Raw genomic sequence first — 67834 nt, forward strand, 5'->3', positions numbered from 1 at the left:
CTGCCTCTATATTGAAAGTCACTTTGTTTTCAAGTCTTTGGGGAGAGCAAGCCCAGCAGTGGGGAGCAGGGTTGCTTAAGAGGGAACGCGAGGGTCTGTGGTCTCAACACCCCTCCTGGTTTCTATCGTAAATGGGTGAAGGGACACGTTCTGCTTTCACGTACACTGGCCTAAATCTAAGTCCTGCACCTACTCTGCATTTGTACCAGAGCACTGGAGCAAAAGGGAACCCTGGGAAGCTGCAAGCTGAGCTCTAACGATGACACCCATTAATGGGAAGGCTGATTACCGGTTGATAAGCAGTGCTGGGCTTCCAGTCGGCTGGGTGAGGCTTTATGCAGAGGAATTAATTGGACTTAGAGAGGCATCTCTCCCAAGCCAATAAGTAGTGCTGGGGGTGAGTTTTCCCCTGATGGGAAAGTGGTAAGCGTGGGTCTTTGGATGGTGTTAATAGGCTTCGTGCTGGCAGCAGGAGGTGGTGCTCAACCTCTTCTGCTCCGAGTGAGCTGGATGCTGCCGTGACTTAGCTCCGATAGCTCTTCTTGGTAGTGCTTTTCGATACAAACCTCATGCTTGAGCTGCTTCCCATGCCAGAGCTGAATCCCCTGGCCAGGCAGCTCCCGCTGCCGGAGCTGGCACCGCTTCCCCCCATGCTGAGCCTGTTGCTGAAGCCTGAGCCCAGCATGTTCCCACCTCCGTAGCTGCTCCCAGATGAGACCACGGCTGTGATGGGAAACCATGGGCAGAGGGTTAGTTTGTTTGGAATAGTATGAAGGAATTTCAACCTTTAGATTCACACATTCATGTTTTTTCTTGGACAGTCTACCACTGCCTGTATTTCACACAACTTACTCTCTGGCTTTTCTTCCTATCCTGTAGCAGAGCTGGCCTTAGACATCTGAGTCTCCTAGGGACAATCTCAAATCTCCTAGGGACAAAACCCTTCAAGTTCAGAGTTGGTCAAAGAATAGATGTATCAAGCTCTTTGGCCTCCCCAGTCCCGCAGAGTGCTGCAAAACCCTAAGTATACTCCATTTTTGTGCTGGTAACTACTAGCTGCGTAGCTCGTTTTCATCGTCTTATCCTCAGTTTCAGGTACATTTAAGGAATAACTCAATGAATACTCAATCTATTGCTTATGAGCCAGACTACTTACAAATATTCACCGCACCAACGCCTTCTCCAGCCAGTCTGGAAGAAAGAGAGGACAGAGAAGTAAGGGCTTGTTATTTAGGACAATTTCAAGCAACAGTTTGGCACCAGGGACATTGGATAACAGAATGGTCTGGAGTGTTATGGTGTGATGATGAGCATCCGATAGGAATTGAAATAACACCTGTAACTGCGTAGGGTACGAGTGTGTTTTCTCTGCAGCTTTTTGCAGCCCTTCCCTCTCTTGTTGGAAGGCAGATGTGAGAACATCTGTGGGTTTGGACATTATTTTGTTTGCAGGGGGAGGCACCCACCTGCTCTCCTCGCCCTCCAGCAGCTTTCTGTAGGTCGCGATCTCGATGTCCAGGGCCAGCTTGACGTTCATGAGCTCCTGGTATTCACGGAGCTGCCGGGCCAGGTCTGCCTTGGCTTTCTGCAGAGCATCTTCCAGGCCAGCCAGTTTTGCCCTGGCATCCTTGACGGCCATCTCCCCACGCTGCTCAGCATCTGCAATGGCCGTCTGCAAACTGGCACACTGCAAGAAGTAGAAATAGGTTTGGTGACTGCTCAGTGGGTTCAGACCCTGATTTCCAGGCGTTCTTGCAAGGGTACAGCAAGGTAGTGGAGATGCCCCCGTGTTTGGAGGGCTCCTGTGCTCCGTACCTGTTTCTTTACACTATCAATTTCCGAGTGGAGCCGCTGGATCGTGCGGTTCATCTCCGAGATCTCCATCTTGGTGTTGTGGAGGTCATCCCCATGCTGGCCAGCCGTGAGCTGCAGTTCCTCATACTGAGATGGGCAGGGAGATGAGACACCAGGGCACAGTCAGATCTGGGCCGGAGCTTGAACTCATTGGTAGAGGCTGACCGTGCTCTGATCCTCTCTTGACTGGATCTCCTGTCTCTTTCTGTACTCAATCCAAGCTCTTCCTCATGAGCTTTAGCATATTTCCTTCCTACCTCTATCTCCTTATGCTCCTCTGTCTCTTGTTGTTAAAATGGCATTTTACTATCAACTAAATGAATCCTATCCAAATTGACTTGATTTTACACCCTGCTCCTCTGTCCTCTCTGCTTGCACTCTCCAGTATAAAATAGTCTTTGGGAAACGCTAAACAAAAAATTTCCTAGCTCACCTGGTTGATTTTCACATCCTCACCTTGCTTTGGTACCAGGACTCAGCCTCTGCCCGGCTCCGGTTAGCGATGTCTTCGTACTGCGCTCTGACCTCTGCAATGATGCTGTTCAGGTCCAGGCTGCGGTTGTTGTCCATGGATAGGACCACAGAGGTGTCTGAGATCTGTGACTGCATCTGAGACAGCTCCTGTAAGTCAAACAAATTTGTTCTCAGTCCCAAATGTTTCACTGTTACGCTTGTCCCAGAGATGATGCGTGGTAGAGGGGTAAGATCGGGGAGGAACTGCAGCTCTGAAGAGCTCTCTCAGGCTGGCTCAATCCTGTTGGTACCAGGAAAATAAGGAAATCACAGAACTGGGAAACGTGGGAGATTCTTACTGCTTCATAGAGGGCTCGCAGGAAGTTAATCTCATCTGTCAGTGCATCCACCTTGGCCCCCAGGTCCACCTTGTTCATATAGGCAGCATCCGCGTCCTGGAATTGCAACAACAGGGGTAGCGAACGAAACCTTGCCTATCTGCATCCTTGTACAAAGACCAGTTGTCATTTAATGCAAACCTTTGGTGACAAACTAGAACTGAAGACTTCCTTGACCTCTGTGCCTTTAAACAGAGCCAAAAGTGACCTGGTTTCTTCCCTCTACCTTCTTTTTTGGAGGAGGGGGGGATAACAGTGTCCATAGATCTAAGCAATTTTTTACATGCAGAAGCCACTGAATTTCTCTTTTTCTTGCCAGCGTGCAGACAGATATTTTCGACAATGCTTTAAATAGTGGAAGTTTCTTATTGTGTCTCTTGCAAGTGGGACCAAGGGGGCTGTGGGGGGTGGGATTGGATACAGAGAGGCTGCAGAAGCAGCAGAGCATCTAGTGGAGTGACTACAAGGTATGGATGACCCAGATCTCATCTGGTACCTGGGGGACCAGGACTCACCTGAATTTTTTATGAGGGGCCTGAAACAAGAACGAGCTATTGCCAGGGACTGACACACTGGCACAACTGGGTGTTTCTGCTTCTAGGAGGGATGACTACACGTTTGCTAAGTGCTTTGCCCAGCTTGGCACTGCCGGATAAAAAGGGTTATTTGCATTCAAATGCGTTTTGCCTTTAAAAAGTGTGTCCCTTCTTTGTTGTTGGTGCCTCACCTTCTTGAGCAAAACAAAGTCATTCTCTGCAGTCGTGCGCTTGTTGATCTCCTCTTCATACCTGTTGGGAAGGGGGGATGAGCATCCCTTTAAGGCTTCCATACTGCAACCCACCCCATCCACCACGGGCATGTGGAAATCCCTCCTCCACACATTCGTTATAGGGTGCTTGTGGAGACACTAAAGAGTCTGTTCCCAGGGGCATTGACCACCTATGCGTGGATGTTTGGAGGAAACAACAAAAATAGCTATCTAACAATGCTAGATCCTTGCTATGACAGTGCATATATTATACGTAGCATTATTAGATATATGTATCTCACTGATTATGATAGAAAGACAGCACCCTTGGGCTAGGTGGTGGGAGGAGGCCATCTAGAAAAGCTGCAGGCCTTCATTAAAGGCACGTTTTATCCTCCCAGGAGTTTTTGCTGTGAATGGGAGCCTTGTACTCTCTAAATTTTCTCAGGCCGGGAGGGCTGGGTGGAGCCGTAGCTGAGCTCATCGCCACCACACCTGGGTTAGTCAGAAGAGCTGGGATCTCTGACGCCATCTCCCGCGGTGGCTTCGGGAGGGCTGGGGATGGCCGGGGAGGAGGGAGGATGATGGCCTGGGCAAGGAAAGCCAAGGTCTGGATCATCAGCAGCACGCAGTCCCACTCTTGGGAAAGGATAAAAACCAGCAATAGCCATGGACTGATGCCCAGCTCAAATGAAATGATTAAATGAGGGAGATGAAAGACAGGAGTTCAAAGGAAGGAATCTGTGCAGCTAATAAGACGTTAGCCTTTCATGACCCTTTCATGGGGGAAGATTTCTTCACATCAGGAATATCCAACCCTTAAAATCATTTCCATTAAGCAAAGTCCTAGCCTGTATATAGATTTGTGGGTCTCTGAGCTCTTAGCCACATAGAAGAGGAAAACTAATTTGGCATATGTCTAATTTCTAATTGCCATATGGATTAGTATTTGACTCAGAAGAGCAAACCATTAGGACAAATACTTTGGGATCCACAAAGTTTAAAATAAATAAAGGTAAGAAGAACCAATTCCTAGGAAATGGGGACAGAAGTAGTGACGTCCTTTTGGTAGGTGTAGGCATTGTTGCCACAATGCAACATGATGCTCCTGGCCCAGCAACGCGTATGATGTAACTGAGTGTTTGCCCAAAGATTCCCTGATCTGAAGCCAGAAGGAATATTTGACACTTTGTCAGATGAGGCAGAGTATTAAAGTCTGAACCTCTTCTATGATGTGACCTTTGGTTGTCAAAGGATTTCTCATCTGAAGTCATGGCGCACCCAAGGGTCTTCTCTCAGCTAAGGAATCTCTGTTGCTGCTCCAGACTGTGCTAATGTTAGACATTGCTTTTCAAAATTTAAAATGGCTTTCACCATGGACCTGTGATGAAAATAGGAGGAGGACACTCTCTGACCCAGTTAATCAATAGCAGTATTGTGCTTATTGCTGGAATTCATCTCAAGTCAGCTACCTGGAACTTGCTATTTTGGCTAAGCTCTGTTCTTTGAGGTTTCTTCGGTAGCTGATGGAGAAGGATATTTATCTCAGGAATGTCATTTGTCCCATCCTAAAATGAATGAAGGAAATCCAGATGGCTGATTTGTAGCAGACCCTGACACCTTACCTGGCCAAACTGACACAGGACAGAAATTTTTCTCTGTTAAATGTTTCTTTTCTGAAGGCACAGAGAATCATAAAAAAGAAGTCTCAAAGTAGACCATGGATGACGATTTCTCTTCCCCAAAGCAGTCATTTCCATTCCAATGCTACTTTGGGGCTAGAGGCACTGTTGGTAAAGGTGACAGAAAATGTCAGAGACGTGGTCTCCCAAGAAAGGGAGAGCAGAGAGCTTTTGGCAGAATGTGCGTGTCCTTGTTTTGAATTGCAGCCTGCACCAAGCTCTCATCTCTTGTTTTTCTGGTTCCAGATTGACAATTTAAAAGCTCCTTACTTATTCACATCCATTAAGCAGTGCATCCCTTGTGGGCATGGTAGCAGACACTAACTCTTGATAGATGTTTTTCCAAAGTGCAAAGACTGGGTGAGAGAGGGAACACCTCCTCCTAACATCCTAAAGAGTTAATGAGCTGAGCTGAAACCCTCGTCCAAGATTTCAGTGACTTTCCATGGGCTGGAAGCTAACTTTCAGAAGTGCTAAAACTATTCAATACATTGATATGAATTATATATGATTATAACAATTTTTTTTAAAAAAAGAACAACACAGAAACACACACTTAAAATTAATCTTTCTTTTTAGACAATTTTTCTCTTCTGGAAGGGAACCCACATCAGTAAGAAATGTGAGTGTTCAGAGTGCTCAATAGTCTTGTTAAGATTCAGGTTTCATCCTGGTCTGTATTAAAATGATTACACAGGAGCTGAAACCATTTGGAAAGCTTCAGCTCTGGACAGACTAAGCTTTTGAGAAGGTGCTCCCAAACTCCTGTGGATGTCTGACCATCTGAGCCTTTTGCAACATTTTAAAAGTTCACCTGTCCCTACAAAACAAATACATGTGTCTTGCAACAGGTAAAGTGCTGTTGCTGACATTTATACAGCAGCTAAAGTGAGGGCAACCCGAGTCACTTTAGTCCTTTCTGAGGTCTCACAATTTTGGGGTTGCCTTGGGTCTTTTAACTCACCCAGGAAGAAGATAGAGTCAAGAAAAACTGGACAGGTTTCTTTCTGTGTGTTGCTTACCTGATCGTGAAGTCTTCAACAGCATCCTGCATAGCCTTCAGCTCTGAGCTGAGCCGCAGCCTATCCCCTCCTAGAGCCTCAAGCTGTCTCCTCATGTTGCTGATGTATGCGTCAAACATAGGTTCAAGGTTATTTTTTACAACTTTTTGGTCTTTCAAGAGGCTCCATTTGGTCTCCAGTACTTTATTTTGTTGCTCCAGGAACCGCACCTGAAACCCATCAGAAAAATTTAAATCATTTGGGATCATCAACTCAAAACTTGCCTCACTTTTCATGAGATGGGGGCTTTAATGTGAGGGATTTGGGGTTTTTCTTTTATGTAATTTAAAGTGGGCTTTAGATGAGCATGTCATCAAAAGTTCATTGGTAGGAAGATTTGCAAACCAGGAGCAATATTCAACTGCAAAGAAACCTGAAAAAATAATTTGCACCATATCCAGACTGTGTATAGAGCTCTGACAAAATGAGCTGTGTAGACAGTCTGGATATGGAGGTAACAAGCTGAACAAAGTCCTTAATTCTGTGCATTAAGGGTTTAGAAGTAAATTTATAATGTTGAGAGCAATCCTGATCCTAGTCTACAGGCAATGACAAACATGCCAGGCAGGATGAAGTGGAACATGTCTTACCTTGTCGATGAAAGAGGCAAATTTATTGTTGAGGGATTTGATCTGGTCCTTCTCCTCCTGCCGCACTCTCTGCATGTTGGGGTCAATCTCCAAGTTAAGAGGTACCAAGAGGTGTTGGTTGACCATGACCTCTTGAATACCTCCAGGGCCATATCCTCCTCCAAACCCAAACCCAGCGCCACCAACTCTATATGCCAACCCGCCATGACCTGACCCATAACTGTATCCTGGTCTAGCAGAACAATACCCTCCGCTCATGGAAATCCTCTTGCTTGCCCCTAGATTGTGAAGGCTCCTGCTGCCAAAACCACCACTGATCCGTCCCATGCCTCCACCACTGCTACGGGACACGGACATGGAGGTGAAGCTGCTTCGGTTAACAGGCATAGCGGCAGAAGCAGTACTGAAACTCTTAGTGAGTCCTCCTGACCTAATGCCGACTGACGTCTGTGCAGTCATTCGCTGGTGGTGAGAGCAGAGGACAATGAGGTGAGATGGCAGATGAGTAGAAATCTTTGGGAGTTTGGATCAGGAGTCCCCTCTGCCTTTTATCCTTTTGGAGAGCTGGGCTTGTCCGCAGAGGACCGCAGCTCACTTGACTGAGCTAATTGGTTTGGTATGCTGGCACGTGGCCACCTTTCCCAACCCGTTAATCACCAGACTCGCTAATCCAATGGGCTGGCAATCTTCAGGCTCATAAAACTCACCAATTTTCTAACCTGTATTTTTCAGAGTGGGGATTACTGGTGGGAAAAAATTATATTTACATCCAAAGTTCCCCTGGTTAATGGTGTCAGTGGCCATTTAGTTTAAAGCTGATGGGACTGAAGTTGCCACAAGAGGGAATCTAGAGATGTTGAAAATGCTAGTTTGATGTGCTTTGCTAAACAGAAAACTGACTTTGCTCCTCGATTACCAGCCATCTTTGGGTAGGAGCAACCTGTCCTGATCTAGGCAAGAAGTTAGATGTCTTGGTCTGCACTCCTCATCTTTGCAGGCAACACTTCATCTGCACAGAGGTACTTCTGGTAAAGGTGATAATGTGGGACACACCTGTGCCTTTCTGTTGGCTATAAAGGGAGCCTGGATGCTTTGTTTAGCCAAAATGCTAAATGATGAGATAGCTAAAAGCACATGGTCCCCCAGAGAGAAAACAGCCTGACTTGTAAAAGTCCAGGTCATCAAATGACCGTGATGCTGGGCAGTATTTAAATAACAAACCAAATACCAGTTCTGCTGGTGTCAGTGGAAATATGGTCCAGAGATGCCAGAGAAAGATGGGCAGGTGTTGAAGAGGACGAGCTATTTCCTTTTCAGTAGTGTGTTATGGTGCTTAGATCTATAGGATTAATGAAAAGCTGGGGTTTATTATATCACCTTCTCTTTAGGCTAGGAGTCAGCATGCACTTAATGTGTGTCACGTTTACCTCTAGTGCTTTAGTTGCTTGGCAGTGCTTTGTCAGAGACTGAACCAGCACAATCTGCTGCAGTAATCTCAGCCCATTTGGTGCTTTGTAGTTTGTCTCTCCTTACTGCTGTTCAGGAGATCAGAGAAGGGGAACCAAACCTTCCTTACCCTCAGGGTCTTTAACTATCTCACAGCCTATGCGTGGGGACGTTATTTTTCCCAAAGAGGATGAGTTTGGGGGTTTAATGGGTCTTTTCTAATTATGGTAATGGCAGTGACAGCATTTTATTAGCCCCTGCGGCTAGTGCATGTACAGAACAGCATGAGCTGAAGTACTTGCTTTCTTGGGAAAAACCAGATTTATATCCCTACATGACTCATCACATAAAACCTTGGAAGATTACAGGGGTTTTGGCATGATCAAGGTGGGATGAAAATGCTGAGATGCTGTAATGTAGAAATTAAGATAGAAGGATGTTTTCTCTAGTGCCTACTAGGAACAGTAGATATTTCCCCATCCTGTGGAAGATACTGATGCTAAAAAACTTTGCTCATGCAAATGGGAATGGAACATCCAGCTGCTCTGTTCCTGTTGGATATCAGAGGTGTCCATGGAGTTGTAGTGAGTGCAGAGGAAGGAAAGGTCTGAACTCTTGTGTGTGTGACTTTTGTTTACCTTCGACTCTGCTCTGCTATGTCAAGCACTCTCTTCTCCAAGGTCCTGTAAAGTAATTGGTCTTCAAAGGAGGATGCGACAGAATTAATTTCATGTGCCTTTTATTAGACAAACACTGGGAAATGGGGATTTCAGAGAGTTGAACAACAAACAGGAGCATGGCATGTTTTATATAAATAAAGACAGATAGCTTTGACTTCCAAATCTTTTGCAAGTAAAAGGGTCAGGATTGTACGCAACACGAGAGGAAACTTGGCACACGCTAGCTAACAGTGCTGATGTCTGACTTTAATAGCATCTCTTGGTTGAAGAGGTGCTGGAGACATACTTCGTGCTGGAACTGCTTCCACCAACCGCGCATGACCCGGCTGTGCCTTGTCCGCTTCCAGAGCTGAAGCCCATTCCTCCAGCACAGACTCCACCTCCAACACCGCTGCTGCCTCCAAAGCTGAGACAGTTTCCACTTCCATATCCTGTTCCTACGGTGGTTCTGGTCACGGCTGCAAGAGGAAAACACCCTCTTTAGATGTATCCACAAACAGTGGGCTCTAAGCGGCAGGGAGACAAATGTAAAAGTTGCCAAACTATCTTTAAAAGTTACTTACAGATATTCACTGCACCAGCACCTTCTCCAGAGAGCCTGTTAGGGAGCAAAATGAGCCAGTAAGAATTCAAGAGGAACCCATGAACAGGAACTGGTTGAAAAGGGAGGAGAATTTCCTTGGAATATATTTGGTAGAAGTTGGAAAGTTTGCATGAAAGGCTACCATCTTCCCAAATAGCTCATCTTCATAGGCAATTCTTGCCTTTAAACAGATTTCAGGTCTTCTGAATGTGGGAAGTCTAAACCTGACAAGGGTCCGCGACTCCATTGCACCTCTGGAAATTGGGATATAAAATTGGACGCACCTGCACTCCTCACCCTCCAGCAGCTTCCTATAGGTCGCAATCTCGATGTCCAGGGCCAGCTTGACGTTCATGAGCTCCTGGTACTCGCGGAGCTGCCGGGCAAGGTCTGTCTTGGCCTTCTGCAGAGCTGCTTCCAGCTCAGCCAGTTTTGTCCTGGCATCCTTGACGGCCATCTCCCCACGCTGCTCAGCATCCGCAATGGCTGTCTGCAAACTGGCACACTGTGGAGGAAAAACAGTGGTTGCATTCCTTCTCTAGAGTATAGACCATTTCTTTGTACCCTGAGGTCATGATGCCAGGTCTAGATGCAGATGACTTTGGGTTAACATCTATAGGTGTGATCTTAATGATCATTGAATTGACCTATGTTCTGAGCCAGGTCACAACCTGGATTTAATCTAACCCCACACTCCTTAACATCTTCTTAGGTTTACTAATATTGTATTAAGTTACTCTTAGTGATGTTACTGCACTGAGAGAAATGCTGTCGTATTCATTCCTGATCCAGCAGAACTCACAGAGATGCATCTATTTGTATTCCCTGGAGTTGGCTGGACAGCCAAGAGGTTAGACCGCAGCAAGAGTTAAGTCTTAGGCATTTATGCTGCCCTTTACCTGTTTCTTCACACTGTCGATTTCAGACCGCAGGCGCTGGACATGACGGTTGAGCTCAGAGATCTCCTGCTTGGTGTTACGGAGGTCGTCCCCGTGCCTGCCTGCTGTAGCCTGCAGTTCTTCATACTGTCAGATAGAGAGGAACAACCAGTCAAGGTAAAATGTATTGGGTTTAGAGCCAAGCAGAGTGTGGGTATGTGGGTGTTTGCACTCCAAAGTATGTGTATGTTCTCAGTCCCAAATTAGCACTTCCAAACTTTATAGGATTATTAAATCTGAAGACATCCTGTGTCATAAAAATCACAGTGGGACACTCCTCCCCGAGGGGATTTGGGGGAGGGAGTTTGGTTTTCCCATTGCAGAAGCCTTCCTAGGCACTCACCCTGGACTGGTACCAAGACTCAGCCTCCGCCCGGCTCCGGTTAGCAATGTCCTCGTACTGCGCTTTGACCTCTGCAATGATGCTGTCCATGTCCAGGCTGCGGTTGTTGTCCATGGTCAGGATGACAGAGGTGTCGGAGATCTGGGTCTGCATCTGAGACAGTTCCTGCAAAAGCAGCGGGTGTTTTGGTGAGTTGCAGGTGTGAGACACGAATGTTGCTCCAAGAAAGGAAACCCCCCGGGTTAGAGGGTAGACCTGGGTGGACAAAGTGACTTTTCCAGGACAGTTTCAGGCAGGATTAAGCCAGCAGGTGAAATGGAAAAAGCATTGAATTATTTAGTGCAACAGAGTGGAAAATAAACAGTCTGGAGCCTCTGAAGTGGGAAAGGAAGGCAAGAACATAGGAAACTGGGAGAATGATGTAAATGCTGGTGCTTACGGCTTCATAGAGGGCTCTGAGGAAATCTATCTCCTCCATAAGGGAGTCCAGCCTGGCTTGCAGCTCTGTCTTGTTCATGTAGGCAGTGTCTACCTCCTGGAAGAGGAAACGCATCACAAAAATAAAGTGGTTTTTGGAGAAGCATAGGAAAAGCTGGAGAATGTGTTTCTTGCTATGCTCCTGCACCTACCTTCTTCAGGATCACAAATTCATTCTCGACAGCTGTGTGCTTGTTGATCTCCTCTTCGTATCTGTGGGATTGAAATGGAGGGTTGGTCTAGGCTTGTGCAAAAATTATTTCATATTTTCAGGACCAGCCGCTTTTTGTGTGTGTGTGTGTGTATGTGTGTGTACAGTTTTCTACCTTGGTCTCTTAGCCCTGCCTGTGACTTTCAGCCATGGGGAATTGAGGTTGAATATGTCTCATATTAAACTTAACCTGGGCCTTACTTGCAAGATTATATCAGCAAAAAGGCTGCCTTTCCTTGTTTGATTGCACAGGTGCATCAGAGAGCTGGTATCTGTTGCAGCCCCCCCTGCTCTCCAGGCAGATCACAAATGGATAGGCTTACTTGTTCTTGAAGTCCTCAGCAAGGCTTTGCACCTTGTTCAGCTCCCCTTCCAAGTTCTCCTTGTCTGTCAGCAAGCTGTTCAGCTGTCTCCTGAGGTTGTTGATGTAGGTCTCAAAGAGGGGCTCAATGTTGTTTCTGACTGTTTTGTTCCCCTGTTCTTGCAGAAGGGCCCACTTGGTCTCCAGGACCTTGTTCTGTTGTTCAAGGAATCGGACCTGGATAGAGCAAGGAGATGTTTCAGAAACAGTGATTTTAGGATGGTTTTCCTTAGAGAGGCAAGGTACAATCCTGCAAGGATTCGCTTGCTGAAAGGTGGGAGCTCTCAGCCCTTGGGGAACAGCTGACAGTTTAGACAAGCAAGCAAGCATTGCACATCTGATGTTAACCTTCCTGCTCTCTTTGCAAACTCTGCTTCCTTACATCCTACATCACCATTTTCCCCTGATGGCTGGTCTCATCTCAGCTTTAATGAAAGGGGTGAATGGTCTCAAAGCTGGAACCCCTCAGGCTTTATTCCCAGGCTGCTGATGTTAGAAATGGAACTACAAGAGCAGCAAAATTGTTAATAAAGGTATAACTTGCCCTTGTTTATGCTTCCCCACTGAAGAATCAACACAGCATAACCAAGAAATCTTATGTCTCACCTTGTCGATGAAGGAGGCAAATTTATTGTTGAGGGTTTGGATCTGATCCTTCTCATCCTTACGGATACTCTGGATGTTGGGGTCAATCTCCAGGTTGAGAGGTTTCAGAAGGCTCTGGTTGACTGAGACTTCATGGATGCCCCCAGCTGGGATAGCAGGGAATCCAGGGCCACCCATGCCACCTCCAAACCCAAAGGCACCACCAACTGCACCACCAAAACCACAGGAGATCCCAGTGCCAGCACCAAAACCTGCAGGTCCGTAGAAGTCACCACCTCTTCCAGCTATGGAGATCCTCTTGCACCCACCAAGACTGTAGAGGCTCCTGCTTCCAAAACCTCCAGCAAATCTTCCATACCCAGTGGCAGTACTGCAGTTTCCACCTTGGGATGCAGAACGCAAGCAGAAGCTGGTGCTGCTGGCATTTGGGATGAAGGCAGAAGCAGCACTGAAGCCAGCTTTGCTCTGGTTCCTTGCAGCGCACTGGCGAGACATGGCAGCTGATGTGAGCAGGGTGAGAGCGATAGAAAGAATAAAGCGGCGAGGAAGTGGATGGAGGCAGAAGGTGAAGTTGTGCTCCCCCAGGCTGGGACTGGCCCTTTTATACCCTTACTAGCTGGGGATGGGTCTGGCGTGGTACTCATCTTACTGATTAACCGGGCTCGGCACACCCAGCAGCAAAGCAGATGGTGAGTTCACCATGAGCACAAGCACCTATGAAGCACTCACAAAGCGCAGGAGTTGCATTTTTTTTGTGCGTGATCTGGCTGTCGAAATATCTGAGAAAACACTAAATACTGCCTGCTCAACTCTTGTTCGCAGCCATGCCTTTCCCACTCCCTCCTTTCACCTCTGCAGTAGATGGTTCCCCATGTTGGGCAAGCACTCGCTCATCTCTATTTCATGGATGAGTCAATCCCTCTGTTGCGTAAAGGCACATTATTTCACGGTGTAGTGGTCCAAGGTCTGAGAAATCTGTTATTGCGGGTCTGTGTTTTCCTTCTGCTGTGGTTTTGAGTAAACCCCAGCAGGGTATCGGCACCTCAGGCCCTGACTTGTCAGAAATTCTGGACTCTTGTTCTCATGCCCAAACAAGAGCAATTTAAACCAGAACTGATACAGGAGGGAGAAAATGGTGATGGAGGGAAAGCCAGGGTGGTGATGGGGCATTAGTGGAAGTCTCAGATGATCAGCTATCAAAAACCAGCTGGGAAGTGGGAAGGACATGGAAGGTAATTTTATGAATGGTATTTTCAGACCTTTTTTTTCTGTGAAAAGCATCTATGTTTCATCCTGATTCAGACTGACAACAAATGATGAAATATCAGAATATGACCTGGGAGGGAGTTAACCATTGTCTGTGACGACACAAAACCTGAGTTGGCGATTTCTCAGGGCTTCACCTTCACAGATTTTTGGGCTGTTTCCTGAGTCATGGGGTGACCTTGTCTCTACACAGTGTGAAGCCTGTTCCCAGGCTGCCTTCCCCATGTCTGTTGTCTTCCCTCTCTGATATCTCTTACTCACAAGGAAATTCAGTGCTTGGGATCCGGACTTATGCCATTGTTCACAGACAACTCCCTTTACTCTTATTCCACATAGCACCTAGGAAAAGTCAAACAGTGCATTTCTCTGGTGAAAGACGCGTGGTGTCTTGACTCACCCTGTGCATGCTGTGTGGTAGCACTGTACGGATGGGCATTTATCCTAGAGCAGGCAAGATGCTCAAAAGTCACTCCCAGTGTCTCGTCTGGATGCCCAGGGATGGACATGCTTCTCTTGGACCCTGCAGCCCTTTGGGTTTGCCAAGGTATGTCTCTTTTGTGGATGCCCATGCCCAAGCTGAACACCTACTCATCAGAGGAGGTAGCAGCCCAACTGCAGAGTGTTGTTGGGAAGTCATAGCTTTCCCCAGCCATTAAAAAGACATGTGCAAACACCGGGGTATGGAGCAAGTGTTTGCAGATGCATCTTTCAGGTGCACCCTTGTGCTTGCCATTTCACGCGTGGAGGCTGGGCAGTCAAGTGAGTTTGACCAGAAAGTCCCAGGAGGGTAATTTGCAGATGCCTGTCATCTCTTTTTGCCTTTCAGCCATGCTTTTTTTTTTTTTTTTTTTTTTTTTCTCTCCCCCTTCTATTTTCCTCTCTATTCTTCTAATGTTCCCATTACACACCCTGGAACAAAGCTAAAATAACTGTTCTGGGAGTGTTTCAGCTACTGTGCGTTATAACAAGCAGCACTTTTTAAGAGAGCAGAGCTTCTGTGACTAAGCTACCGACTGTCCTAAAGAACTCTGTAAAAATATTATGGGTAGCAATTAGCAATCAGTTCCCTCCGTGCATTGCAAATTCGAGCCCCTGAGTGCAAGCACCATTCATTTCATTATGACTAAGGTTTTAATCTGGGCTGTGCTAGAATTAACGAGGGCTGTCCTCTCCCACTGAAATACAAGCCCCAGGTCATTGCTACATCTGTTTAACTTGTCCAGCAGGACTGGATGTAGAAGGTTACCTATGTGGTGACCAGAGCCCTGCACTGGAGCAAGGACAGCTGTACATTGGTCATGTATCCAGAGATGCGAACCTTTGCCAGGGTGTTTTTTTGTATCTTGCTTAAAAAGGGGTGCCCTGGGAGAACAAATATTGTGTCCCCAGCCTTTCCCGTGCTCGATGAAGGGCTTTGTAGTCTCTGTGTTATGACCCAGGGGTTGATGCAATGGGTGGCATCCATCTGACGTGCCTCTTGGCTATATACATTATATCCTCTTTGGTTAGAGAGTGTGTTTGGGCAGCAATGAGGAAGACTGTTACTTAACCTTGCCCAGGCTACTGTTCTGAGCAAGGATATTGCTCCTTCCCAGGAAGCTGTTGGGAGTATTTAGCAGGGAGAGGTGGTGGAGCAGAAGTGGAGACCTGCAGCAGACCAATAAGCAAGGCCACAAGTTTTTGGGAAGATTTCCTGAGGGATACAGAGAAGAACACGCAGAGTTCAGAGCATCCTAGAAAATTACGAGAAACTGCTGGTCTCAACGGAAAACCCAAATACAGTCTATTATTGAGGCACTGCCAGTTCCCCTCTATTTGCCCATCTCTGGGTATTTTCCTAAGAGTGCTTCTTTACCTGTTACTTGATCTTATTCAGATACATGGGGCGAGGGTTGGGACTTTTTTCCTAATCACATCTATTTGTTCAGCTGATCTTCCAGCAATGAGATCTGTCACTCCGTAGCTTTCAGCCAGATGATACTCTGCTTTTACTTCTCAGTTAATTTCTCCTGATTAGTCAGAACCACATCTAAAATTGCTACAGCTCTTCTGGTTTTTCTCCACCTTCTCAAAACAAGATCTTGTCTCCAACGTTTTCTAGGAATGTGAAGAAACGTTGGACCTTGAAGACTTTCACTTTCCGACAGGTATCACATTCTTGGATATTTTTTATAGCTATTGGATAAGCGATATCTAATTCAACATGTAGCATGTGAATGCACATGGACAAGATCCTCCACCTGCTTATAGTCAAAGGAGAGGGAACATCAGCATCAAGACCCCTAAAACAGTGTGGCCAGTGCTCCGAACAGAAAGGGAGAGCTTTCAACCTGCTCAGGCAGATGTTTGCACTGCTGGCACCTACGCTTAATGAGACAGCTCACGGTAAAAGGGGTTTTGAGATGGACTGATATACTTGAACAAGTCGGGTGGTTGCTCTGACTCCCCTAGTAATTAGTTCCCTATTGTTAGAAGTTTATGCAGGTACATCACACACTTGGCACTGCCCTTCATACCCCCTGGGAGCCAGGCTGCTGGATGTTGTATTGGCTGGAAGCTGCATAGTAAATGAATCTTAGACCTTCTCCCCTGTGCCTGACTCTTGCCTTGGCGTGCCCTGTGTTTAGCTTCCAGGTGTTTTGCTTGCACAGTGGGGAGAACATTGAAGTCAATGGCAGACCTCCCTTTGGTGCTATGCTGTGCCTGTGTGTTTTGGCTGCTAATGGAGAGATTCAGGAAATGTGAATGAGGAGCAAAAATCTGAGCCTTTAACTGGGCAGGGCCCTAGGAAGAGTGCTTGTTATCTGCATTTGCATTTGCTGTTCCATGTCTTTAATTAAAAGGTCCACAAAATAGAATAAATTACATATGCATTTTTATTAGACAAACACCAGAAAGTGAAGAGAGACAAACAGTCATGGGACACATTTTATATACAAAATCCAGCCAAAAAATGCTGAGCTGTAACAAGCAAGTTGCAAATTTAAAAGAGTTGGGCTCATGTTCAATAGCAGAGCCCTACACGATGCATGCTAGACAACACAGCTGAGAGAGAGTTCCTAAAGTGAGGCTCCTGTGCGACAAGACATAGGGTTTAGGTGGCCCTCATTCTGTTGACCCCGACTATGCTTTAGTAAAGGACCAGTGTTAAGGTGTTTTCTGGCGAGTGAAAGCATCTGAAAGGAAACTTTTAGCTTCTGTAACTTCTTCTGGTGGAGGAGGTTGAGACAAACTTCACACTGGAGCTGCTGCCGCCTCCAAGGGTGGTGCTGCTAACCCCAGGACCACTTCCACAGCTGAAGCTGTTCCCCATATTGCAGATTCCCCCTCCCATGCTGAGGTTACTTCCTCCTCCGTATCCCGTCCCCACAGTTGTTCTGGTCACGGCTGCAAGAAGGAGAAGGAAAAGCGTTCAGTTTCTCCGGGCATTGGCTTCTTGGTGCAGAGACACACTAATGCTTAAATAAGGTAATTGCATATATTTTAGAGACTTACAGATATTCACTGGGACACCATCTCCAGCCAGCCTGTTAGGGGACAGAACACAAAAAGGTAAGAGGATAAGGAGTCTGTTGATAGTGGGGGAAAAAACCAGGGTACATTTCCTACAGACCTTTGGGGAGAAAAATAAAAACTTGGCATGTTTCAGGGATGCTTCCTGCAATGTTATTTCTATTAGCTACGACAATCTTCCCCCCTCCCCACCCCCTAATGCCCTGTTCAGCATTTCAGAAATGCTGAGCATCTCCAGTGCTTGCATTGCTTTGCTCCTCCAACATCAGGACTAGAAGGGCTGTGTTTCCCACCCACCTGCACTCCTCGCCCTCCAACAGCTTTCTGTAGGTCGCGATCTCGATGTCCAGGGCCAGCTTGACGTTCATGAGCTCCTGGTACTCGCGGAGCTGCCGGGCCAGGTCAGCCTTGGCCTGTTGCAGAGCATCTTCCAGCTCGGCCAGTTTGGCCTTGGCATCCTTGAGGGCCAGCTCCCCGCGCTCCTCAGCATCTGCGATGGCCGCTTTCAGATTTGCACACTACAGAAGAGAAAACCCCAGTCAAATTCCCCATACAAGACCTAGACTTGTTCTTTATCTACCCTGAAATCACAAGGTCTTATTCCAGCACCATCAGCTTAATCATTTTTTGTGACAGTTCTCTTTTGGAGAGAAAAAGGATCAAACTGAGCAGAACTTGCCTAGGTTGCCTCTGATGTTTTCCTTCCTCTGCCTTGCAAGTCAGGGTGTAAATTGGTTAAAAGTGTGGGGTTTGCTGCTTTTTACCTGTTTCTTCACACTGTCGATTTCAGACCGCAGCCGCTGGACGTGGCGGTTGAGCTCAGAGATCTCCTGCTTGGTGTTACGGAGGTCGTCCCCGTGCCTGCCTGCCGTAGCCTGCAGCTCTTCGTACTGTCACAGAGAGAGGAACAACCAGTCAAGATAAAATCCATCCTTTTTGGAGTAACCCAGGTGCCTGAAAGCATGGCTGCCTCCTCGAGCCCAGACTAGCAGCTGGAGTGCTGCTGTGCAAGATGCAATATTTGAGAAGGTTTTCTTGGAAGAGTCAGTCTGTATCTGTTCAAGATAAGACATGAAGATAACAGCACGGAAACCCCCAGTTTCTTCACCTTGGTTTGGTACCAGGACTCTGCTTCAGCCCGACTTCTGTTGGCGATGTCCTCATACTGCGCTTTGACCTCCGAGATGATGCTGTCCAGGTCCAGGTTTCGGTTGTTGTCCATGGTGAGAACAACAGAGGTGTCGGAGATCTGGGTCTGCATCTGAGACAGCTCCTGCAAAGTGCACGGGATTAGGTGAGCTAATTCACTTGAGAGAAGCCTTTTCATCCTTTCAGATGAGTGTGCAGACCTGGGAGAGGCTACAGATTGTTATCTAAACAGCTAAAACAGTTGGTACAACTCTAAAGAGGTAAAGGATTTAGCATCTCCTGGGGGAAGAAATTACAGGCTTTCAGAGGAAAGGAGGAAGGGAAGGGAAGCTCTTAACTGAGGGTTGAAATGTCTCGGGAGGTGGTTGTACTCACTGCTTCGTAGAGGGCTCTCAAGAAGTTAATTTCTTCAGTCAGCGCATCTACCTTGGCTTGTAGTTCCACCTTATTCATATAGGCAGCATCTACATCCTGGAGGACGAGAGATTTAGGTAATGTGTCTTAAACTCTTATCAGCAAGTCAGGAACACGCATATCTCTGCAATAACAGTCCAGGGAAGAAACCGTAAAAAAAGCTTTTGGAATATGAATGGATGGATTTGTGAATGAATAGGTGATTAGAGCTCTACAAATAGTCATCAGATGGTGTTCTGTAATTTGCTCTCACCTTCTTGAGTGTCACAAATTCATTCTCTGCAACTGTACGCCTGTTGATTTCATCTTCATACCTAATGGAGGGAAGCAGAAGGAGCATTTGTTTAGGCAAGTAACAGAGGGAGGTGATTTTGGTTTGCTGGAATGAACTTCCTTAAGAGCATTTTGCATACAATGTTCTTTTCTCCTACAGAGCATCTGAATAAGAGACCATGAGCATGTTCCTAGGCTGAACTAGTTAAAACAAGTACATCAAAAAAATTTTAAAGAATCTATTCTTTTTTTCCTCTTTCTGGCCATTAGTCATACTCCTTCTGCCTGTCTTAAGCAAATTAAGCATGCTGTCCTGAAACTCTCAGACCTACCATGTAATTTTTTTTTTCCTCAGTAGGTAATTTAGTTAATAAGTCTTTGATCATATTCTAAATTATTCCCTAAATGTTTGTGTATTTGGATCTGTTACTCCGTTACTGTTTATCTTGCGAAAATGTCACAGTCTTCGCTGTCAGGAATTCCTGTGTCCCGGACTCTCCTGGATCACCCAGTTGGCTTAAGGATGTGGAATAGAGAAAGGCTGCGCCTACCTAGGTAAGTAGACCACTAGCTCAATAGACTTACTTTTTCTTGAAATCCTCAACCAGGTACTGTGTGTTGACGAGCTCACCCTCCAGCCTTCCCTTGTCGCTCAGCAAACTGTTCAGCTGCATCCTGAGGTTGTTGATGTAAGTCTCGAAAAGCGGCTCCAGGTTGTTCCTAACTGTTTTCATCCCCTGCTCCTGAAGCAGGCTCCACTTGGTTTCCAGCACTTTATTTTGTTGCTCAAGGAATCGGACCTGCAAGCAGAAATATCCTGAAGATGTTTTGAAAGAGCAGAGATTATGGAGAGCTTTCCTTGCAAATGGGGGAGCTTGGTACTGGCTGAGGTGATGAAGTGCTCTTTCCAGCTGGTTTTCATAGCCAAATTTTCATCTAGTAGAAGAAAGAATTTGCTATTTGACTGCAGGGACCCTGCTCAGTATTGCAGACAAACTCTGGAATTACTACCTATTTTCTTGCACCTTGCTTCCCCTTTGTTGCTTTGCTAAATCAAGACAAGGTGCATGCATTTTGTGTGAAAAGTGCATGCAAAATCAGTTAAGGAGCAAAACAGGGTTTGCACTTTTATTAAGAAAACAATAGTAAAGTGCCATTTCTCCTTCTCTTCAGTATAGCTCCCCCACCCTACAAAGCACCCAAAATAATGTAGCATTTTCCTTGAAACCGAAGAGAAGCTGCTCAACCGGAGGAGAAATCAAGCAGATGCTCTTGTGCATCTAATACAGTTAACAAGGAAATGAAGTAGACAGACAGTGTCAGATAGGATTTCACTATTTTGAACTAACAGTCCAGACATGCTGGTACTGTTGCAGTGGTAGCTTTAAATGCCTTTGAGGAAATTCAAGCAATGAGAAGCTTATTTCTCCTTAGTGCCAATTCATGTGATTACTTTCCTGGTCATTTTAGGTGAGTTGCTTGCATCTCACTGTAACCATCTCAAAAACTGTTATCAAGGCTCCTATAATGCACAATGGAGAGAGCCCAACATCTCCAGAAGGGTGGGATTGTCTTCTAGAGATTCCTTTCTCCACTGCCTAAGAGATGTCAAGCAGCAAGTGAGGAGGACCTCAAATACTGGATGATTAATTCATAGCAACCACCATGTAGCAGGTACCATTCCCTGGAGTTTCTGCGGACTGGGCATCTTCCAGTCTCATTTCTCACTTCTATTCCTTCTTGATCAGCTTATGTGCTCACAAAGCAGCTAAGAAAAGAGTCCCCATCAAAAAAATCAGGACAGGATATTTAGGGAAGCTCATGTCTCACCTTGTCAATGAAGGAGGCAAATTTGTTATTGAGGGTTTTGATTTGTTCCTTCTCCTCCTTTCGGATCCTTTGGATGCTGGGGTCAATCTCCAAGTTGAGAGGTTTCAGAAGGCTCTGGTTGACGGAGACTTCGTGGATGCCCCCATTTGGGAATCCAGCAGCACCCATGCCACCACCAAAGGCACCATATCCATAGCCAAGGTTAGCTGGCATGCCAAAGCCACCACCATACACGCTACCAGCGCCACCACCAAAACCTGCGGATCCATAGAAGCTACCACCCCTTCCAGCCACAGAGATCCTCTTGCATCCACCAACATTGTAGAGGCTTTTGCTTCCAAAGCCACCACCAACCCTAGCAAACCCGCTGCCAGCATTGCAGTTTCCAACCCGGGTGACAGAGCATGAACTGAAGCTGGTGCGGCAGGTGTTTGGGACGATGGCCGAAGCAGCGCTGAAGCCACTTCTTCCCCTCTGAATCCTCACGGTGGACTGGCGAGACATTGCTGGCTTTTGGATTGGGATGGATGCTACAGCAAGAATAAAGGAGCAAAGGTGCTGGCCTGGAGCAAGGAGTAGGAGGGAAAGGAGAAAGATGAACCTGTGCTCTCCACGGGCTCAGGAGAGCCCTTTTATGCATGTATGAGACTGGGATGGGTTTGATGAGGTGGATCATCTTTCTGATTAATTAGGCTTGGCATGTCCAACAGCATTCTGGAGAGTGAACTCACTCCACACACACGCCCTTCTGAAATAATATAGCCAGGTTCTGAGCAACAGTGGTATTGTTTGGGAATAACTGTCGCCTTTTGCCGTCTTTGTAGACAGCCAGACTCTTTGCCATATCAAAGCGTTTGAAAGTTGCAAAGAGTCATGTTGGGCACAAGGAGGAAAACACCATTCAAAACGCGTGTCACTCAACACCTCTCTCATTTGAAAACTTCATCCCTCAGGATTGCTTTTGCCCCTTTTCTGTTCACAAGCAGGGCTTTGAAAAGTTACAGTCCCTTGTGTGTTAGGAAAGGGATCTGTGTTGGGCAGAGTAGCATTTTACAGCAAGCCCTGCAGAAAATTGTTCAATCCTGGGATATTGTGATATGTCCTGCATGGTCCCCTCTATGCCACCACAATATATCTGCAGAAATAGTTTTGCTTCCATCCCGATAAAGGCTCAGCTCCCCGAGCTGACCTCTTCTGAAAATCCTGCTTCTGCAGACTTATTCTTCTGTCACTGAAAAAATACAGGAATAAATATGAAATGTTTTGACAAGGTCTTTTGTTCATGTGTGGATTTTGACAGCTGCTATTGAGCTCTATCACAAATAGTTGTGGTAGTACCTCAGCTTTGAAGATTTGGAGTTCGGTATTTTAGCAGGGTGGAAACAAATAAACAAAAAAAAAAAAAAGAGGAGGAAAGATTGTGGGAATGGGAACTGTTTTGAATCCACTGGCTCTATGGAAATGGAGTGCTCTGGGGCTGTTCCCAACTCACAGTTTATAAACACGACCTAGTTCCCTGAAGATTTACTCAGCTCTTTCAGCACTGCACATCTGAAAGTGTGATCCTGCCTGCTTGAATCCACTAGGAAAGTGCTCTACAGGATTCCCTCTGCCCAGATCCACAGCAGTGTGGACACAGTAAGACATCCTGGATCTTTCCTTTCTCAGCCACAGGTACCAACATAGCCCTTTGCTTTGCATTCACATAGCAGGTAGTTTGAGTAACAAGTCGAATAGCAAAATGTGAAAAATAATTCATTTTGAGGGACAGCAAGTGTTTCTGGCCCTCAAACTGTGTTTCGAGTTGTTCCAGGAAAAGATGATTCATACATAATTTGTTTATACAAGAGGGTGAACTTGCAAACGGTACCCCCCCGAACAGCTTCCTCATGTTGTCTGTGAGTCTGAGCAGCTGCTGGCTGCAGGAGAGGAACAAGATAATATTGAGGAATCACCACGGTGGAGGGGTGTTGTGCTTCGATCTGCCCATGTCTCGCAATGTACCTGGGTAAAAGAAACTCCCAGAAATACTTTGCATCCCCATTGTTTCCCCAGCTGCTTTCTTTCAGATGGATTGTGTTTGCAGTTGAGTTTTGAAAAAAAGGGGGAGTAAATAGCAGTTTTTAGTTTATTTTGGTGTCTATTACAAGACTGAGCTTTTATTGTAAGGAAGGGCCTAATCCTGTAATTTTTGGCCAGTGGGGCTGTCTCATTGGCTGACTGTCTGCACGTTTGCGCCCATGGGAACTGGAAGTAAATGGATAACAACCAACAGGTCTGCATCTGAAAGGCAGTGGATTATTGATCAGCCTTAGGGTTTTGCCCACCAATTGACAGATGTCATGACTTGAATGCATGAGATTGATGTCCTGCACACGCAGTATTCTAGATTCATATAGATGCAAGTCCCAGACAGCAAGATATTCAAACGCAGATGCAGGTTGCCAGCCTTCTTAAATGCCTACCTATGTCTCCTGTGGGAATTGCTGTCACGGGTGCTATCCATTTTCCATCTCGCGTAGCTCTGACTATCTGAAATCTTTTCTGTATTCTTGTGTATTCAGTGGAGATCACCACCAAATGGCAGATTCTTCCATCCTAAGGTAGATGGATGGAGAGGCCCCTGAAGATGGCTTTCCACCTTCACCAACACTATGTGGGTAGACCAGATAGCTGACTCAGGGTGTGCCGAGTTAGCCAGGCTGAAACCCACCCTTGGTTACTAACAGCGTGATGCGTCAGTACTTTCCTTTTTTCCCTCAGGCTCCTTTTACATATGAAACTTGTCTTTTTTGGCTAAAGAATATGCCAACTGCGTTGGAGTCCATTGTTAATAATAGTAATAATACAGCTCCTCCAACCAAGTAAAAAGAAATTAATTTCTTTCCATTTCACATTTGCACTAGGGTGGAGGTGATGCGGTTGTCACTCATCTGGAAGGAATTTGAGAGGTAATTACAAAAGGCAGAACTGTGAGCACAAGGAGCTGTAGCTACAGGTTTGGGGTATGGGGTGATGGCAAGGGGGGCCCCCACCCTGCTCTGTTGATGAAACACAGGGTTTCCAGGTAGCTCCTGGGGGAGTGTCTCCCGTGCACCCTGCAGCTCCAGGCACGTAATGAATTTGCTGCTCTGATGCAGATAGCTTGCTCTGATATGGACTTTTTCTCCTCCACCGGAGGATAATGCTTGTACTCACTCAAGCTGCTCTGTAGTTTTTCCTCTTAATCAAACAAAGGGAGCTGTGTTTGGGCACGTCCCGGCAGGTGAGAGCCCCCCTCACATGGCAGAGGCCATCTGCACGGTTGAGCAGGCTCCAAAGCCTTTTTCTTCCCTTCCCCCTCCTCAGTTCTTCCTACCGGGCTGAGCAGAGGGGGCAAGCAGCAGCAGGTGCAAGTCCCAGACCAAGAGGCAGGAGATCCCTTTACACCATGCTGTAAACTTGAGAGTAAAGGCTTGGCTGAGTTCGTTTCTGGCATCATGCTGATATCAAGGTAATAACTCTCCTGTGAGATTAGGAAAACGAGTTCTGACTCCGTCAGGGCAATAAAGGCAGCTCCAGCCCCTTTAGTGAGAAATGTGGACCATTTTCTGTGTACCCAGCCAGTGAACAGGAAATACCTCCAACAGCTTTTCATCACCTCCTCTCCATCTCTCTGCACTGCTGCTCCTCTCCAGCATCCACCTTGGAAGCCTTCACCTGATGATGGATGCCTTTTCTCAGACAAGGCTGAAATTTTTAGAAGTGCCTCTGTGTGTTTTGTTTGCAAAAATACATGTATTTGTAAAATAAGAGCGTGTCTTACTAACTTGGGTTGGTTCACCTGTGCTACCTAATCTCAGCTTAATTATCAGTAAAGTCAAGGCTGTAATTTAGGTTAATTGCTTAAATTAAAGCCTTTGGGTTAAACTTGGGCTGCTAACCTAAATTCAAACCCTACTCATTTTGACCCTAATTTACTATTTCACCCCAAGCTAATGAAGTCCTGGTGGTCACGCTGAGCTTTTTCCATGGGGGACCACGCAACTCGCAGCATCCCTGAGCTGCGGGGACGGGCACCTCTGGGAGACCTCCTGAGCAGGAGGCGAGTGTCCATGAATCTCATTTCCCGAAGGGATGAATTAGGATGAACTCCTCAGAAGCTTTCCCATAGGTGTTGCCCCGTGATGGGTGTTGCAGTCCTTTGAGCCTGTTCCCAGCAGTATCTGGAGGCCAGTCAGCTATAGCTACTAGATGACTTTGAAGTGTAGGTGTGACCTGCTTTCTCCAGATAATTGTTTTCTGGGCTAGCACAGAGACACCGATGCAGCCCAGAGTTTTGGAATAACTTCGCCTTCATTATTGCTGTTGTTGCCAGATGCTTTATACAGACCGGGGAGGTCTCGTTTCCCCCTGTGGCTTGTTGCATTTTGAAAAAGCCTCTGACCTTAGGTGGGTATTAGCTGATACCTCCTTTATCCTATTCTGCATGCAACATTGGTGTCTAGATGGTGGTACCCGAAGAAACCTAAATATCTCAAATTGTGTTGTAATGCTTTCTGAGCTTATCTTTAATCCCCGAGTAGGGCTGCTGGGGCTGCGATCTCCACTGAGCTCCATGTGGAAAGCAAGATCTTTCAACACTGAAGGTTATCACAGCAGGATTGCAGCATGTCGTCCTTTCTCATGGCCCCAGGGTATGTCTTTTCTCCCGATAAAGAAAACCGAGGCCTGGAAGCAGTGTTGCTGGAAAGTCCCGTTATTTCGGATCAGCTCTGTGCCTGCACATGGCGTGTCCCTTGGCTCCATCCTGCACCGAGTGCTGCTCCTGGTTCGCGTTTCCTTGCAAAGAGCCATAGCGCTTGTGCGAAGTTCAATTTCTCCCTATTAAAACAAACCAGATCCGCAAAATGCTATTCTCGGAGCCGGTAGGATAAACCCCGATTATTCATGTGTCCTGGAAAGTGTATCCAGTCACGGTGCACCAATTTTCTGGGGCCTCATGTTCATTTACCATGCAGTGCTATATTGCACCGCAGGTGAGCCCGGAGGTCCCCGCTGCTGTCCTGCGGCGCTTGGCATCACGAGCAGCCGGACTCCGATCTCCAGCCACTCTGGGCAGTGGGTTGTTGCTGCCCGGTTTAAATAGCAACGCTCAGACTGAACATGCCTTGCAGATGGAAGCTGGGAATATTGTTCCGCTGCTGGTTTTGCTGCGTCCTGTGTTACCTTCCCTGCAGCCATTTCGTGTCTTATTTCATTTGCAGGCTGTGTAAACCATTTGCAAATTAAAACAAAATAATTGTCTTTGATGAAAATTCTGCTTTTGAGTCAAAAAGCTGCAAAGTTTCATTTGGGAAATGTTAAGGGGAGATGTTTCTGCGTTCCACAGACAGGATCATTCCCATGGGGAACGTTGCAATTAAACGTTGGTTTTAAAAAAATATTTCACCTGATGTTTTAAGTTGCTAGCTAAAATTATCTGTCAAGTTTGACTTGAATATGTGAGTTTTCCAGGTCTCTGCAAATCAGAAGAAGGTAACTAGAAGGTGACTTTTTGCATCTGTTGTCTGCTTTCTCAGAGAAGAGGTGCCAGGGTGGGCTCTTAAAAAGCTTCCTGTGGAAACAGAAAAAAAGACCAACAGCTGCTCAGTGCTTTTTTCCCTCGGTAGCATCCTCACCCTCAGACCGCGGGAGAAGGACCCGGCAGCAGCCTGTGGCACCAGACTGACGGAGGCTGCAGAGATGCCCAGGTACCGCGGGGATGGGCAAGGGCTTGGCAGTGTGGCTTACAAACCAGTTTCGTGGAGGGTTCGGTGTTGGTGGTGGCCCACGTGTTGATGCAGCTGACGGCACAGCAACGTTTTGTGCGCACTTCTGTTAAAAACAAAACCAACTTATATTTGACATTTTCAATAATTAAAAAAAAAACAACAACAAAAAACACAACAAAATACAGTTTAGCAACAATAGCCCAGTTGGGATGCCCTGCCTGTTACAAATGCCTCTGCTTTGCAAGCTTCACTCTATTTCCTTAAAACAGTCTAAGAAACGTAGTCAGATGCCTGAAAACTGATGCAAACTGTTAAATGAATGAAGCCCAACCCATTCACCCTTCACAAAACCTCCTCTGGTGCAAACTGCAAGTCTGGCTGCCCCGACTTTCCACAGACACCATTTCCTTGCCCCTTCCCATGCACTGGAGGGAAGATTCATGGGTGTGAGCCCCACTTGTAGGACCAGCAGGGCTCGGAGCCCTTTGCAGGGCAGCACCATGCCTTTCTCTTACTCTGGGTCCCCACCTGCTGGAGATACCACGCTGTGTTGTCCGGTGCTCGCACACCTCTGCGCAGCACGATGGGTGTACAGGGTCCCATTGACTCAGGAGCTGGGAGGTATTTCCCTGCAGTTGAGCGCTCCAGCACACCGTGCATGAGGTCCTTTTGCCTTGCAGATGTGGCTGCTGCCCCCCCCCCCCCCGTCTCTTCTCACCCCTTGGGGTCCTGCCTGGGTGCACCCCCAGTTGGAGCTTGCGGGGGATGAGGGGTGGGTTGGTGGACACCAACCAGTCTCCTTTTGGGACCAGCGTCCCCAGTGGGCTATGGGACCTTCCTCATCGGCTCCCCTCCTGCCCCAGCCCCTTCCTTCACCCTTGGTTCATGCTCCAGCTTTGGGGCTGGGTTCCCACCTCGCACTGCGCTTCCCAATTGCTGCTGCCAAGACTCGTGCCCGGCCCTACAGCCGGCACGAGTAAAAATTGGAGTTCACTATGGGATGATTTTGGGGGTGTGGAGCGTCCACCTACCATCTCAAAGTGACACTTTGGTATTATAGAAAATACCAGCGTTGCTGTTTCAGGAAGGGAATCTTACTTTGGTACATGATGGCAGTGAAAACATGGCACCAGGACAGTACTACTCTCCCACTGAGCTTTAATAAATGGTAATCCCTTCTACATGGAAAGCAATCTTCCCATATTCTTCCCTGTGCTTTATGGTACAGAGGGAGCCATAAGGCTGAAAGCTTCTGTAGAGGGGTGCAGGAGCCGGGGCACGCCAGCAGAGCCACGGGAGGGAGCCTGGGAAGAGCACGGGAGCCTGGCCGAAACCCTCCGACGAGGCAGGTCTTTGAAACCTCCCCAGGGGGGCTGGATGGGAACTGGATGGGAACTGGGAGGCTGGGTTCTGCAGGCACCTTGGAAGACCTCCAGGTTCATTCAAAGTGAAGCCGAGGCCCTGAAACAGCCCTTCCAGAGGAGCAGCTGGGATATTTAGTGAGATATTTGCATGTGCTGGGGAAACCTTGATATGCAAGCACTGCATGTGCAGATATTGGTTGCTTCTCCCTGTGTCCACCCCTCTTTGCTCGTGCTGCCCTCCCTCCAGTTGCTCTTTCTGGTTAGGGCGATGTTCGGCTGCTCCGTTCCCCGTTTGATGCCGTTCTCGCTGCGTCCTTGCCGTGGTGCTGATGCCAGAACTGGGCTCCTCTGCCATAAGATGTCCTACTGTTTGTATCGACCGGTGGCCTGGCTGAGCCATGCCCCACGTGAGCTAACTCATGAATCCCAGCTAAACCTTTGGGAATCACCTTCCTTTTCCCACTCGCCTGTGCTTTCTCACTACTACAGTGACGGGCAGAAAGGGCAGCTTTGTAGTTAACCACCGCAGTGGGATTCATCCAGCTTTTGGCTCAGCCCTGAGGCAGCTTTTCCTCCCCATGTCTCAGTTCTCAATCCATCCCACCCTCCTCTCCACTCTCCCCATCCTGTCCCAGAGCCTGAGTCCTAAAATTGAGTTTTGTTTCCTCAAGGCAACGATCCTTTCTCATGAACTACCTACAGAGAGTCCCCACTGCAGCTGGAGCACCGCATGTATCGATACCCAGATTAGCAGAGAAGAAAAGCCAAAAAGCAGCAGATTTTAAAAATGACAAATGCTCTTTATTGGACCATACAGTATGGTAGGCCTGGAAGTGGAGAGGCAGTAGCCATGAGGGCAAGGAGTTAGAAATCAGTGTGGCAATTCATATACACAAAAAGCAATAACCTTTCCCACAGGTGCCTGAGAAAACAGAAGGGGCTGGAAAAACTCTTTAGTTGCAGACAAAATATTTGGAGGTTGTAACGCGTGTTGCAGGCAGAGGCTTTTAGAGCATCTTGGAGCTCTTTTCATTGCTGAGGACCCGGGACTGTGGTTTCACAAGGCTGTCGCCCTTGTTTTAGGAGGAATGAAGCGAATGTGCGTGGCCGAACGCGGCTATCCCCGCTCAGCAAAGTGCTTCCACTTTGCTTTAAATGTGTGACTCCGGGGGACAAACAAGGGCTGTGCTGAAAGAGGGCCACCACCGGGGTCCACGACGGCTCTCCAAAGCCCTGTCGGTGACCTGTTACAACCTATCCTTTAGCCAAAGGTGCTCCAGATTCTTGCGGTGGGGTCCTGGTCTCCCCCCCGCTGCCCCAAAGGTGGAGGGTGAAGGACGGAGGAAGGAGAGGGTCTAGCGCAGCTATTTACACCATTGATTCATAGGGCAGCACTTGCTTTCAGAAGGCAGGAAACACGCCGTCGTCCGGGTGGGGAAGACCCCCTGCTCACCATCCTTATCTGACGGTCTTTTTGGTAGTGGTGGTCTTGGAAACGATCCTCACACTGCCTCCCGTGCTGGCACCGATACCTCGGCTGCTCCCGGAGCTGAAGGTGCTGCCCCCGCCGAAACCTCCGCTCCCACCTCCGAAGCCGCCGCTGCTGCTCACGCTGTAGCTGCCACCGCCGCCACTTCCCATGCCGAGACCGCTTCCCATGCCGAGACCGCTTCCCATGCCGAGACCGCTTCCCATGCCGAGACCTCCGCCCATGCCCAGGCAGCTGCCGCCGCCACCGCCGTAGCCCATCCCGCTCGAGCTGCTGACCACGGCTGTGGGGAGACACAACGCACACCCGCTTTAGGGTCCTGCCAGCTCCCCAAGGTTGGGGGGGGGACCTGCACCGTCACCCCTGCGGCCGGGGGAGGTGAGCGAGCAGGGGTGGAAGCCGGAGGGAGATACTTACAGACGCTCACGGCTCCGACTCCCTCGCCGGCAAGCCTGTTGGGAAAGGGGAAAGTAAGCAATGATGCCAAAGCACAGGCAAGAGAGAACGTTAGGCACTGGGGCCACCTAATTAGACTTTTGTGGCCTTCAGTAGGAACTGTGCTCTGGTGGGGTATGTCTGTATCGCAGGTGAAAGGTGACAATGCTCATTTTTATTAGTGCGTCAGGCGCCAAGAGCTGGAGAAACCAATCTTTTCCTACAAAGCTCACAATTTAAAATATCCCTCTCTCTGCCCTTGTTTTACATCACTTGGTGCTCCAGCCCCTTGGGGTGAGCTGTCTCTCGAGCAGCATGCAACGGGTCCATGTCCTTGTCCCCACCTGCTCTCCTCTCCCTCCAGCAGCTTCCTGTAGGTCGCGATCTCGATGTCCAGGGCCAGCTTGACGTTCATGAGCTCCTGGTACTCGCGGAGCTGCCGGGCCAGGTCTGCCTTGGCTTTCTGCAGAGCATCTTCCAGCTCGGCCAGTTTGGCCTTGGCATCCTTGAGGGCCAGCTCCCCGCGCTCCTCTGCCTCAGCGATGGCTGCTTGGAGGCTGGCACACTGAAAGAGAGGAAAACAGGTAGTTGTTTAACTTGGGCTACTCCAAACTGCTCTCCTGAGTATTGCTATGGTACTGTAGGTACTGGCTGGTGGCTCCCAGGATGGCACTGAGAGCTCCCGATGGGCCATTAGGAAGGTGTCGTAGGGTGGGTGACTGGGGAGCTGCAGCCATAATCCTGTCCCCCAAGAAAAGGGGAGACATCTACACCTCCTTGCTTTGCTACACCCCTTTGCTGGGGTAGCTTAGTAGCACACAATTTGCTTCCCCCAGCAAGAAAGCAGCTATCACAGCACATCCTTGCACTGAGGGACCTTTTCTGGTGAGCAAAGACAGAGTTGGCCACGTCCTCTTTAACGCAGGGGGAAAGCTTGGCCTTCCAGCCCTGCTCCAATGCCAGGACCTGGCTCTTTCGGCTGTGCCTGGCCACCATCACCTCCTGCCTGCCCTCCACCATGCAGTAGCTGCTCTGCAGGACCATCCCCCTCCTACCTGTTTCTTCACGCTCTCGATCTCATTCCGCAGCCTCTGGACCATCCGGTTGATCTCTGAAATTTCTATCTTGGTGTTACGGAGGTCATCGCCGTGCCGCCCAGCGGAGACCTGGAGTTCCTCGTACTTATAGGTAGAAAGGAGGAGAGCGCTGGTTAGGCACCACGGGGCTCAGGGAAGGGTGAGGGGACTTCAGAGCACAAAGTGCGGGTCTGGATGCAGGCTAGGGTGGGGGACAACATTCCTCTGAGCAACCTGCCCATGTAATAACAGCATTTGCCATTAGTTGTCAATATATGCTAGGGCAGCAGCTGTTGCATTGCATAGAGCACCTATGGGTTGTCACCTACTGTTAAGAACCTGGAAAGGAAAGAGGAGTGCTCTGTGTCTAAGGCCAGACCTACCAGTGACTCCTTGTGAGCCCAGGGTCAAGGCATTTAAGCATCTTGTTCCTTGGTTTCACCACAAGGAATATAAGGCTGGTCAAGTGTAGTGGGTCCACAGGTGGACAGTGGGGATCTGTATGCAAGAGCCTCTTGCAGCAAGCACAGAAAGATAAATTAATCTCCGGTGTAATGCTGTGATCCTTTCTGTGTTAGTCCTGCCTCCCAGCAGCTAGTGTGATGCCCCATGAATCACAGAATTCAGTCTGTCATTCTGGTTACCCACCTTGTTTTGGTACCAAGCCTCAGCCTCGGCCCGGCTCCGGTTGGCGATGTCCTCATACTGAGCTTTGACCTCTGCAATGATGCTGTTGAGGTCCAAGTTACGGTTGTTGTCCATGGACAGGACGACGGAGGTGTCGGATACTTGCTGCTGCATCTGGGACAATTCCTGCAGAAGATGGAAAAAATGAAGTTAACGGTCTGGTATCTGGGATGGAAACTATGCAGATGAGATGGCTTGGGAGGCCTTTCTGCCAAGCCATTTTCTTGCATTTTCCCCTGCTCTGTCTCTATCTACTCTTCTCTATCTTATGGCTGCATTATAATTTCAAAAAGGCGGTGGACCACCTTCTTTTTTACTGCTGTACAGCACTAAGCGTGGTGGCTGGAGCTTATGAGCATGGAGAGCTGTACGGCAAGGAGCTGTGGAGGATGCTATTGCAGGGAGGACTGACTGCTTACCGCTTCGTAGAGAGCTCTCAGGAAGTTAATTTCATCTGCCAGCGCATCTGCTTTGGCCTGCAGCTCGACCTTGTTCATGTAAGCACCATCCACATCCTAAAGAAAAGAAAACCAAAGATTTCTGATGAAACCACAGACCAAAGGGGCTTCAGAACACCAGTGGGACCATCTTTCTGCTTCCAGGTCTGTAATTCTTTAGGCTTGTTTTTATATTGCTATAATCAAGGTGGGGTTTTTTTTCATGTAATGTTAGATGTTTACTGAGAGCCGCAACCAGGTTCTTGGGCAGAAGGCGAAGCTCTGACTCACAGGGATGTGACCAGAGACAGACCTGAACTGCGCCACAAGAGGCCAGATGGTTTGCAACTGCAACTGGAGGAGCTATCTTCAGAAAACAGGGCAGCTCCATTGGCACGGAGAAGGTTATGCCCATTCATGGCCACAGGAGGACCCAGCCCAGGTTGTAGCCTAACCCAGCCGTGAGGTTAGAGGACCCCAGCTCCCATCAGCTTTGCTTGAACTCTGTGCATGCCAAGTTAATTTCATTGTCTGTCCCATAACTCCCAGTTCACTCACCTTTTTGAGGACCACGAACTCGTTCTCTGCACCAGTGCGCCGGTTGATCTCATCTTCATATCTGTTAGGATAAAAGAGTGAGAGGGTTTTGGTGGAAATGAAGAGCAAAGCCAGCATGGGAAGCAGACAAGGGACCACTCCAGTCCCAAATCATTAGTTATGGCTCACGGATATATTCTTTACTCCCACTTGTTTAAAGTCCAGAGCAGATGCAGAGCAATTGATTACTGACTCTGAACCGGCAAGACTCCACGATGTGAGTAGTCACAGCTAAAATTAATAGATTTTAATCACTGCGCTTAAAGTCAAGCTTATATATAAATGTGTGCAGGATCAGAGCCTGTTTCAGTAGGAAGCAGGAGCAGGTATTCTTGGTGACCGTTGCCCAAAGCAAAGTTATGCAAAAGGTTTTCAACGAAGCTGCATTGCAACGCCTACAAATATATAATAATGTAACAATTTGATATTTGATATTATAATAATGCTAATGGATCTGAATAAGCCGCTGCAGCATTTAATTAAAAAAAAAGTCTGTGATTCTTTAGCCATGGTTGTGCAAGAGCAGATCATTATGGCTCAGACTGCATTTCTGTGGAACTTTTTATGGCTCTGAGCAATATCTTCTCATCAGATAATCAGGGCAGGGCTTAGCTAGAAAGTAGACAAAACATGTAGGCTCTTGAGGCAAAGACCTGGATTTTAAAGGCAGGTTCGTGCCAGTCCTCTAACTAATATTGGCAGAGATATCCCTGCAGATGGATCTCCAAGCGGTCATGGGAAGAGGTGGAAATGAGCCAGTGGACTGGGAACCAACTCTAGACTTGAAATAAAATGCATTCTCTTTCCCAGGCAGTAGCTCCAAAATCCAGACAATATCGTTTGTCATTTTTGGCCTGATCAGTATTTCTAAAAGCCCATAATACATATCAAGATCTGAAATGCACCCAAGTACAACATAGCAGAAGCTATGTCAGTCCATCCTGTCAGCTCTAAGTGCCGTCTCCCTGTCCCCACCCCAAATCTGTCTCTTCACATGCTTAGCTATCTAATACAAACATATTTCAGGCCTCCAGGGTGTTTTTCTCAAATTTGCACTTGGCCAGATCTGGTTGAATAAGGAAGAGATTGTTCTCGCCAGACTACAGCCAACTAAAAATGAACGGCCTCGCCTAAAAAAAACACCTAAATGTCCCTTACAGTCAGCAGACGCTGACTAGCACATCCTTAAAATGATTCATCCCACCTCCGCTGGACACTTTATCTCAGGATGGGATTAATTGCCTCCCCAGGAAAATCGTTTCCTTTGACAATGGTCAGAGAAAAGAGCTGAGCATCTTTCATGTGATGGGAGCTGAGCAAGGCCGAGCCCATGCAGGTCACCCGGGGCCCTCTGGAAAGGCTGGGATTTCCTTTGCAAAAAGAGAAATGGGGGATTTTGGAGCTGGCAGTTTATAGCTATGTTTCATTCCCTTTTTTCATGTCCATTATACTCATGAGTTATGCGTTTTTCTGTCTCCAGGTGTATTATTTGGGGAGACTCAAGGGATCAGTCCGTGACCTCCGTTACACTGGAGCAGCTTTCCACGGGTGCATGAATTCTGTGCTAAACACTGCTCCTGCACCTAAGAAACCTGGCATAACTAGAGGTCATTCGGAGACCAAGTTTTGGTTTTGTAGGTTCATTTTGCAAACTGGAAGAGGAACCCAGTGCAAACACAACGTGTGCACCAGCGAGCGTGAGCCGCCTGCCCTGATTTTCCCGGCTGTTATTCATTTATGCTACAGAGCACGATTTCTTACTTGTTCTTAAAGTCTTCCACCATGTCCTGCATGTTCCTCAGTTCAGAGTCCAACCGTCCCCTCTCTCCCATAAGACTGTCTAGCTGCCGTCTGAGGTTGTTGATGTAGGCTTCAAAAAGGGGCTCAAGGGATTTCCTGGTGACTGTGTGACCTTGCTCCTGGAGGAGGCTCCACTTGGTCTCCAGCACTTTGTTCTGCTGCTCCAAAAAGCGCACCTGGGGAGAAACAAAAAATGGCACATGCTGAAGCCCATGTGAACAATGCACAAAAAAATCCTGCTGCTGGGAAAAGGAGGGATCATTCAACACGGAAAGAAAAGGTCAAGAGATGCTGGGACAGTCGTGAGGGAAATTTTTAGGATCTTCCTAATTCAGGGCACTGGATTCTCAAAAGTATCAAAAGCAGCTAACATGTTTAGCGAGATTTTTCAAGAGATATTAAGCAGGCCAAATGCCTGTGTTTGCATCTTTAGGTGTTTCGCCCCCGCCTAGATGCTCAGCCCACCTTACTGGTTTAAACTGGTGTTATCCCCTTCAGTTGTGTAGAGCTTTGCCATTTTACAGCCAGCAGAAGATCCATCCAGCCCCCGGAATGTTTTTTACAGGGAGGAGGGAGGTTTAGTTTTTCAATAAGATAACGCACTGAAAAACTCATCCTTGCAAAGAGGAAACATAAGACAGTTCTTAGTTTTCAGCCAAACCCACGCTGTTTGTTGGCTGGGATTAGTCCAGGCAAGCCCCTCAATCCGAAGGAAGTTTCTTCCTGTTGTTTTTTTCCCGAGGCAACTGATAATATGCATGGCTTGATGCTTAAGACCAAACTCTCACCTTGTCAATGAAGGAGGCAAATTTGTTGTTCAGCGTCTTGATCTGCTCACGCTCCTGTGTTCGCACCTTCTGGATTTCCGGGTCGATATCCAGCTTGAGGGGTGCCAGGAGGCTCTGGTTGACAGTCACTTCATGGATGCCACCAGGTGGGCAAACAGGGAACCCGGGGCCACCTCGACCACCAAATCCGGGACCTCCCAGCCCAAATCCACTGCCCAGCCCATAGCCGCCACCACCACCAGCTCCTCCTAAGCCAAAACCAGCGCCTGCTCCACCACCATAGCCAAGACCAAAGCCAGCTCCTCCACCAAAGCCGTATCCGCCACCGGCTCCGCTCCGTAGACCTCCACCGACCGAGCTGTAGGAAATTCTTTTGCTTCCACCTAGGTTATAGAGACTTCTGCTGCCGAAGCCACCACCAGCTCCAAAGCCTCCTCCACCTCCGGCTCTTCCTCCTCCAACTCTGGAGACAGAGATGGAGCTAAAACTGCTTCTGTTACCACTGCCACCTCCTACGATAGCAGAGCCTGAGCTAAAGCCCCTCATGCCCCCTCCAGTAGAAGATCTGAAAGAGATCCGACTCATGGTGGCTTGTTCAATTGGAAATGCAAAGAGCAGGAGAGGGGGAAAAAAAAAAAAGGCTGGTGAATAAAAGCTGCGCGGCAGGAAAAGAGCAGAGGGCAACGGAGACAGAAACCCCTGTGATGGGAGAGCTTGGGAGCCTCCTCTTTTATCTGCTTGGAAAACTTGGCACGGGAATTCAGAACTTGACGTGCCTTGCAGCAACTTGCCTTGTCAAACACACCTAGGCTACGGCGAGGCGCTGAAAAATGCATTGTTTGCAGGCAAGAAAGTAACGGAGCGAGGGAGCTCCCCCCTCTACCAAAGCCTGCCCCGCTCTGAGTCATGAAATTAGAATTGAATGGGACGACGACGCGCTGAGGTCTGTGCTCAGAGGCAGGATGCAACACGATTCTCCCAAGACCCTGGGAGCCAGTTTTCCTTAGGCAAGCAAAGGGCTCGCTCTCTTGAGTAAGGCTACTTGCACTAAAGCTTTTGCAAGGTGAAGTTTAGGGTTTAACACGTTGGAGAGCAAACAGGGCAACATAAATAGGGGCTTTTCCAAGGCCGCCAGCTCTGGGACTGGACATGCATGTCTTCTTGTCGGCTTGGGAAAGCTGGGGCTGAAGGTGGTTTTACTTATCAGCGCAGCTCTTTTGATTTATTTTGGAAAAGGGATCTGAATGATCACGGGCTTGCAGAGATGAGCTGAGTGGAAGTTGTCTCGTGGCAGTATTTTCTGGGATCTTACCAAAAAATTCTCTCCCCTTGTGGCAGGGGAAACTGGGAAATTGGCTAGCATGGCTAACAGCAAGTAAATCCCTTTTCCAAAAGAACTTTAAATTACATTAAATAGTACTACAAGGCTTATAAAATAGTTATTAAAAAGTTGCTTGAAATGATTGCTCTTCTTTTGAATCTTCTTGTCAGGCTCAGGGTTCAAAAGCTCCCTGTGAAGTGGTATTTTTATCACTTTTTTTCACCCTCCTGTATTTAACCAGCAGTTTCCACGTCATTGCTGGCTCTCCAAGATGTTCTATGAAGGGGAATTCACCCGCTTTTCTTCCAGCTCCCGCCCACCCTCTTCTTACTCTGCTGAGATCATTCAATTCAAAATTTTTTCTAAAATAGCTTTTGCCTCTTGATCTTGGGCTCTTGGGTGAACCCTCGCCCAGGAGCTTCAATCCCCATGCTGAGGCTGGGTCATGCTTTAGGATGGCGTAAAGGCAGGAGAGCTGGAGACCTCTTCTCTTGTGTCCATGAAGAGCTGGACATGGGTTACAAGAGAAGATAATCCCCTCTCTCCCACCCAAAATACCTCTGCAAATTGGATTCTGCCCAGCCGCATCCTTGTGCCGTGAGGGCTGCCCACCTCGGTCATGTTATGTGTCAGATAAAATAATAGTGCAGAGCAGAGAGATGAAACCCCGAGCAGCTAAATCAAAAAGATTCTCGAAATCAGCTACGTGAGCAATAAGTACAGGAGCTTAATCCAAAATGAGCAGCTTAAGGGTATCTGCTGCATCTCATAGCTTGTTTCTGTTGATGTGTTTCCAACTGCCGTGTTCTCTGTCTGGGAACTTGAAAGAACCTGAGCAGAAGGGGTTTTTTTGTTTTGTTTTGTATTGGTGGTTGTTGTTGTTTTTTCTCATTGCAATCAGAAAAAGCCAGTGCTCACAACTATCATCTCCTGCAAGCACTCCTGTCGCTGCTCGTTGCCAACAGCGTGCGTCACCCGCACCCGCAGCGCTTTCGGGCGAGCTATCGGGAAGCCGATCGTTGGACGGGGTGTTGCAAGGCACCCTCCCGCTGAAAGGGAGATGGCTGGGCGGTAGCAAGGGGGTGCTCTCGCCTCGGGAGTGGAGACGTGGGAACCTCCTGGGTGCTGGAAATGCAGAGTTTCGCAGGGAAAAACTGCACCCACGCTCGCACGGCCAGAAGCAACGAACCCCCATTTCGCAGGTGATGCATAGCGGCAGGTAACCTCGGTAATAGCACCACTGGGGTTATGCTGATATTGAAAATAAATAAATTCTGTTACAGGCATGGCAAATGTATGGAGATTTGCTTTCCTAAGCTTGCAGATGTGAATTGGCACATGTGTGCCGGATCCTGTGGATGGGGGCCAGGCAGGGAGCCTGCCTTTGACTTCCAAAGAACTATGCAAAGTCACACCTGGGAACCAGAGCACAGGCTGCAAATATTTTAATTAAAGCAAAGAGAAAGGATTCATGTTGAAGGCAGTCATTACCTCCCAGCTCTTCTAGGAAAGCCTGTTGCTGCAGACAACGGTAATTAAGTGGAATACTACAAAGGATTTGGAAGAGTAAAGCAAATGATGGTTTAGGCACCAAAACAAGGGAAATTCTTGCAGAATCTCTCAGTCCCACACAGTTTCTTTGCTTGGCTTGCGTCGCTCACATGCACCGTCCTCCTGAAGCTGTCCAGAGCTGCATTTGCCCCCCCAGACAGGATGATTGCCTGCAGGGAGGACGTCAGTTTGGGAGGCAGGATTTGTTCTAGAGGGGTTGCCTGGGGGGATGAAGGCACTGCTGGGGGTGGTGGGTGGGCTGCGGATGCAGAGCAAAGGGAGGAGGAATGGGGCCAGATGAGATGTTTGCAGGAGCTCGGCTGCCTGTGAGCACCACTCTTGGACTGTTCTTTGTGGTTTTTTTCAGCACAGGCTGGAAGAAAGACATCCAAAACTTTTAAGGTTAGTTAAGGTTAGGTTGTCATTAGCCGTATTAATTCCTTACACCCGTGCTGTGTAATTCAGTGTTTGCACAGGTGAGTACAGAAATCGAGGTGACTCAGAGTTTATTTTTAACCTTCACTAATTTTTGACCTCTCTGTCTGCAACATCCTCTGGAACAGCAGGGACCAGGGAGTTGGGTTTTGTCCCCAGACTTTGGTCTTTTTTACTGCGGCTTCTTTGATTTTTCTGGGTGAAGGGAGAGTTGATGCTCTCGTGTTTCGGTGCATCTGGGTTTCAGTGAGGTTTTCCTGAAGCGGTTGTGAGCGTCTCTTGTAAACCTGCTGGGCTGGCGTGTAGTTGCTTGCTCCTTCCCATTTGCCGGGATGTTGAGCGGTCAGGGAAGAGCGAAGTGTCTGACTCTTTGAAATGCAATAAGGTGTGAGTGTTTGTCTGAGGGGTTTGTTTTCCCCTTTTTTCTTCTTTATTCTCCTTTTGCAATGATGGCTGACCAAAATACCTGCATTGGTTGGTGAGTCGCTCTGCTCCAGCTCACCGAAACCCATCCTCTAATCTAGATCATCCTGATAAAATCCTCCCCCAGAGCCCTGTATATGCTTCGTTTTGCTACGACTTTTTAAGAAAACAAAAATTAAATACTGGGGTTTTGCCTAAGCTAGCAGAGCTGTGCAAAACCTTCTCTTCCATGGAAGAAAGGCTTTTGGATTAACCCCAATCACATGTTAAGAAAGGAAGGGTGATCAAGTTTTTTGTCCCTTAATGGATAAATCCCCACCCGCCACCTCCTCCTCCTCTTTTCTCAATTCTTCAGTTTGGTTTGGGACAACTGATTTCAAGCTTTTCATTATAATTTTATCAGAATTTTGAAACTTTTCCCCCAAAGTAAAGCAAAGGCCCCCTCCAGCTCACTCTGCTGAAGGTTGGAATGTTTCGTGCTACTGGTTCTGTTTCAGAATAAAAAGATGTAGGAGCAAATAAATTACAATCCAGTTTTATTGGACATGTTCCAAAAAGAGAGAGGAAGGAAAACACAGCATCATATCACTATCACTGAAGTATAAAAAGCTGCAATTTTTTTTTTTTAATGGTATTTTCACAAAAATAAAAAGATGTGGTGGAAGACTAAATGGGTAAATTCCATCAGAAAGGGGAAGGTAGATTTTGGGCACTGGTGTGCCTTTGGGCTCCTGCTCCCAATTGCCTCATTTCCCATGTGCTGGGCTGAAACCTGACTGCACTTTTCAGTTTACCAAATGTCTTTCTTTTGGTAGAGAAACCCACACATAGTGGAAATGCTGAAATACCCGCAGGAACAGTGTGGACATGGCCCTTCAGGCAGTTTTTTCAGTGTAATTTTCACTGTCTCAGACTTTCACCTCAACTGCGGGTACCAAGACAGTGGGGAAAGTCAGCGAGACTTGGACTCTTGGATTATTTGGGCATTTTTTTTAGACCATTCCAATAAAACCTAGCATGAAACAGGACAGCAACCCAATTTAACTGCAAACGCTGATCTTGCTTTTGAAGAACTCTCTGGCTCAGTTATTATTTAGAATTTAAAAATCCTATAATTTAGAAAACAAGCCCTTTTCCATATGCTTTGGATCAGTCACTGATAGCTCATCTGACAAAATACACCCACAAGATTACGGTAAGATGCCGCTTTGGGCAAACTTTCATTTAAGAAGAGAAAGGACAGGAATGGGAGAGTAGTTTGGGCTTCCTTTTCGATAAGCTTGTTGCAAGTTGAATCCGCATCGCTGTGGGTGGTACTTTTCAGATGGAGGTATCTCAGATTGCTTTCCTAATATTATGCTCTGAACCACTGGCCAGGCTCGTGAATTCACATAGCTGCAATGCTCAGCACATCTGGAAGAAACATGTTTTTCGAAGCTTGGCTGTGAATGGGGAAAAGAGGGATTTTCCATCATACTCGAGTGACTCAGAAATTACTCCTAACGGGCTCTGTGGTCCCATAATAAGGGATATTTTAGGAGGGGCCCCACGCTTGGAAACCACTGCCTGGGATCTTTCAGCAACCTCCTGGGGTATTTCTACATAGCAGAAAAATAACCCACATCTCTGATAAAGATGAGTTGCTTAACTTGAAGGAGTGAGTTTGGTTCATCCCAGCAGTGAAGGCAAAGCAGGCTGAGCTGAAGCCAAGTTCCCAGCCCATCCCTGGGCTTCTGTGGGCCAGAACTGAGCTAAAAACCCAAGTTATTTCATCTTCACTGCTATTTGATCTGTCTCAGCTGATAACTGTCAGCTAGCCACAATTACAAACAAGCTGCTCAGCCTCATTAAAAGCATAAAACAACAACAACAAAAAATAATTTCCCATTCAGAAATTCACTTAGGCCCATGTTTTCCTTTTAATCCTGTTTCAGGTACTTTGAGAGAGCTGGTTAACACGTGCTCCGCTGCTTTTGTTGAACTGTGATCCAAATGCTTAAGAAAGACGGTGCGAAGAGCTGGGACAGAGGTGGGTGGAGGGAATGGTGGTGTGCAGGAAGGATACAGGAATAATGCAGGAGCAATGTGGGAGCAGTGGTTTTGGGGAAGGTCTGGTGTTGGTTTTACTCGGGCTGTGTAGCATTCTTCAGGCTTTGGCTTTTTATGCTCTTTTTGCTGGAGGAGGTTTTAGAGACGATTTTCACACCTGGGTTGGTGCCCTTTGCACTTCCAGAGCTGAAATTCCCTCCGCCAGTGCTCAGACTGCTGCTGCCACCACCTCCGTAGCCAAGGCCACTTGCAATGCCGAGACCACTGCCTCCTCCAAATCCAGCTCCGAGACCACCACCACCACCCCCCAGTCCAAGTCCTCCTCCGCTTCCAAAGCTGTAGCCTCCGCTGCCGCCGCCGCCGCCGCCACCTCCAAGACCAAAACCGCTTCCGCCGCCTCCTCCAAGACCAAAACCACTTCCACCACCTCCTCCAAGACTGAAACCGCTTCCACCACCTCCTCCAAGACCAAAACCGCTTCCACCACCTCCTCCAAGACTGAAACTGCTTCCGCCGCCTCCTCCGCTTAGGCTCAGTCCACCAAATCCTCCTCCTAACCCAGCTCCACCAGCCATGCCAGAGCTGGAGCTGATGACAGCTGCAAGAAAAAGTAACCAGAAGGTTGGACATCTGCTTGGCAGTCACCCAGTTCCAGAAAGAACCATCATCAGGACCTCGACCCACAGGACTCGAACCCAACTTCTGTTCTCTGTGCAAGCCACTAATGCTGGTGGAGGGCTCTGAACATCTTCTATTGGGCAAAACCTCATTTTTCCCAAGGTTGCTCACAGCCTCTGCTCCCACTGGGCGCAAAGCAAGACAAACACTGTGATACTTACAGTAGCTGATGGGGTTCAGTCCCTCTCCGCTCAGCCTGTTGGAGACCAGACAAAGGGATGTTTAGAGCACAATGAAGGAGGCAGGCAGGGGGACCAATTGCTGGACAAAGCAATAGTCGCTATTATTCCTGCAGGGATTTTGCTCCCACCTGCTCTCCTCTCCCTCCAGCAGCTTCCTGTAGGTCGCGATCTCGATGTCCAGGGCCAGCTTGACGTTCATGAGCTCCTGGTACTCGCGGAGCTGCCGGGCCATGTCAGCTTTGGCTTTCTGCAGGGCATCTTCCAGGTCAATCATCTTTGCCTTGGCATCTTTGAGGGCCAGCTCCCCACGCTCCTCGGAGTCTCCGATGGCTGTCTGCAGGGTGGCACACTGCAAGAGGAGGGATTGGGACTCCTAAATGCTGCTTTTCTTTTTGGGTAAGAGTCACCCAAGGAAGAAAATCATTCTGGCTGGGGTGTTAATGAAAAAAGTTATGACCGAGGTCGTTCATCCATAGCTAATGTTGCTGGAGTTGAAATGCCAGCCTGGCAAGAATTAATTTAATACGTGTTACAGCATGGTACCATTTCAGGAGGCAATTCAACACATTTAATGAGGCACATCGTACTCTGTGCTAACGTCCCCAGTCAGCAAAGCAGAACTGCAGTGCTAAGGGACTACAGAACAGGGCTCCATGGGCTCCTTTTGCCATTCCTACCTGGTTCCTCATGTTCTCTATCTCTGACCGGATCCTCTGGATCAGCCGGTTGAGCTCAGAGATTTCCCCCTTTGTGTTGCGCAGGTCATCCCCATGCTTCCCAGCCGTGGCCTGAAGCTCCTCGAACTGAGGTTCAGAAGGAAGAGTAAACAGTCTGAGATGTCCAGGTGGACAAGATGTGGCTCAAACAGCCTCATATAGGGACAGCATACAGGAAAAATTCCCCAGAAATGTGTCCATGGCATCTATAGGTCTGTTCACCTTGGTTTGGTACCAAGCCTCTGCCTCGGCCCGGCTCTTGTTAGCAATGTCTTCATACTGAGCTTTGACTTCAGCTATGATGCTGCTGAGGTCCAGGTCCCGGTTGTTGTCCATTGACAGAATGACAGCGGTGTCGGACACTTGTGCACTGAGCTGAGCCAGCTCCTGCGAGGAAGCATACAGGATCTCGGCCAGCTGCACTTACCTTTTCAAATGCTGTGAAGGATGGCCGTCACTGTCCAGGGGGTGACAACAGGGCAGAAATCAGGGGAGGGGGGTGTCTGTACCGCATCATAGAGGGCTCGGAGGAAACTGAGTTCGTCAGTCAGAGCATCCACCTTGGCCTCCAGCTCCACCTTATTCATGTAAGCAGCATCCACGTCCTGGAAAAGAGCAACCATGGGGACATCTGCAGCTCCTGGGACCTCTTCTTTAGCTCAGCCAAGGGCTGGCCAAGCCTGGAGATGAGGCTGCCCCTTTCCCAGCTGCAGTGGTGCTGCCTGACTGGAGCAGCTGTGCTGGGCACATCCCCCTGGAAGAGCACCAAAAGGACATCTCTTGGCCAAAAGAAGTGCTGTGTGTAACTTAGTGGGTAAGGAGGGGGTGCAGGCCATTTGGCCTTGGTACCCGGGGTTCCTGGCACTACTGACCATCTTTGTTTCTACATGGTCTGTTTTTCCCAGGCAAGCATGTGTGTCTGTTGTGGGACAGGAGCGGGACAAGAATTTACTTCCATCCTCCAAGCCTCTCCATTCCTTTCTCCCAAACCCACAATCCAAATGGCAGCTTTTAAAAGATGAGGATGCAGCTCCGTGAGATCTCCCATCCTATAGGACATTCCCAGCCTGTGCAATGGTTAGGGTTAGCTCAGCATCCATAACACCTCCTGTCTCACCCACCTTCTTCAGCACCACAAATTCATTCTCTGCTGCTGTGCGTCGGTTGATTTCCTCTTCATATCTGTAGGGATAAAGAGAAAGACATGCCGGATCATACCTCGGTAGGTAGAAAAGTTGTACAGGTAGGACTGCAAGGTTATCTGGGCTGGCTGTGGCATTTCCAAAACAATCTCCTGGAAACTGCCTAGCTCAAATTTGTGAGAATCTCATTTCTCAAAGGGTTTAAATGTCATTTTGACATAATGCAGATGGAACAAGGAGGGTAAAGCTGGTTTAGATGATTTTCCTTTGCAAGCATCATCACAAGTTGTTGTGTCCTGGCTGAATCTGCATTTTCCAACTGGAAAAATGTCAATGGACCACCTTTCTGCTGCTGTCAAGGAAGACAGGAGTTCTGCAGGGAGAGATACCTCACAGGCTAGATGTTTGACTTTCAGAAAGCTAAATTTAAGTGAGATTAATCCTACTTCCTAATGCTAAGCTGAACTGTTTGCATCCTGCTTCACCCCAGGGAACCTGAATGTGCTGCCAACAGGCACTCACTTGTTCTTGAAATCCTCAACGAGGTCTTGCATGTTCTTCAGCTCCCCGTCCATGCGTCCCCTCTCATTGAGCAGGTTGGCCAGCTGCCGTTTCAAGTTGTTGATGTAAGCCTCAAAGAGTGGGTCCAGGTTGTTTTTGCCTGAGTTGTTTTTTTGACCCTGGTCCTGCAGGAGGGTCCATTTGGTCTCAAGAACCTTGTTCTGCTGCTCCAGGAAGCGAACCTGAGCATTGGGAAGCAAAAGAAGCTTAGCAGAAGATACCTGGGAGCATGCTGATGGCCAGTAATCAGTAACTGGGACTGAAGCATAGCACAAACCAGGGAAATCCCAACCCAAGAGTATTAAATCCAGCATTGAATATCCTCCAGATTATCTAGGGCTATGTTAGCTCACCCAGTAGTTAAGCAAATCTGCCCTCAGTGGACAGTTCTCTTTAGAGTCAATTTAATTTAGCAAGCCAATGAGCAATCATTAGAAAATGTGGGTTCAGCTCTTTCATCACTTGCTTTCTTTAACATCCATTGGTTTTTCTTTCTTTGTAAGAGATATTTATCTTCCTTCATTAAAGCTAAGATCTGAGTACTACAGGTTAAAAGACAAGTACTTAATTATCTTTCCTTTTGCTCATGTATACTACATACTTACCCAAGTAAAAGCCAAGGAAGGGCTTAAGTTGAGTCAATATACAGAGGACTTTAGCTTGCAGGCAATACAGCACTAAGGACTAACATGTCTGCTGTGATTCCCCACAGAGAGAGCTGGCTTAAGCAGCTAGATCCGGACCTGAAACAGGCTTACTCCATTTAAACTAATATATCTTATTTCTCAGGCACAAAACCTGGATCTAATCCTCTTATTACTAGTTTCTAGTCTAATTTTCTGCCTTGTAAGTGTTTAGAAGAATGTTCTTTTTTGATTACTTTAATGAAGACATGCAGATAGGAAATATGCAATAGGCTGTAGATCTATGAAGTCGTATTTCTGTAGCTACAAGACTGTCTTGCTCCCTCTCATGATTCCACAGCACTTGATAAAGTCTCACCTTGTCAATGAAAGAAGCAAACTTGTTGTTGAGGGTCTTGATTTGCTCCTTCTCATCTTTTCGCACCTGATGGATGTTTGGATCTATCTCCAGGTTCAGCGGTGCCAGGAGGCTCTGGTTGACAGTCACTTCTTGGATTGTACCGACTCCAGCTGGGCCACCACCAAATCCCGCTGGGCTCCTGCCACCACCCAGCCCTCCACTGAATCCTCCCAGCCCCCCTACTCCACCAAAGCCAAACCCTCCACCACCTCCCTGTCCACCACCAAAGCCAAACCCTCCACCACCTCCCTGTCCACCACCAAAGCCAAGTCCACCAGCACCTCCACCAAAGCCATATCCACCACCTCCACCACCAAGACCAAGTCCAAGACAGCCACCAGCTCCACCACCACCACCAAGTCCACAGCCGCCACCACCGCTGCCTCCCAGGCCAGAGCCACCACCAGCTCCGCTCCCAAAAGCAGCTCGGAAGCTGCTTCCAACACCGAAGGATATCCTCTTGCTACCACCAAGGTTGTAGAGGCTTCTGCTGCCAAAACCGCCACCACTGCCGCCACCTCCTCCGATGAGCCTTCCAAAACCACCTCCACCTCCTCCAGATCGTGCCACAGACATCGAACTAAAGCCAGCCCTGTTGCCACTTGGAATAATAGCTGAGGCAGCGCTGTAAGATCTGCCTCCACCTCCCGCTCTCATGCTGTAAGTTTGCCGGTTCATTGCAGCAGGAGATAACAGCCCGGCGCTGGGGAGAAACAGCAAACTGAGAGAGTGCAGCTCTCTGATGGCAGGGAGTGCGGGATGCCCTTTTTATCCCTCTGGGGATCTGGGCTTGGTTGCATGGAAGTCCAGTGATCAATTTAGTGCCTTCATGGTTTTGACGTTCCAGGCAGCCAGCTGTCTTATTGAAACTTGTTAAACACTGATTGCACTCCAACACACCTATTGGAGCTGGTGCAAATCTGCTCAGCTAGAAGAGTTATCTAACTCCCTGATTTTTGGCAGGGAGAGCTCAGCCTTAGTCCAAAGCCTCTGTATGCTTGCAGAGAGATGTATTATTTTATTTCCTAGCTGCAAAGCAAAAGAAAAGAAATTTAAAAGGGTGGGAAAAAAGAGAACTAGCTACCTGGATACACTTAACGGTACTTATAAGATGCAGTAGATCAGTATAGAGCTTAGTGGACAGCCCTCTGAATTAATTTGAGTGAAAGGCAGTGAGAGTAAACCACCTAAATCTGAAGAAAAATATTTCACAGGGCTCCTCCACCTGAAGGCAGAGTGCAGGCATGATGTTCATGAAACCTGACTTCTCTTTCAGGGCTCTAATTTATCCAGTCTGCCTGTTCATGCTTGTTAGGCAGAGACCGTCTTTTTGAGCTGACTAGTGCAAAGAGGTCCTGATCCATGATTTTCCTCTGAGACACTATGTTTAAATGTCACCTCAAATTTTGGCCATTTAGTATGAGGTGTTTAGTCTATGGCAGATTTCCTAGGCTTCCTTTCTAGAGATATTGGCATCTCCAGAGGACAACTCCATCCCACCCAGAGGGTGCTGTTCCAATGTCTCCAGCCGACTGATGATGTGGTCGATGCATTTTCATCTTGCTCTAAAAAGCATTTCAATGAAAGAGGCAGATTTGCTGAAAAACACTTTGCCCAGTTTTTTGGAATGGTACTATTTGCATATTAACATTAAGATGTAATCAGTCTTGAGTTTCTAGCTCTTTGCATCTGTGATTTCTTTTAAAGACTTTTTAACTTCTCCATTCAAAATGTTGCCAAAAGCAAAGATTTAACCAGCATGAAAAATACTCCCTCAAATTCTCCTTATTTTACTTCCTGGAGTCCTTGGGAAAAAGCAAATTCAATAGGGTGTGGTGACATTTTCTGGCATCTCAGAATTTGTGCAACTGCAATGTTTAGAGTATTTTAGTCCTCGTATTTAAGAGCTCAGTTTGTTTTCAGCGTGTTGCTGTCCTGGTGGCATTGCCTGTGCTGTGCACATGACTGGAGCTTAAACGTATTTGCAGGACAGGACTCTACATGCCCTTCAAAATACATTCATGTGCCCCAGTGCTACAAAACCATTAAGTATGAGCTAAAATCCCACTGGCATCTCTGGAAGAAAAATTAAGCAGGTGCTTCGTGTTCTACTGAATACAGAAGACCAAATATCTGATTATCCTTGGAGAAATGCTGCCAGGCAGGCTCAGACTGGGAGAGTTGGGTCACTCAAATAGAATTTCCCATTGCAGTGCGAAATTCCTGGTTGGTACAGGTCGTCTTGCTTCTCTTTGGAAAATGTTGATCTGAATCTGCCTGGGATGTCACTTGAAATTCATGAACATCTATTGCCTTGATTATTTGCATAAAATTCAAAGCCTGGGTGCGATGGGAAAATGAGATTGTCTTCATGCTTTCTTGACCCCAGTAAAGGCAGATTGTCCTGAAGCTGACAAACGGGTTCGGATCAGATATTAAAGCTGAATGAAGGTAATGGGATTAAAGGTGGGGCTGCCAACAAGAAAGAGGGAATTGTCATTTTAGGCTCCCACACTCTTCTTCCTTCAGCCCACTGTCCACAAGGTATGCGAGTGATGCAAAGGTTGGGTGAAAAATGCACCAATTCTTTACTGGGCTGGTTTACTGTGTGGAGGAGCTGAGGTTGGTGGGCTACATACTCAGAGGCAGATGTGGCTTTTTGCATCTGTCAGTTTGGATCGACTCTACTAGGCTCTGTGGATCTACCAAGGGCCATGTCTAGAGCGACACTGAGCAGGATTTGGCCTCCAAAAAGCCCCCAAAATCATGCTCCAAAATAGCCTGCTCTACATGAACGTCTTCAGGCAGGCAGCAGAAAACATGGATTTTGCAATACTCGGAGGCTGAGAAGGGCAGGGATGATTAAAGTTATTCTCCCAGAAATGCAAGAGCTGCTGGGCTGCTTTGGTACCCTGGGGAGCCGTCTGGTTTTTGGTGTGCAGTTATTGTTTTGCAGGGGGGGGGGGGTGATCAACATAAATTATGAGCTGTTGGGGCACTGGAAGCTTCTCGTTCAGGTGTTTCTGCTTGTTATTTACATATAAATGAGATGAAGTCCGAGTCGTATGCATTGAGACAGAAAAGGTGAAGATAACCATTTCAAAAAACATTCTCTTTAGGTGGATGAGTTTTGCCTTCTCAGCAAGGGCTGATCCATTTGGCTTTCACCACCACTCCCAACCCAGACAGCGTCGCTAAGGCATGTCATTTATTAAAAAATAATTAATGATCTGCTACCTGCTGATCACATCCAATAAACCATCTTGCTTTCCATCAGTAAAGCACTGCAGATGTGGGGAGCCCGAATCCACCGTACTTGGTGCGGCCTCTGTGCTGGGAGAGAAGCAGAGGGAGATGCTCGGCCAGCGGTGGGTTCGTCACCACCGTGTCGGCATGGACAGACCGAGCCTGGCAGGATGGTTGAACTCACCCACCCGCCATGGAGAGGTTGGGTTGGACAAGCCGTTGAGTCGGCAGTGAAGTTTAGGAAGTAGAGTGGGATGTTGGGGAATAAATTATGTCACCCGGTCCTCGGTGTAGCTTTCATGGGGTAAATTAACCTGCCCGCTCTCCGTGCCGCTTCCAGACTGGGTGAGGAGAGACAGATTTCTCCAAAGGGCAATTCAGAGCAAAGTTGTCTCAGGGGGTTTTGGCTGCAGCCAGGCGAGCTGTGGGAGGGAAGAAGCTGGCAGAGCTGGCTGGTTTTCCCAGCATCCAGCTGTGCATCCAGCTGTGATGAGCGCCACCACGGCAAGCCCTCCCCAGCCGTGTTCTAGAGCCCTTTCAGCGGGTCCCCATCCCTCGGAAACAGGGGACCCTGGCAGAGAAAAGGGAGGGGGCAACCTGATCTCACCTAAATCCCAGTGTCCCAAAATGATGGGAGAGGGTTTTCCCCTCCCTGCAAGGGACATTGGAGGGGGACGTCCATCCTACAGACTCGGCTCTTCGTGTGAGGTCGTGTGTTTGAAGGAAGGCTGGGGCGTTTGAGGAAGAAGGGCCCTGATGCTGAGTTTTGGGAAGGTACGCTTTTCTCTTGCTTTCTTTTAAAATTAGCCTACTCTTGTGAGAGGGTTTCAGGGGTGGGGTGTGGGATTATTTTCTTTTTGTTACTACCTGAGCTGGTTCTGACTGATTTCTATAAACAAGGGCCTGGCTGCTTTTTTGTTCTGCCTCCAGAGATCCCAGACAGTGTGAGAGATCCCAAGTGAGCTGCACATCCCACGAGCAGTTAAATATCCTGGTTTACACTGCATTTCCAGACTTCCTTGTGGCCACACTAATCTCCGGCTGGAATAAAGGTATGCAAAAGCGCATCAGGAAGGAGAGCAGACAAAGTCTCAAAAAAACTTTGTTAAAACTCCGCTTCTTGCAAGCTACCAACCCCACCCATTTGGAGAGTCATGTTTGAGAAAATACCTATGCTTTTGTATTATCAGGGAGGGAAATAAAACCCGTGAAGCAAAGTGTGAATTATGCATGTAGTTTATTGAAGGTAGCTGAAAGTTTGGAGTAAGCGAAGGATAATCAACTCTGTTCACTTACACATTAAAAGCTTTAAATCCGTCTATCTAGTACACACACAGGAAAAACAACGCATGCATTTAACTACAGAAATATAAGGTGCTCATCGGTGTGTAATTAAAATCTGCTCTACCAAACCTGGTGTAGCAACTTGGACCAATTTACATAAGCATTACCAACCCTCTCACAAACAGGAAAAATTGGATTTTCTGGTGTCATTAAAGAAGTTAAATAATAGCTGCAGCTCCATCTCGGACAATTAAAATGTGGCTTCTCTTTCTGAAGTTGGGATGACCAAATCTTTCATCCCTTTGCAATAGCTGCACTAGGGAAAGAAAATCCCTGCTGAAAAGGGGTCAAGCAGAAAAGACTGATTTAAGAGCCAAGATGATGCGTGAAGACAGGTATGGACTCTCTGAAATGAAACTTTCACCTGGCTGAGACCGTGGGGGTAAGTTTCCCCCACGAAGGACATGCAAGAGAAGGTGGGTTTTGGTCATGCAAAGAGTTCTTGGCAGAGCGACTAGCCTAATTGCGTGGGCATGGGCAGCGCATGGTTGTGTGATCCCTATAGCTGTCAGAAGGAAGGGGAATACTGTTTTATTGCAGAAATGCTGACTATTTTAAAATATGTTGTGTTGTTACCCTCCGGTCTCTACCGGGTTGTTCTGACCACGCGCACAGCTGTGCTGTACCTGTTCCCGGTGCCGCAGACCCCTGCCCCGGGAATGATGACGGCCGCCGGGCTGCACTGCTCCACGCCGGCGCACATCACGTTCCCCAGGTTGCCCACGCCGGTGGTGCACTGCACCGCCTCCGCACCCGAGATGACTTCTCGCCCCACGCAGCTGACCGCGCTCCTCGCCCCAAATCCACCCCCGACCCTGGGGAGGCAATCTACGCTCCGGGTGCTAAAGCCGGCGCCGCCGACGCCGAAGGAGGAGACCACCCCTAACCCCGCACCGGCCCCTCCTGTCTTGACGGCGCATTTCCCTCCGATTCCAGATAGGGATCGGCACTCCCCAACCGTGCCACCGCCGCTGACCACAGCTGTGGGAGAAAAACAGGCTCAGTCACTCCCAGAGCAGCTAAAACCCAGCTTATAAGGAAACTTATAAGCTTAAAGGACTTGTAACGAAATTAAGGGAAGGAACACTTCATTAGCTTACCTACGCTCACAGGGTTGCCGGTACATATCCTGTTGAGAAAATAAATGTCTCAAAGATGTATTTAGGGAAATATTCCTCAAATGCACAAGCAAAGAGATGTGCTGCACAGCCATTGCCTCCTTAGAAACCCTGCAGGTACTGCAGCATTTCTGTGCACCCAGGTGTGAGGTGCTGATCCAAATTGCCCACTAAAGCACTGCAGGGTTGGATCCCCAAATCCCACAGACATCTTAATATCCCATCCGCTTTTTGTACCGCAAGCGAGGGATCTGACAGCAGCATGCTTGGTGTGCTGCAATCCAGTTGCCCTGGGAGGATGAGGAGGAAACAAGGGCAATGCTCCCCTCTGTACCGACGGGGAGAAAAAAGGGTGATGCTCCCCTCTGCACCCATGGGGAGCTACAACCACCCAGATTTCTTATCGCCTCTCCCTCCCCTCCCGTGGGGTTTCACCAGCTTTCATTACAAGGTGCAGCCAGGGATGCGCCTACCTGCTCTCTTCTCCTTCCAGCAGCGTTCTGTAAGTGGCAATCTCAATGTCCAGGGCCAGCTTGACGTTCAGCAGCTCCTGGTAGTCTCTCAGCAAACATGCCATCTTGTCCTTGGCTTGCTGCAGTGCAGTCTGGAGGTCGATCAGCTTCTGCCGGGCATCTTTGAGGGCACAGTCGCCCCGCTGCTCAGCATCACAGATGGCCGTTTGCAGAGCTGCAATCTGTGGACATTAACGGGCAAGAGGGTTGACAGTGGTGATATTAAGAGGCATCTCCACAGGGTTGCTCATGTACCCCCTTGTTTCTCAGCTAGGAAATGGCAGACAGCCTAGATTTAGGCTAGACACGTGATGGCTAAGCTGTTTGGGATGAAGGGGAGGGCACCTGTTGGCTGCGCCCTGATAGGAAGCATATAGCAAACACCGTTTCTGTTATAGCCAGACCAACTGGCTTCTGCTTATTTGCTAAGTGAGAAATAAATCTGCTTCTTTGTGTATCAACAGCAGATGGGAAGCTACAAATATAGGCATAAGCTGGGGCGGTGGGGGGGGGGGGCGGTTCTTTGCAGCCCAACAGGGTGGGAGCTGGTGAGGATGAAACCTTTTGCTGGAGAAGTTGAACGCCCCACTGCCCATGCAACATTCAACTCTTTGTCCTACCTGTTTCTTCACGTTATCCGACTCGCACTGCAGCTTCTGGATCATCCGGTTCAGCTCGGCTATCTCACTCTGGTTGTTCCTCAGGTCATCGCAGAACTTGCCCCTGCTGCTGTGGAGCTCCTCCAGCTATTGCGCAGAAAGAGGATGACGTTAATGCACCTGAATCGCCCCTTCCAGGGAAGGTGGTGACTCTCTGGAGCCACACTGACGTCGGTGCTCCAGGGGAAGCACCCAGACGTGACCTCAGCCCAGCCAAGGCAACAGTCCCAGGTAGGTCCTAAGCATTTGCCCCTTGGGAAGAGGATGGTGTTGCTGATGGGTGTGCACAGAGGAGACCTCTCTGAAGCAACACTGTGATCTGCTGTGGTCTGTTTTTACAGAAAAGTCTTAAACCACAGTTTTAAGGTTGGGATGGGGTTTTTGGCATGACTTTCTTTGGCAAACTACAGTGCATGCACTCTGCGGAGTGGGTTTAAGTTGCGTCACGGAGGACAGAAATGGTCCTCAGAGTTTTGTTGGCCAAGGGATTTCCTTGCCATCAGTGCTGGTGGTGTGAGTACTCACCCTGGTTTGGTAGAAAGCTTCCACTTCAGCCTTGCTCTTCTGGGCAATCTCCTCGTAGCAGCACTCAACACTTTTGATGATGCCCTCCATGTCCAGGTCCCGGCTGTTGTCCATTTGCACAATGACAGAGGTGTCACACAGCTGACAATCCAGCTGAGCTCTCTCCTGCAAGATCCATCGCATGTCAGTCCCCTTCCCTCAACCAGCCCAAGCCAGGCATGCCAGTACCCCTGGCAAAGAGGGGCCTGATGAGAAGGTGGAGGGTTGGGGGAGGTTCTCCCATTAACACCCAACTAGAGCATGGGGTTCTCCAGGTGGGTGACTGGTTTCCAGCAAGAGCTGGCAGCTGGGACCTGTTTTGGTGGCACAACATGGGATTGCTGCATGCAATTCCCTAAGGAAGGGTGGGGAATCCTGGTGGAGCAAGTTGCTTCGCTGCAACTCAGCATTTCTGGCTGCGTCAGCAGTTTTCTGGGCTGTGAATCCCTCAGGGGTGAGTGCTTTGGGCCCCATTGCCTACAGACTGCTGGGAGGTGTATGGCTAGAAAAGGTGCAAATATAAAGTGTCCCCTGTGTGTTTTGTTAAAAACTTGCTACATTTTAGACAAAAACATTAGCTTTCATCAAAATATTTTGACTCATGTAGCTTAAAAAGTGAAGCGCTAAAAATCTTTGGGTTTTGAAGAGTAAGATGTCTCAGTGGTTCCCAGGGACGGTTTGGGTTAGAATTTGAGGGGCATTTTCATGCAAAAGATTCCTCCCTTTGCAGACAACAATACAGGAGATAACCAAGGACTCCCTTTGCCTTCCTGAAGTGTGTGGAATAGCGTTGTTATCAAATACATATAAAGAGATATAGATTTTTGGGATGCACTTTCAGAATTTTCAGAAAAGACACCTTTCCCTGCATTTAGTTTTGGTGTAAGAGCTCAGGGTGGCAGCAGATGATGTATCGTCCCAGGGGCAGCAGAGCAGGAGCCGGGAGCTCTTACCTCGGCGTAGATGCACTTCAGGAACTCCAGCTGCTGCCGCAGGAGGCCCACTCTCACCTCCAGCTCCTCCTTGGTCAGGTAAAGACAGTCCACATCCTGGAGAGACACCACATATTGGGTGGAAAGAGGTGAAGAAACAAGGACTGTGGCAAAGCCCGTGTTTTCTGTTAGATTTGCAGGAAACCTCACTATCTCCAGCCCTTAAGACTATCCAGGTTTGCATTGTACATGCTTACAACCTGATAGGGGGTCTCCAAATTCATTGAGTTGCCTGTATTTTGGGGCTACCTGATGAGGACTCAGGTAGTGTGGTGGTGCCAGGACTCCCCACTTCTCTCCCTGGCCCCATGCCCAGGTTTTGCCCACGCGTCTGCCACTCTCAGCTGGTCTTGCCGACGTTGTCCCTAGCGCGACTCACCTTCTTGAGGACCACAAACTCATTCTCCGCAGCCGTGCGCTTGTTGATCTCATCTTCATATCTGCAGGAGGAAAGGAAAGGGGTGGGATGCTGAGCCCCGGGGGTCCCATCCCCACCACCCAAGTGTCCAGTGCAGAAAATGGGAAATGTGATTAAAACCAGAGCCTCTCCCTATTCACTTTGTACCTCCTTTTTGATTTTTGCTTTGTTGCTATTTCTTTCCTCCCCAATGGGCTTTGTTCAGCAGTTTTAAATAGTCCACGCCAGCAGTATCGGTGGCTGGAGTGAGACGGCAGTAAATCAGGCCAAACCACTAGAAATGCAAAACCCTGTAACTCGGCTGAAGGCTGGGACTGCTTCTCCTAGCCCTGCTGCTTTGTGTGATGTTTTTCTGAAGCATCCAGGACTCTGCGCTGAGTGTATATGAGGAGACTGTGGCCAAAATGCCCCAAGGGAGGTCAGGAGCTTGAGCAACCTTTGACACTCACAGGTGCAATAGGAAGAAAAGCCAGTGCATAATGACCAAGTAATTGGGACCTAGAACTTTCACAATATGATTCTATGATTCTGAGTCTGACCTCCTTGGTGGCGGCTCAGTGAGAAAAAAAAAAAAAAAACCAACGTCTGAGATGCTTGACTGTATAATCTCTGGAGAAAGGATTATTCTTTTATCCTGTGCTGTGTACCACCAGCCACAAAGCGTCCTGGTTGTGGCTTAGCAGAAGACATGGGGAGCACGTTAAGGAATATCTGCAGCTTAGATTAAAAAGCCAATTCCCACTTTCCCTCTGGGAAGACAGAACAAACCCCAGTGGAGACGATGTGGATAAAGCGTGGGCTGGAGACAAATAGGCTGAGGGTTTTGTGGGAACAGATGGCACCGGGGACATGAGACGTGGGGGAGCCACAGGCACAGATGATGTGGGAGATTTGATATGGCAAACCACGACAGTGTGCAGGAGCATTAGGGAGAGGGAAAGTGGTTCCCTGTCCCTCTCCCTAAGGAAACACTGTTGAAGTGTGGTTGAAGAGCTCTCCCAGTCTATCACCAGCATCTGAGGTGCAGCAGTGGGACTCCAGTACAGGAAACCAGCCCAGCACTGGTGTGCCCTGCTCTGCTCCCCTCCCTGTACCCCAGTTTTTGGACCTATCTGGTGCCAGTGCGTTGGCTTCACACTCAGAAACACCGCTCAGGCCAGCAAATACTGCCGTCTGCAGCTTCTCTCTGCATAGTACTTACTTGCACTTGTACTCTTGAACCAGGTCCCTGAGGCACCGCTCCTCATTTTCCAGCCTCTCTCGCTCCCCCAGCACGCACTCCAGCTGCTTCCTCAGGTTGCAGATGAAGTTCTCGAAAACGGGCTCCAGGTTTCTCCTGGAAGCTGGGAGGACATACTGCTGCAGCAGCTCCCACTTGGTGGTCAGCACCTTGTTCTGCTGCTCCAGCAGCCGGACCTGGGGAAGCAAGAGATGTGAGAGTCATACAATCCCCTCTTGTCCCAGGCAAGGGCGCTTCGGGCTTCTCCACTTCCGAAAGGAAAAAAAGTAAAAATAAAATCAGAAATGCAAATGGTTAAGTGCTGATTTCTCAGCAGCCTGAGTGAGACCAGCATCTTCTCTGAGCTAAACCTGGTCCCACCCAGGACTCCTACCACAGGCTGAACAACGCTGGTGTGTTTGCTCTGTGTTGAGGCCAATCATCTGTTTGACCAAAGCTCCATTCAGCCAAACACCACCTCTTCCCCTGCGACAACTGGCTGATGGAGGATCCACTGCCTCCCCTGATGGGCTGAGGACAATAATGAGTCTTCTGGAGCACTAAAAGCTCCATCCAGGATCTCATTTGAATGTATCTGATTTAAACTCTAACCACGGATATTTATCATGCCTTTCACTTCTAGATTAAAGAGCTCTCTAGTACGTGAGAACCTTTATGCATCATGAATAAGTCATTTTTCAAATGGGAGGAAGCGGAGTTGCTCCTTTTACGTGGGTTTGGTTTTTCCAGCTGCACAACAACTCACGAGGAAAATCAAGATCAGACAGAGCAAAGGTTTCTCTGCCATTTGAAAAATCATTTCCTATAACACATCTCTAAACAGTAATGAAAACCCTTAGGCTTATCTAAGAAGACAATGATAAATTACATCTGTTTAGGAAATCACCAAATCGTTTCATTCACAGCGTGGAGGGACAGAGAAGTTAAAATCGTTCATCTCATTTTAGCTAGACATCTATCTTTCTACACCTCCTTGATGAAGCACACAAACTATATTAAAAATGCCAAAGTCCTTTGGAGTTTATAGAGATGCGATAGCAATGTCAGATTATACCTTCGTAATGAAACTTCCTATTTCGCCTTCTTACGTTTCTGTGTCTCCATCCCTTCTCTCACAGGTTTTGATTTACTGTAGCCCTGGAGCCACTCCTGATTTAACTATTTAGCAGACTGGTGACCATCGAAAGGTGAAATACTGGTGCAGTTGCCTTGGTGCAAGGCTGAAATCCAAACAGTCTCCAGGTCAGGACCACCATGGTCTATCAGAAACATTTACAATATCAGGGTGCCGGGAGAAATAGCTACCGACATTGCCTCTCTAGAGACAATCCATCCATCAGAACCTAGAGACACGAGGCGAGCAGCCTGTGCGGAGGGAACCGGGGTCTCACCTTGTCAATGAAGCAGGCGAACTGGTTGTTGAGGTTCTTGATTTGCTCTTTCTCATGGGTCCGCACTTGGCACTCCTCGGGGTCGACCCCCACGCAGAGGGGCTTGAGGAGCTCCGGGTGGATGCTGACGCCCCGGATCCCTTCGGATCTACCTCCGCCAAGGCCGATGCCAATGCCGCCGCCGTAGCCTCCGATAGCCACGCCGTCCCCGAGACCTCTGTAGCTGCCCAGGCCCCCGTAGCTTCCGCAGTTACCAAACCCTACGACCGTGCCCACGCCAAAGCGGCCTCCGCCGTAAGCCACGCCGCAACGTCCGACGCCGGCGCCGCCGTAGACCCCGCTGCGGCAGCTCCCGCCGAAGGAAATCCTTTGCCCTCTCCCCAGGTCGCAGACGCTCCGGCTGCTGAAGCCACCAATTCCACATCTCCGTCCCACCGGCTGGCAGACGGAGGCTGAGCTGCTGTTGCCCCTGCCGAGGCCGCAGACGGCGGACGCGGAGGAAAAGCCCCGTCTTCCCAGGAGAGAGCTGGAGGTGTAGCACTGTCGACTCATGGTGGCTGGGGGAGACGGGAGGTGAAGCGGTAACGGCAAAGCAGAAGAGCAAGAGAGGAGCAGGGAGTAAAAGGAGAGCTCCTTTAGCTTCTCTGAGGCAGAGCCCTTCCTCTTATATACCTTTCAGGAGGTGCCTGAGATGCAAAAATTTAATTTATCCACTGGGTTTGGTCTGCCTGGCAGCAAGGAATGGCTTCCAACATTTTAAACCCACAGCAAACACTTCTATCTCATACGAAATAATGTGGAAATTAAAATAAACTGCTTTGCTTGCAAGCTTCAGTTTCAGGACTTATATTTTACTTAATTAATCTGCTTCCTTATTGTGTAATTATAGTTTAGCAAAATAATTCAAGGGGTTTTTATTCATGGCTTGTTTACGGTTCGGTTTCACCACAGCGTTTAATTATGTTTCAGGACCTCCTGCAAAATGTCGTGGCGATGCCGCCTCTTCCAGGGTCTCTCGCCAACTCAGGGCTGGCTCTTGAGCAATGACCGGTGGCGATAGGGGAGAAGGAAGGCGTATCTGTCAAAGCACAGCACCAACGTTGTCGGGAGCATTCTCGTAAGCATTCATTTCTTCCTTTCATGGGTACAGCTAGAGCCCTCGTAGGCAATTTGGTCGTAGCCGTGTTCGCCGGCTCGCGTGCTGGTAAGCGGAGCAGGTTGGGGTTGGTGGTTTCCGTATCAATGGAGCATGAACTACACGAGGTGGTGCCAAGGACGAATTCAGTCATGGGATGGATGCTTTGGCAAATTGGGGGTTCATGCACATGAAGTCGAGGCACTGGTCCAGCTGGGCCCCTTAGAATATACAGAACTGAAGATAAGGCATTTCTGGGAAATGCGTTGCTGCAGACAGCGATTTGTTGCTGAATTGTGTGCCTAGGGAAGGTGAGGATCGTGTTTAGTATCTGGGTGTGATGTGACCGGCACACACGGCAAATTCACGCAAACGATAGCTGGAGATGCAACAAAGAAGTGAAGCAAAGTGTTACAGACAGGTTGAGAAATGTTAGCCAGAGTGAACTTTTTTCCTCGTATTCCTGTGACACACCTATTTGACGTTAAATTATTCTAGTAATATCTGTTAATGAGAAGGTACCATACCATCTTAATTAAAATTCTTAAAAAGATTTTTGAATTTCCTTGGAAACAAATAAAGTTCCTTTTTTGCCTTAACAAAGGGGTCTAATCACAGAATCACAAGTGATTGCATAGCTTGCCCTAAGAAGTCTTTGCATCTTTGCCGGGGGAAAATTAACTGGTTCTGGGAGGATTCCTAGTCAGTGCTATTGTAAACTTGAAATAGGTTGTCTTGAATTAAAAATAATGCAAAGGAATTAGGATTATTTAGAATACTTGTGGAGTCTCTCCAGGTAAAGATCTTCCTTTTTTTTTTTTTTTTTATAGGTCTCATAATGAGTTGAAATGAACTATAAAATACTATATGCAATTATAATCATGCAGTAGTTCCATTGTAGCTGCATTGGTCTGAGTATGTTAGGGTGCGCGTCTTGCAATGAGATGTACTTTTATTTGTGAGATTGAGATAGTTGGAGAAAACAGATGAGCTTTTGGGCACTGCATCCTTCATGTCACTCTGCCCTAGGTAATCCAAGCACTGAGACCTCTTGCTAGTAAGTGAAATGGGGAAATACTTTGGAAATTTATTTTATTTTGTGCTGAAGTGTTGGTGCAAGCATTGTAGAGGACGGCTGGGTGTGTGGTCTGAAGCCAAACCTGGGGCACTCCCTGGGATCAGGGCATTCATGGATGAGCTAAAGCATCACTTAGCCTTTAGGTAGGTCTGTACAACAGGACCTTCATGAGCTCTTTTAGGTGGGCATAACCGTGGGCAAGCTGAAAAACAGGGAGAAGCCAGGCTGTCAGATTACCAGCACAAGTGGCTGCAGTCCTACTTTCGACCCTGCACACTGGCTTGGTGCAGCTGTGGTGGGGCAGAGACGAGGGATGGGGGATAGTGACCAGGAGCAGCCACTGCTCCGAGCTCTGCTATCCAGCAGGAGCACAGAGAGAGGCTCCAGCTCCTTTTTGTGGCAAGAAAGACTCAGCCCTTTATCCTTGAGGGTAGCAACTTGCCGGTTTTTTCCAGCTGTGAGAAATCTGGATCTGGTGCGGATCGGGTCCCTGCTGTCCTCCCTATCTTGGCTCGGCCACCCACCGTAGAGTGCCTTGTGCCACATGGGTGACACATACACCATTTGAGGGCTCTACACCCTCCAAACCCCCAGTCTTGTTAGAAGGCAGGGAAAATGCCGCTCACGTTACAACCATCCACGTTGCTCCACCGGCTGCGAACCCTGAGATCCCTTCTTACGTACGACGTGCCGCCAGGCTGTTTCCCCGTGGATTGAAAGCAATAAACCTGCGCTTCAACCTTTGGCTCCTCCTCACGGCCCTAAGAACCTGGCTTCTTCCAGGTGCCCAGCCTTGCACATCAGAGCGAGATGGTTCAGGGCAGCGCTTGTGGTTTCCATCTGCTGAGCTTTCACAAAGCTGGTTCGCAGTCACATGGTGGAAGCCGTGAGCACTGGTTACATCAGCTTCAAAGGAGAAAGCACTCTGGTGTGATTTGGTCTTCTGAAAAGAAGGATCGCCGTGGCTTTTATTTCGTCGGACTCACACATGCACAGCACTGGCTCAAGCCAGACGCAAATGCCTTTTTCATAGAGACCTTCTTCGTAGAGACCTTCATGGCTCCATGCTTTGTCCTGGCTGATTGCAGGTCAGATAGTGTTTGAAAAGCTGTAGAAAGGGACTAACGTTCCTCTTCACAAGGAAGAGATGAAATTTCAGGCTGACGGGGTTCAGCAAAGCTTGAAAGCAGCAGCTTATACCCAGATTTACTGGGGAAAGCCCTGAGGTCCTTGGCCCTAAATATGCCTAGAATGGTGGTGGCTTCCATGAGACTTATGCCTTTGAGATTTACATGTACCCAGATGCATTAGAATAAATTAATTCTGCTTAAGCACCTTACTAAATTGGGACCTGTTAAGCCATGTGTGCAGATAGGGAGAGCCTAGGGGTTTTTCCAGCCTCCTGTTACGATTCCAGCTGTAACAACCCAGCCATCCAAGTCTGCCTTCTCCCAGTGAGAAAACCATTTTTTAAGACCCTCTCCTGAGAAAATGGGGTTGGCAGGGCTTGGCCATGCTGATGCTCTCCCTCCCTGCAGGCTGGGCAGTTTTTGTGGCTCCTTGCGAAAGGGACCGTGCAGTCACCATTAAAATGGCTAATGAGGCCCCTGGGACATCTCCCTCTGGTTTCACGGGTCCAGCCCTCCAAAGGTGGCTGTTCCCAGTCTCTTAACTGCAGCTTGATTCTGCTCCCACATCAAAGCAGATGGTGGATTTGTGGGGACCAGGGTAGAGATGATGGTCTGGGTTCCTTCCATCGCCACTGGGCACCTTGCTTTCCTCCCAGTAATCTTGGTCCACAGTAGCTCTTCACCCTCAGCCTGGCTTGTCCCTGGCCATTTATGCTGCTTTGGGGCAAAAAGATGGACAAGGTAATTCCTGAGGTTCCTTCCAGGCCGTTCCCGGAGCATCAGTGGTCACTGCCCATATGCACCATCTGCATTTGCAGTGCGGCCAGATAAGACCTTGCCAAAACCTTTACCTTCCTTCTGCAGTCTTTCTGGTGGACAAAAATGTGCTGTGGGTGACCAATGTTGGTCACGTCACCAGTATTGATGAGAAGATGTTGGGATATTATGGCAGTAAGCTAAGCAGAAGAGAGTATTGCTCCCAAAGGCAACGTCTCATGCAAGGAACATGGAGAGCTACCTACTAGCCAGAGCTGGATGTCTGCCCTGCCTGTGTGTGCAGTGATGCACTGGCCACGCTTGGTGCCCTGACAGCAAATCCAGGTGCTTCATTCAGGGCAACTTTGTCATATTCTGGGCAGTTCTTTATTCGTGTAATGAAAAAGCTGGGCGTTGGATGCAGAGCTGCATGCACCTTTCAGACAGAGCTTCTGTGACTTCTGGATGTTTGACTGCAGTAGGCAGCATGCCAGCAGCAGCACAAGGCAGCCTGTTTGGATTTTTTTAAATCTGCGTTTAAAAACTCTGATGGTGTTACCAGGTGACCTAAGCCAAGAAGCTCTCCTTCACAGTTCTTATTTACTGTCTTATTTTGCAAGAGACAAATAGGTTTCATACCAAACACCATGGGTGTCCGCCACCTTCCTTTGTAACGTTCCTCTTTTGCATAGGAATTTGTAAGGCACTTTTGCATCATCTGACCAACTTTGTGCTAACACTCGGGGCCGATGGGCTATTAGGGCTGTGAGTAATGGGGTGGAATTGGTATGGAAGTGTCATGATGAAAGCACAACAGCCAGGACTAAGCATTGGGAATTGCCGCTGCAGAGGGAGAGCAACCGCATGCCAAGGGCACAAGGTTTGGACTGAAAGTGTTTTTCAGGGGAAAGGTGGGCAACCCTTGTAAAAAGCAGCCATGAGAACCACATCAGCTTTTGAGGTTGGCAATACTGCCGAACTGTTTCACGGGACAGTCGTCTCTTCTCTTCCATGATACAGACTTTTTTAACCAGAAAGCATGTTCCTTCATGCACTAAGCCAACCAGGGACTCCAGAGATGCCCTCCAGCAGCTGAGTGAAAGGGGAGAGTGTGGGAGGAGGGAAATTCAGCCACTGAATTTCAACTAGTTCCCATCAATAGGTCTGTAAATCTATGTCTGTGTGTGCACGAGTATATATAATAATGACCATAGAAAGTAGCTGTTCAGTATGTGTGGTTAATGTAATAGAGTTAATTTTGCAAACTTATAAAGAGGTTTCTTTAAAAAAAGTGAAGTAGAGACAATGGGCAAACATTGCGTGCAGTTTATTGGCTAGCAGAGCAGAGAACAGAGAACTTCTATCAGCAATATGATCTCTGTGTGCCCTGTTGAATTAACAAGTATCACTCTGCAGAGAGGGACAAGGAGACATGTTCAGTAGAGAGCAAACTCTATTACTGGACTCCTAAAAATGACTTGGCAGGTAAGATAACATAAAAGAATAAAACCAACTCTAGCATGGGAGTCCTCTTAGGTGAATTCAGCTACCTAAAAACTAGTTACCAGTTTGAAGCTAGAGGCATGGGCTCCATTAATAGTCAATGAGAGAGCTTGGTACCATCAAGCAAAAGATTGTTTTCTAAAGTCACTAGTGCAGGAGAACCTAGAGCCAAGGAGTCACGCTTTGCAGGGCCATGGGGGAATGATCCAAAAGCAGAGGTGGTATCTGTACACAGCTACCAACCTCAGCAAAATAGAAGGACAAATATGAACCAGGAGAAATAACAATGCTGTGTTTATGAGCACCTATTCATTAAGCTTTCCAGATGGACACTCAGATTAAGGAGATTATACCTCTAGAAGGTATAGCTCCTAGAGGACATACCTATTATCTCTAATGAATGGTTGGAGTCACTTTTGTGATTCATTTTGCCACCAACAGGCAAAAAACTCGCCATGTGTCACTCCAGAGGTGGCAGCTTGGTGCATAAGCTCTGTATTATGGTTGTCTCCACTGGCTTATACTAGAGATAAAGAGCAGAATTTGTCCTAGAGGAATTTGCAACCAACTTCAATTCATCACAGCCCTGATACTCAGAAACACCTTCTCCAAAGTCACCTAAAGCCCCAGTGCTATCTGCCCTGGAGAGCAGCCAGCTGAAACACCGGGCAGCACAGTCTTCATCTCCCCAGCTCAGCAAGCCTACAGGGTTGTAACCTCCGTTTCCAGAGATTAACTCTCTGAATTGCTAGCAAACCACACATTCAGGGAGATAAAGGCAAGCAACAGTAATGATTATACCTCTGGACTGGTAATCCCTCCTCCCAAAGTTAAACGCTTCCCTGCCGCAGCTATGTCCTCCAGCGTGCAAGATGACTATGCCTTCAGAGATGCAAAGTCATGCTTTGATTTGACTTGGTTTCTGAGGTGTGTTCCTTCACTTCTTGACCTAAATCTCCTCTTTTAGGAAACTCTTTCTTTCATGGCCAGAGATGTGCCCATACTGAGTTTGAAATCCAACTGGGCCATTATCACCGTCCATTGCACTGGACTTGGGAACCTGGGCTGCAAGAAAACCCGGTGCTCAGTAACTGGAAGAGAAAGCCAGAAACAGCACAGAGAAATGGAAAACAGAAAATCTTCCTGTGAATCATACATTTTTCATAGCTGTGCCAACAGGACTCCCTGGCCATGCTCTGCGGGAGGATAAAAGGAGATACATTATTAGGCAAATCTGCAACTTACAGAAGAAACGCCACTGAGTGGGATCTTAGAAATTCACGATTTCATTTAACAGCTACTCTTAACTCTGCACCCCGGTGATCCCGAGTGAATCAGGCACCCATCTTCCTCTTCCGCTCAGTGGGGATGCACACGCTGAGGAGACTCATTGGGGGAACTCCAGTGTAATTTCTTGAAGCAACATCCACACATCAGTGTTTTGCCTTGTTAGTCTCTTTGTTCTTGTTATTATGTGGTTGCTTTTTCTCCTTGAATATCCTATGGGGTAATCTGCCTGCTGGGCGCTGCGTGTGATACCAGGGAGTGTTAAGCACCTGCCTCTCTTGTTCTCCATCCAGAAATGGCTTGCATGTGGAAATCTCAATGACCTAAAGACAGCTTGGTGTTCAAGACATCCTAATAATTGCACACATGGCCTTCCAGCTCCTCCTTGGCTTAACGTAGAGAGTATTGCATGTTTTTTTTCTCCCAGGCATTTTTGCAAACACCATCACCACGCTGCTCAGCATCACAAATATCCGTCTGCAGACAGGCTACTTGTCAAAGGACAGACGGGTGGCTTTACTTTCCCTTTAATTACTGAGCATGACAACTGTGGCTTCGTTGTCCTCATTTCAATTAAGGACTGACAAACACCAAAGGCGCACTGTCCCCAAAACGTCATACCCCCTTTGAGTGACTTCTTTCAAGTTACTCCAAGAGTATATGATAAAGAGAACCAGTTGCTTATGAGATTGCTACTAGGTTTGGCATAATTGCCTGTTGCTCTGCAGAGGTTTAGCACCTCCTTCCCACCCAAACCCTTCATCACTGTCACCAGCAGAGCACTGCAGGGCAAGCTCATGGTCTCATCTCCAAAGCCAGGTCTTGGATGCTGAGTGTTCAGACCCTGTTTCTCAGTTACACTGAATCCTCTTTCCTTGACGCCAGAACTGAAAGAGCAACTTAAAATGTAAGAGCTTTTTATGCTTTACCGTTCCACCTGCCTGCTTTCTTCACATAAAATAACACTGTTAATATAATTCCTGCTGTACAAAATAGCCTGTTTCAAGAAAGCTGGCGGAGGTCCTGTTTAATACGCTCCCCTAGGTCAACACCTGGGCTCCTCCAGAGATGGCAGTTGCTCTTGTGCAATGGTATCCAGTAGCTGATGGGTCCTCCATTTATGGTACAAAGCTTCGATGTCTGCTCTGAGCTCCGTTCAGTGCTGGGGTTTCTGATGGTGCCTGAGTCCTGCCGGTTGTCCATTTTCACAGCGATGGCGGCGTTGCAAAGCTTGTGCCTAAAGGTTGCAAAAAGCTGCAGTCCAAAGTGATTCCCCCTCATTTGCATCACTTTTGGGGAAATGCAGAACTAATTGTATAATGTGAGTCTTCATCCTGCAGCTACAATCTGACCTGGAGTGATTCATCACTGAGGAATATACCAAACCTCCTTTAATCCTGAAAAAGGATAAATCCACCTACTGAACTGGAGCATGGCCAACAAGCATTGGGTATAGACAGAGGATTCCCCGTGTAGGTAGCACATGAACCCTGAAGAATATCAGTGGGATTTTTGTCCCCGTATGCAACTAGCACATAAGCCCTATTAGTGAATATGTTGGATAAGTAGACGGTCCAGCTTCTGTCTACGCTAAACTGGGCTGTGCTAAAGATGAGGGTGTTTCCAGGAAAAAAACATAACCTGCATTTCCCTGCGGACAGAAAGGGAGGAATTGCTACCTCTTCAAACACACATCTCAGCAATTCCAGCTCCTGCCTCAACAAACCCGCCCTGCCCCGTGGCTCTGTCGTGGCACGGTGTGCGCCGTCCAGCTCCTCGGGAGCCGACGCAGGACCAGCCGCATGCAGACGCCAAGCAGTTCACGCTCAACTAGCCAGTTGGTTTGCATGGCTGGTTTGGGTTTGGGTTCCCTTCATTTCTTCTAAGCAGACTTGCGGATCGTGTTGTCTGCGGTTAGGAGTTTCCTCGAGCCACCTCGATGACGCAAGCCTAGAAAAAGTGGAGAAGGAAAGTCAAATCTGCTGGCCTGTGTTTTGAGAAGAGCAGACCTCCTGAAAAGGTTTCATTGATGTAGAAGAGAAACCTTGAACCCCCAAAAATGCTTAGGGACGGCCAGGTCAGAATATACCCAGATGTTTGGTTTGGCAACCAAACAGAAAGGTCCAACGTTCACTTTGTTCTAGAACAGCTGAGTTGAAGCATCTAAAGAAAACCGAGGTTTCCATCAAAATCACCTTAAAAGGAAAGAAGTTGTATTAAGCAGAGGTGAGAAAAATCCAGCATAATCCTGTATTGCTTGTACCCAAGGAGGTGGAGAATCCTCCACCCACACACTGAGCCTGGACCACAAGCCCAGAATATCTTTCTCCTACCCTGAGCTCCATCCCTTTTCAAGTGAGACCTCTGACTAAAACCTTCCCCCTCCCTCCCGTTAGTAATATTGACCACATCACAAGAAACAACTTACTTTTGAATATAATGTGGATTGTGGAGCCGTCTGGCTGCAAGGAATGAGTGTTCACAGGAGGAACTAATTACTGGCTAATTTCTTACCTGTATTTATCCACAATCTGCTTTGTGGCAGCCTCTTAGGTATCGTTTGTTCCCACCTGCCGTACAAAGCGTCTATCCGCTTCCTCGGGCTGCAGATGCAGGCCTGAAAATATGGCCTCGGATTTCCCATCCGTGCAGCCAAGAGACACCCCACTCGGATGCCTCCTCTGTGTGCTGGGAGTGACAATAATATGGTAAAAATTATAGTAAATGGCGCGTTTATTAAAGAAGAGAAAGCAATGTATCAGGAGGAGAGTTAGACACCGTCTCATTTGGTTCAAGGGTCAGAAAGGGAAAATAAAACCACTGTGCTTTCTGGGAGCTGGATACATAGCTTGAAAATTGGATAGCTGAAGGAAAAAAAAAAAAAAAGCAAATGATCCCTGATAATGATTCCCTGAGCAATGGTAAAAAAATTTAATAAATCTACATCTGCTTCATCAGGCCACAAAAATGCAAATTCTGTCCTCCAGGAAATTCTGAGCTATTTAAACTTTTTTTTTTTTAACACCTAGGATAAAAAGCTGAAATTACACACGTGGATTTTTAATTTTTTATTTTTTTTTTTTTAAGTGGGGTATTCCAAACCATATCTTTCTGGTGTGGCTGGGGACTTCCCAGTTTGGCTCTGTAAAGGAATTCACTGCAGAATAAAGCAAAATTTCTGCTCCTACCTTACTGGCAAAGCAGGCAGATTTTTTCCTGAGATTTCCTTATCTGTGTATTTCATAGTCCCAGATAATTCAGCCCCATAGCTGTACCATTGCTGGGACCTTTCATCTCTGCTGATACTTTGGCTGTTTTCACTGCTTGCAGAATGAGTGGGACCAGGTTCACCATCGTGATGATTCGTCATGCAACCTCTTCTGCTGCTATAAACTCCAAACCTTCTGCACTCACCGGGGTCCCTGCAATCTCTGAGATCTTTAAAGCCAAAACTACGGTACATACGTCCACATCTTGTACCACCCTCGCTGCATCCTGCTTGTGGTCCACGACAAAGGACTCCATAGACATGGACAGAGACCAAAGAGGGTTCTTGTTTCAGCAAAGCTGCTCAAATTTCTTGCTGTTGCTAATGATTCAAAGGTTGGATGAATTCGCTTCTGCCTTTTCTGCTGCTTCTGAGCTAAAAAATCTCCAAAGACCCATCGTCCAATGCTAGACCGCAGAGGTCTAGCATCTTTAGCTCATTCCAGGTAGGGAGAGAAGAAATGGGCAGAGCAGGAAGGGAAAGAGCCCGTCTAGTGGCAGACTTTGAAAATATCCCTTGCGTTGGGCACGGCTGGATGAGATTAATGTCTTTTGAGCCTGCGTGGGTTTGTTTGGTAATTGGTATCTGCTTTTGACATGAAAAAACATTGTAGTAACTATCACACACAGAGACAATAATGAGCAAGTAAAAAAAAGCTTAAATGACAATCTTGGCTCGAAGAACATCTCCTTGTTTAATGTATTGCACTCAGGTTAATTACCAGTTCAAATATTTACTGTAAAGTGTGTTCTTTCAGTTGATTGCTGCGGCTGTGCCATCTCCTCTGCT

At 47.8% G+C, this 67834-nt stretch overlaps 6 protein-coding genes across 6 annotated transcripts; all 6 read right to left on the reverse strand.

The window, feature by feature from the left end:
• Positions 1–523: 523 nt before the first annotated feature.
• LOC126046743 (keratin, type II cytoskeletal cochleal-like) lies at positions 524–7260 on the reverse strand. Its single transcript, XM_049819539.1, has 9 exons — positions 6787–7260; positions 6158–6366; positions 3433–3493; positions 2667–2762; positions 2311–2475; positions 1816–1941; positions 1467–1687; positions 1157–1191; positions 524–723 (listed from the first exon to the last, which is right to left on the reverse strand). Exons 1-9 carry the CDS (start codon positions 7243–7245, stop codon positions 524–526), a joined length of 1572 nt encoding a protein of 523 aa, XP_049675496.1. The 5' UTR covers positions 7246–7260.
• A 1898-nt stretch (positions 7261–9158) lies between these two features.
• LOC126046756 (keratin, type II cytoskeletal 5-like) lies at positions 9159–12929 on the reverse strand. Its single transcript, XM_049819568.1, has 9 exons — positions 12432–12929; positions 11788–12002; positions 11406–11466; positions 11216–11311; positions 10777–10941; positions 10395–10520; positions 9780–10000; positions 9476–9510; positions 9159–9370 (listed from the first exon to the last, which is right to left on the reverse strand). The coding sequence occupies exons 1-9, from the start codon at positions 12924–12926 to the stop codon at positions 9159–9161; spliced, it is 1626 nt and encodes a 541-aa protein (XP_049675525.1). The 5' UTR covers positions 12927–12929.
• A 3619-nt stretch (positions 12930–16548) lies between these two features.
• Positions 16549–22111, reverse strand: LOC126046733 (keratin, type II cytoskeletal 6A-like). Its single transcript, XM_049819522.1, has 9 exons — positions 20877–22111; positions 19632–19846; positions 19027–19087; positions 18735–18830; positions 18319–18483; positions 17975–18100; positions 17508–17728; positions 17193–17224; positions 16549–17084 (listed from the first exon to the last, which is right to left on the reverse strand). The coding sequence occupies exons 1-9, from the start codon at positions 21378–21380 to the stop codon at positions 16888–16890; spliced, it is 1617 nt and encodes a 538-aa protein (XP_049675479.1). The 5' UTR covers positions 21381–22111; the 3' UTR covers positions 16549–16887.
• A 6795-nt stretch (positions 22112–28906) lies between these two features.
• Positions 28907–36812, reverse strand: LOC126046723 (keratin, type II cytoskeletal 5-like). The gene is made up of 9 exons (XM_049819500.1): positions 35303–36812; positions 34476–34690; positions 32676–32736; positions 32100–32195; positions 31642–31806; positions 30973–31098; positions 30262–30482; positions 29900–29934; positions 28907–29765 (listed from the first exon to the last, which is right to left on the reverse strand). The coding sequence occupies exons 1-9, from the start codon at positions 35885–35887 to the stop codon at positions 29452–29454; spliced, it is 1818 nt and encodes a 605-aa protein (XP_049675457.1). The 5' UTR covers positions 35888–36812; the 3' UTR covers positions 28907–29451.
• A 4343-nt stretch (positions 36813–41155) lies between these two features.
• LOC126046718 (keratin, type II cytoskeletal cochleal-like) lies at positions 41156–46204 on the reverse strand. Its single transcript, XM_049819484.1, is given in 10 exon segments — positions 41156–41679; positions 41921–41955; positions 42070–42290; positions 42619–42744; positions 42880–43044; positions 43167–43262; positions 43779–43839; positions 44322–44542; positions 45363–46178; positions 46181–46204. Coding segments are annotated over 10 exon segments (2289 nt in total).
• Positions 46205–50580: 4376 nt separating this feature from the next.
• On the reverse strand, positions 50581–57440 carry LOC126046730 (keratin, type II cytoskeletal 4-like). The gene is made up of 9 exons (XM_049819519.1): positions 56889–57440; positions 55459–55673; positions 54219–54279; positions 53801–53896; positions 52809–52973; positions 52245–52370; positions 51586–51806; positions 51095–51123; positions 50581–50975 (listed from the first exon to the last, which is right to left on the reverse strand). Exons 1-9 carry the CDS (start codon positions 57438–57440, stop codon positions 50581–50583), a joined length of 1860 nt encoding a protein of 619 aa, XP_049675476.1.
• Positions 57441–67834: the final 10394 nt, after the last annotated feature.

The sequence above is a fragment of the Accipiter gentilis genome, chromosome 16 (assembly GCF_929443795.1).
Source record: "Accipiter gentilis chromosome 16, bAccGen1.1, whole genome shotgun sequence".
In the NCBI taxonomy this organism is placed as follows: Eukaryota; Metazoa; Chordata; class Aves; order Accipitriformes; family Accipitridae; genus Astur; species Astur gentilis.

What these genes read in the sequence shown, in the direction of transcription:
- LOC126046733 (XM_049819522.1), bottom strand. Translation starts at nt 21,380, where the DNA reads ATGTCTCGCCAGTCCACCGTGAGGATTCAGAGGGGAAGAAGTGGCTTC. An exon ending in GTTGAGGATTTCAAGAAAAA is followed by an intron (nt 19,088 to 19,631) that starts GTAAGTCTATTG and finishes TCCCTCCATTAG; the next exon opens with GTATGAAGATGAAATCAACA. An exon ending in TGAGAGCCCTCTACGAAGCA is followed by an intron (nt 18,484 to 18,734) that starts GTGAGTACAACC and finishes TGCACTTTGCAG; the next exon opens with GAGCTGTCTCAGATGCAGAC.
- LOC126046723 (XM_049819500.1), bottom strand. Translation starts at nt 35,887, where the DNA reads ATGAGTCGGATCTCTTTCAGATCTTCTACTGGAGGGGGCATGAGGGGC. An exon ending in TTGCCTCCTTCATTGACAAG is followed by an intron (nt 34,691 to 35,302) that starts GTGAGAGTTTGG and finishes GTTTCTCCCCAG; the next exon opens with GTGCGCTTTTTGGAGCAGCA. An exon ending in AGGCTTGGTACCAAAACAAG is followed by an intron (nt 31,099 to 31,641) that starts GTGGGTAACCAG and finishes TCTACCTATAAG; the next exon opens with TACGAGGAACTCCAGGTCTC.
- LOC126046730 (XM_049819519.1), bottom strand. Translation starts at nt 57,440, where the DNA reads ATGAGTCGACAGTGCTACACCTCCAGCTCTCTCCTGGGAAGACGGGGC. An exon ending in GTTCAAGAGTACAAGTGCAA is followed by an intron (nt 54,280 to 55,458) that starts GTAAGTACTATG and finishes TTCCTCCTGCAG; the next exon opens with ATATGAAGATGAGATCAACA. An exon ending in AAGCTTTCTACCAAACCAGG is followed by an intron (nt 52,371 to 52,808) that starts GTGAGTACTCAC and finishes TCTGCGCAATAG; the next exon opens with CTGGAGGAGCTCCACAGCAG.
- LOC126046743 (XM_049819539.1), bottom strand. Translation starts at nt 7,245, where the DNA reads ATGACTGCACAGACGTCAGTCGGCATTAGGTCAGGAGGACTCACTAAG. An exon ending in TTGCCTCTTTCATCGACAAG is followed by an intron (nt 6,367 to 6,786) that starts GTAAGACATGTT and finishes GATGGGTTTCAG; the next exon opens with GTGCGGTTCCTGGAGCAACA. An exon ending in CGTTGGTGCGGTGAATATTT is followed by an intron (nt 724 to 1,156) that starts GTAAGTAGTCTG and finishes TTCCCATCACAG; the next exon opens with CCGTGGTCTCATCTGGGAGC.
- LOC126046756 (XM_049819568.1), bottom strand. Translation starts at nt 12,926, where the DNA reads ATGTCTCGCCAGTGCGCTGCAAGGAACCAGAGCAAAGCTGGCTTCAGT. An exon ending in GCTGAGGACTTCAAGAACAA is followed by an intron (nt 11,467 to 11,787) that starts GTAAGCCTATCC and finishes TCAATCCCACAG; the next exon opens with ATACGAAGAGGAGATCAACA. An exon ending in TGCTGGTGCAGTGAATATCT is followed by an intron (nt 9,371 to 9,475) that starts GTAAGTAACTTT and finishes TTCCTCTTGCAG; the next exon opens with CCGTGACCAGAACCACCGTA.